This window comes from Mustela erminea, chromosome 4 (genome assembly GCF_009829155.1).
Source record: "Mustela erminea isolate mMusErm1 chromosome 4, mMusErm1.Pri, whole genome shotgun sequence".
In the NCBI taxonomy this organism is placed as follows: Eukaryota; Metazoa; Chordata; class Mammalia; order Carnivora; family Mustelidae; genus Mustela; species Mustela erminea.
In genome coordinates this window covers 150,241,736-150,313,824 of record NC_045617.1, presented here as the reverse complement: position 1 = coordinate 150,313,824, position 72,089 = coordinate 150,241,736, and the positions used below count along the sequence as shown (strand labels likewise).

General features: G+C 46.0%; 1 protein-coding gene, 1 long non-coding RNA gene and 3 other non-coding genes across 5 annotated transcripts; 2 read left to right on the top strand and 3 right to left on the bottom strand.

Moving 5' to 3' along the window:
* The first annotated feature begins 35,583 nt into the window (after positions 1-35,583).
* Positions 35,584-58,046, top strand: LOC116589463. Its single transcript, XM_032341398.1, is given in 11 exon segments — positions 35,584-36,095; positions 36,097-36,519; positions 41,733-41,737; positions 45,236-45,632; positions 46,912-47,198; positions 47,314-47,621; positions 49,240-49,318; positions 52,660-52,736; positions 53,019-53,169; positions 53,506-53,610; positions 55,850-58,046. Coding segments are annotated over 11 exon segments (3,840 nt in total). The 3' UTR covers positions 57,346-58,046.
* A 5,287-nt stretch (positions 58,047-63,333) lies between these two features.
* LOC116587676 lies at positions 63,334-65,495 on the bottom strand. The gene is made up of 2 exons (XR_004284548.1): positions 65,273-65,495; positions 63,334-63,612 (listed from the first exon to the last, which is right to left on the bottom strand). It is a non-coding gene; the product is annotated as an uncharacterized LOC116587676 (long non-coding RNA).
* Positions 65,496-65,945: 450 nt separating this feature from the next.
* TRNAL-AAG lies at positions 65,946-66,027 on the bottom strand. The gene has a single exon. It is a non-coding gene; the product is annotated as a tRNA-Leu (tRNA).
* Positions 66,028-69,467: 3,440 nt separating this feature from the next.
* Positions 69,468-69,539, bottom strand: TRNAE-CUC. The gene has a single exon. It is a non-coding gene; the product is annotated as a tRNA-Glu (tRNA).
* A 327-nt stretch (positions 69,540-69,866) lies between these two features.
* TRNAF-GAA lies at positions 69,867-69,939 on the top strand. The gene has a single exon. It is a non-coding gene; the product is annotated as a tRNA-Phe (tRNA).
* The last annotated feature ends 2,150 nt before the right edge of the window (positions 69,940-72,089 follow it).

Here is a 72,089-nt window from a genome sequence, read left to right as displayed (position 1 = left end):
CCAATAAATTTACCCTGTATTACGTGCCCTACTGCCATGTCGACTCAGTGCCACAGGTGCCGTGGCTCCCATCAGGGGATGAGGCCACAGGAGCTAGAGGCACTCTGGGAGGTGATCAAGTACAGGCCCCGACCGCCCCTGTCATAAGGAGGGCTAGTATTCGAGATCCCGGCCTCGGGAGGCTCAATCCCCTCTCCACTTTCTCATGACAGATGGGCCGCTGTGAGCCCTGCGCTCAATCTCCGAGTTGGTTGATACCACAACATTTATTTTTTTTTCCAGCATAACAGTATTCATTATTTTTGCACCACACCCCGTGCTCCATGCAATCCGTGCCCTCTATAATACCCACCACCTGGTACCCCAACCTCCCACCCCCCGTCCCTTCAAAACCCTCAGATTGTTTTTCAGAGTCATAGTCTCTCATGGTTCACCTCCCCTTCCAATTTCCCCCAACTCCCTTCTCCACTCTAAGTCCCCATGTCCTCCATGCTATTTGTTATGCTCCACAAATAAGTGAAACCATATGATAATTGACTCTCTCTGCTTGACTTATTTCACTCAGCATAATCTCTTCCAGTCCCGTCCATGTTGATAGCAGCAATGTCCACAATAGCCAAACTATGGAAAGAACCTAGATGTCCATCAACAGATGAATGGATCAAGAAGATGTGGTATATATACACAATGGAATACTATGCAGCCATCAAAAGAAATGAAATCTTGCCATTTGCGACAACATGGATGGAACTAGAGCGTATCATGCTTAGCGAAATAAGTCAAGCAGAGAAAGACAACTATCATATGATCTCCCTGATATGAGGAAGTGGTGATGCAACATGGGGGCTTAAGTGAGTAGGAGAAGAATAAATGAAACAAGATGGGATTGGGAGGGAGACAAACCATAAGTGACTTTTAATCTCACAAAACAAACTGAGGGTTGCTGGGGGGAGGGGGTTTGGGAGAAGGGGGTGGGATTATGGACATTGGGGAGGGTATGTGCTTTGGTGAGTGCTGTGAAGTATGTAAACCTGGTGATTCACAGACCTGTACCCCTGGGGATAGAGTATTATGCCTCCATCAGAAAGGATGAATACCCAACTTTTGTAGCAACATGGACGGGACTGGAAGAGATTATGCTGAGTGAAATAAGTCAAGCAGAGAGAGTCAATTATCATATGGTTTCACTTATTTGTGGAGCATAACAAATAGCATGGAGGACATGGGGACTTAGAGTGGAGAAGGGAGTTGGGGGAAATTGGAAGGGGAGGTGAACCATGAGAGACTATGGACTCTGAAAAACAATCTGAGGGTTTTGAAGGGACGGGGGGGTGGAAGGTTGGGGTACCAGGTGGTGGGTATTATAGAGGGCACGGATTGCATGGAGCACGGGGTGTGGTGCAAAAATAATGAATACTGTTATGCTGGAAATAAAAAAAATAAATTAAAAAAAAAAAGAAGATGTGGTATATATACACAATGCAATACTATGCAGCCATCAAAAGAAATGAAATCTTGCCATTTGCGACAACATGGATGGAACTAGAGCGTATCATGCTTAGCGAAATAAGTCAAGCAGAGAAAGACAACTATCATATGATCTCCTTGATATGAGGAAGTGGTGATGCAACATGGGGGCTTAAGTGGGTAGGAGAAGAACAACATTTATTTTTAACATGTTAGCTAGGTAGCTAGTTAGTTAGTTAGTCAGTTGAGAGAAAAAGGGAGAGAGAGAGTCCGCATGAGTCAGAGGGAGGGTCAGAGGGAGAGAGATAAGCAGGCTCGCCACTGAGCAGGGAGCCTGACACGGGGCTTGATTCCAGGACCCTGAGATCACAACTTGAGCTGAAGTCAGACACTTAAACCAACTGAGCCACCGAGGCACCCCAACACCATAGCACTTAAAGGCCTATGTTATAAGCCCACAGCAGGCATCACCACTTCAATTCAGCACAGCACTAAAAGTCCTGGCCGGAGCAACTGGGCAAGAGAAAGAAATAAAGGCATCGAAATCAAAAAGAAGAAATAAAAAATGTCTGTATATGCAGATGTCATGATATCATATATAGAAAATCCTGAGGGAGGAGCCAAGGTGGCAGAGTACTAGGATGACCCTAGGCTTCCTTTTCCCTTGAATACAGATGGATAAATATCAAATCAATTAGAAGAACCAAGAAATCTATCTGGTGACTGACAGAACAAACTGCATAACTGGAGGGAGAAAAGAGGCCATATCTTCGGCATTGGGGGTCATGAGTACCGTGAGGGGTACTGTGAGGGGATCATGGGTACCGTGAGGTACTGCAGGTACCGTGAGGGGTACTGTGAGAGGATCGTGGGTACTGTGAGAAGAAGGAGGCCCAGTCACAGAGAGAGGTGAGAGACAGAGAGACCGCACAAGTAAAACACTTGCCCCTAAAACAAAGACTTTTGTGAGTTTTTACAAGAAGTGGGGCTGCGAGACTGGAGTTTTAGAGTCTGTGGCATGCCTGGTGTGGACCCCTGAGGGTGCTGAAGTGCTCCTGTGGAAGACAGCAGACAGCAGAGAGCCTGGGAGCAAACTATGCAACCTGAGGATCCCCTGGGACAAACTGGGAGAGACAGTCGCCCCTCTCCATCAAGTGCATCTGGAAGACTTGGCAAAGTCTCACCAAGGACAAAAGAGCTGGTGGGTGCCCTTACCTCCCCACCCCCCACGGCATAAGCATGAGGACACCTGCTGAGGGGGGCTAACCTGGACACTGACCCTTGGCTGGGCTTTACTCCATGCTCCAAACACCTGTACTCGGGTGCAAACATGGGCAGTAAGACCCACCCCTTAGAGGACCAGTATGGGTCCAGCCATGCCAGATCCCTGAAGTTTGGAGTTTTAAAACTCAGCCAGGCTGCCTGAGAGAGACAAGTGCACTGCGCTGCCAAGTAGGCAGAAGGCCGGGACACAGACAGGGTGAAGGTATGATCTGAGGGGTGCCTGGGACACAAAAGGGGAGACTGCTCACTCCTCTGGGAGGGTTTCCCGGATATCGGTGGATGTGAAATCACCTCTCCAGGACAAGGGAAGGGGCTGGCACTACTTTTCTGCCCTGCCCCGAGGATAAACTGACTTCAGTAAGCAGCAAGCAGCACAGCGCCATGAGGAGTGGCCCAAACCACTTCAATCAAACTCAGCCGCCCTGAACTCTGCAGGTGCTGCTTTTCCCAGGCAAATGTGCCTGAGAACCACAGAAGTGGGCCACCCCCACCCCCCCGATTCCAGCATAAATCCCCTGCATGCACCGCTTCTACTGACCAGGGCTCTACAAAGCTTCAGCTCTAGAGGAAATAGCACCAGATCTCTTTTAAGCAGATCAGAGCACACATACTTAAAACGTGCCACACTCTAGCCAAAGTCCAAATACTCCCCACTGCAAGCAAGGAGAAGCTCTGCAGGTGACTGACCTGAGGGAAAGAACAGCCGAAACACAGCAGCAGAGTGCGTGCGGCACATACCACACACTTCCCGAAGTGCCAGGCCCTGGACAGTACATGACCTCTTCTTACAAAGCCATTACTCTCGGGAGCAGGAAACATAACATATCTCTCTTCATAACAGAGAAGCCTCTGTTCCTTTCCACAGAGAGGAAAACCGAGACCTAGACAAAGTACGAAGACAGGAATTCTACACACACACACAACGAAAAAGAGAAGGCCACGGCCAGGGATCTCACAGGACCAGCTGTAAGCAATAAGCTGATACAGAATTTACAGCAACAATCATAAGGATACTAGCTGGGCTTGAGAAAAGTATAGAAGACATCAGGGAGTCCCTTATCACAAAGATAAAAGACATAAAAACTAGTTAGGCCAAAGAAAAAACGCCACAACTGAGACTCTGAGCTGACTGGATGTACTGACCGCAAGGCTGGAAGAAGGTCAGGAATGAGTGAGGGAATTCAGATAAAATCATGGAAAATAATGACGCTGAAAATAAACGGGAAAAAGGTATTGGATCATGAATGTAGACTTAGGAGAGTCAGTTACTCCATAGACCAAAATAACATTCTAATCACAGGAGTCCCAGAAGAAGAGAAGGAAAAGGTGATAGAAGCTTTACTCAAGGAAGTTATAGCTGAAAACTTTCCTAATCTGGGGAAAGAAAGAGACATCCATATCCAGGAGGCACAGAGATCTCCCAACAAAACAGCAAAAGCAAGCCACAGCGGAGACATATTATAAGTCAAAAGGTGAAATATAGAGATTTTAAAAACCCTAACAGCAGCAAAATATCAGCCCCAATGGAGAAAAGGTGAGAGTTTCCCTCTATGGTCAGGAACAAGACAGGGCTGTCCTCTGTCACCATTGCTACTTAAGAGTACTGAAAGTCCCAGCCTCAGCAATCAGACAACAAAGAGAAATAAAGGGCATTCCAATTGTCAAGGAAGTAGTCAAACTTTAATTATTCACAGACAACATGATACTCTATGTAGAAAATACAAGAGATGGGGCACTTGGGTGGCTGTCAATTAAGCATCTGCCTTCAGCTCAGGTCATGATCCCAGGGTCCTGGTATTGAACACCACATGGGGCTCTCTGCTGAGCAGGGAGCCTGCTTCTCCTCTCCCCCTGCCTCCAGCTCTGCCTTCTTGTGATCTATCAAATGAAAATTTTTTAAGGAACGAAGGGAGGCAGGGAGGAGGGAGAGAGAGAGAGAGAGAGAGAGAGAGAGAGAGAGAAGAAAGAAGGAAGGAAGAAAGGGAGAGGAAAAAAAAGAAGGGAAAAGAAAACACAAAAGACTCCACCAAAAACTTGGTAGAACTGATAAAATGAATAACACTACAGTTTGCAGCATCAAACTAAAGAAATCTATTGCACTGGGTGTGATGCATAAATAATCTTGAAACACTGAAAAAATAAAATAAAAGAAATCTATTGCATTTCTATGTAGCAAAATTAAGCAGCAGAAAGAAAAATCAGGGAAATTCAAATCAAAACCACATTGAAATACCACCTTACACCAGTTAGAATGGAAACAAATAATTTTGGAGAGGTTGTGGAGAAAGGGGACCCCTCTTACACTGCTGATGGGAATGCAAGTTGGTGCAGGCGCTTTGGAAAACAATGTGGAGGTTCCTCAAAACACTTTTAAAAAAGAGCTACCCTAGGACCCAGCAATTGCGCTATGGGGTATTTACCCCAAAGATACAGATATAGTGAAAAGTAGGGGCACCTGCACTCCAATGTTCATAGCAGCAATGGCCACAGTCGCCAAACTGTGGAAGAAGCCAAGGTGTCCTTCAACAGACGAATGGATAAAGAAGATGTGGTCCATGTATACAATGGAATACTACTCAGCCATCAGAAAGGATGAATACCTACCATTTACATTAGACATGGATGGAACTGGAGGGGATTATGCTGAGTGAAATAAGTCAAGCAGAGAAAGACAATTATCATCTGGTTTCACTTATATGTGGAACATTAGGAATAGCACAGAGGACATTAGGAGAAGGAAGTGAAAAATGAAGGGGGGGAGTCAGAGGGGGAGACGAACCATGAGAGACTATGAACTATGGGAAACAAGCTGAGGGTTTCAGAGGGGAGGGGGTAAGGGGATTGGTTAATCCGGTGATGGGTATTAAGGAGGACACGTATTGCATGGAGCACTGGGTGTAATATGCAAACAATGAATCATGGAACACAACATCAAAAACTAATGATGTAGGGGCACCTGGGTGGCTCAGTGGGTTAAAGCCTCTGCTTTCGGCTCAGGTCATGGTCTCAGGGTCCTAGGATCGAGCCCCGCATCAGGCTCTCTGCTCAGCGGGGAGCCTGCTTCCTCCTCTCTCTCTCTCTCTCTGCCTGCCTCTCTGCCTACTTGTGATCTGTCTGTCAAATAAATAAATAAAATCTTAAAAAAAAAAAAACTAATGATGTAAAAAAAAAAAAAAACCTAATGATGAATGATGTACTGTATGGTGACTAACATAACAATCAAATTTTAAAAATTAAAAAGAAAGAAAAATCAAGGATTTGATTCCATTTACTGTATATTAAAAAAATAAAACCATAAGACTGCTAGGAATAAGCCTAACCAAGGGGTAAATGATCTGTACTCTGAAAACTATACACTTATGAGAGAAATTGAAGATGACACAAAGAAATGGAAAAACATCCCATGCTCGTGTTCTGGAAGAACACATTTGTTAAAAGGACTATACTGCCATAAGCAATCTACACATTTAATGCAATCCTGATCAAAATACCACTAGCATTTTATAGAGCGCAAGAATGAACAATCCTAAAATTTGTATGTGATCACTAAAGATCCCAAATAACCAAAGCAAAATTTTGGAAAAGAAAATCACAATTCTGAACTTCAAGCCACATTACAGAGCTGTGGAGATCAAGATAGTAGGGTACCAGCACAAAAACAGACATATAGATCAATAGAACAGAATAGAGAACCCAGAAATGAATGCACAACTCTGTAGCTAACTACTCTTTGACAAGGCAGGAACATCCAATGAAAAAGGACACTCTTGTCGAAAAATAGTGTTGGAAGAACTGGACAGCAACAGGCAGAAACTGGATGACTTCTTATACCATATACAAAGATAAACTCAAAATAGATGAAAGACCTCAGTGTGAGACAGGAATCCATCAAAATCTTAGAGAACACAGGCAATAACCTCTTTGACCTAAGCTGCAGCAACAGCAACTTCTAGCAAGACACATCTCTAAAGGGGAGAAAAACAAAAGCAAAAACGAACTTTTGGGACTTCATCAAGATAAAAAGGCTCTGCACAGTAAAGGAAACAGTCAACAAAACTAAAAGGCAACCTTAGGAATGGGTGAAGAGTTTTGCTTATGAGATATATAAAAGGGTTAGTATCCAAAATATATAAAGAACTTGTCAAAAGAATGAATCCCCAACTTTTGTAGCAACATGGACGGGACTGAAAGAGATTATGCTGAGTGAAATAAGTCAAACAGAGAGAGTCAATTATCATATGGTTTCACTTATTTGTGGAGCATAACAAATAGCATGGAGGACATGGGGAGTTAGAGAGGAGAAGGGGAGGTGAATCATGAGAAACTATGGACTCTGAAAAACAATCTGAGGGGTTTGAAGTGGCGGGGGGGTGGGAGGTTGGGGTACCAGGTGGTGGATATTATAGAGGGCACGGATTGCATGGAGCACTGGGTGTGGTGCAAAAATAATGAATACTGTTTTTCTGAAAATAAATAAATTAATTTTTTAAAAATCAACACCCAAAAATAAATAATCTACTTAAGAAATGGGGAGAAGACATGAATGGACATTTTTCCAAAGAAGACATCCAGATGGCCAAAAGATACTTGAAAAGATGCTCCACATCACTCAGCATCAGGAAAATACAAATCAAAACCGCAATGAGATACCACCTCACACCAGTCAGAACTGCTAAAATGAAGAAGTCAGAAAACCACAGATGCTGGCGAGGATGTGGAGAAAGGGAACCCTCCTACACTCTTAGTGGGAGTGCAAGCTGGTGCAGCCGCTCTGGAAAACGGTATGGATGTTCCTCCAAAAATCAACAACAGAACACAGCAATTGTTTTACTGAGTATTTGTCCAACGGATACAAAAATACTAATTCAAAGGCGTACATGCACCTTGATGTTTACAGCAGCATTAGCTGCTATATTTAATTTAGATACAATAGCTAAATTATGGGAAGAGTCTAAACATCCATTAGCTGAATAGTAATAACCCATAAAAAAGAATCTTACCGGGGCGCCTGGGTGGCTCAGTGGGTTAAGCCGCTGCCTTCGGCTCGGGTCATGATCTCAGGGTCCTGGGATCGAGGCCCGCATCGGGCTCTCTGCTCAGCAGGGAGCCTGCTTCCCTCTCTCTCTCTCTGCCTGCCTCTCCATCTACTTGTGATTTCTCTCTGTCAAATAAATAAATAAAATCTTTAAAAAAAAAAAAAAGAATCTTACCATTTACAATGACACAAAAGGAGGTAGAGCATATTGTGATAAGCAAAATAAGGCACTCAGAGAAAGACAAACACCACATGAGTCGATTCATACGTGGAGATAGGAAGCAAACCAAATGAGCATAAGGGGGAAAGGGGAGAGAGAGGCAAACCAAGAAACAGAATCTTGACTACAGAGAACACACTGATGGCTACTATAGTAGCGGTGGTGGGAGGACAGATTAAATCAGAATATTAAGGAGGGCACTTGTGATGAAACACACTTGATGTGTGTTGTATGGAAGTGTTGAATCACTAAACTGTACACCTGAAACTTACTGCAGTCTAAGTTAATTAGATGAAATTTAAATACAAATTTTTTTGAAGAAAGAAATAAAGGGGAAGAGGCAAGATGGCAGAGGAGTAGAGGACCTCATTTCAACTGGTCCCAGAGTTTAGCTGGATATCTGCCGAACCAGTTTGAACACCAACAAAATCATCCTGAGATGCAAGAATACATATCTGGATCTCTACAAACAGAAAAGCGATTATGTTTTGCAAGGTAGGATGTGCAGAGTCGTGAATCTGCGGGGAGATATGGGAAGATAAACAGAAGAGGGAGGGAGCCTCCATAAGCCAGCTCCTGGAAAGTGACAGAACACCGGAGTGCAAAATCAGAACCCATAGACATCTGCTCTAGGAGAGACATCCCTCTCTGAAAGGGGCTCTGGAAATGAAAAAGCAGAATTCTAGGTAGGGCACTGTGGTCTCAGGATACGAGGAGCCACAAAGTGGAAGGTGGTGTCTGAACCAGAGCACTGCCCCAGCAGAGGAGCCAGGAAGCTGGTTGTGGTCAGTGAGCCCAGGAGGGGGCTGTCAGCTCAGATCGCCATAAACCTCGAGCTGCGCTGGTGGATAATCGCTCTTTTCCTGAACAGGCTGAAAAAGTCTAGGACCTGTGCCCAACCAGGCAATAGCTACCAGGTGGTAGCAGCCCAGACAGGACATTAGAGAGGCACCCAGACATGACCCAGGAGTCTAAGGTGCCCATGCGCGCAAGCCCACTGCCACTCAGGTTTCAGAGTCACAAAAGGCAATGGCACTCCCAGGACCCTGGGACTACCTCTGAGGGAGTTGCAGTGGGCACGCACCACAAGAGGCTATGGTTTGGGGCACCTACAGACGTGGAGACTGTTGGCAGACAGAATTTTCGGCTCTGGGCCAGCAGTTTGGGTGTGGCCACCCTTGCTCTGATCTCTAAAGAGGCTCAGAAAGCCTCCAGGGAACAAAAGCCACACAGAGGACAGGTTTCCACTGAGCCCATCCCCCTGACACGGTGTGGGGCAACCCTGCCCAGGCAGGGATACCTGAGAAAGAGCGAGGCAGGCCCCTCTCCCAGAAGACAGGTGGGAAGAAAGGTTGACAACAATCCAATGGATCCCATAAGACTGTAAAATTCCAACACCATGGGAAAACAGTATATTGAGCTCCAGGTCTTGCCTCATGACTCAATTTATTTTTTAGGTAAAATTCTTCTATTCTTTTTTTTCTTTTTGTTACCCTTTTTCTTTTTCATTTTTACTTTTTTCTCATTTCAACTATTTCTCATTTCGATACTTATTATACCAAGTTATATTTCACAGTAGCGTTTTAATTTGTATTTTCTCACACCTGCATTTTTATAGATATATGCTTCATTAGTCCTTTCTTCACTCTATTGAATTTTATCCATATATTTATATATATATATATATATATATATATATATATATATATATATATATATAAAGTTTTACTTTCCTTGCAATTTTGGGATGTAGTGACTTCTGACACACAGACCAAAATTCACCCAGGAACAAGGGGAACACCCTTCTTTGTTCGCACTGTGAGTTATAGTCCTTCTTCCCCTCCTTTTTTAAAATTTTATTCTTGTGTTTCACTTTGGCTTTATTATTCTGTAATGGCTTCCGGCTACTCTAGATTTTGCTAGGGTGCATCTTGCTTGGGTCATGGTTAATATATTGGACTCATTCACCCACCCATCATTCTCTGGACAGAATAACAAGAGGGAGGAGCTCACACCAAAAAAGAACCAGAGGCAGTGTTCTCTGCCACAAAGCTAATTGATATGGATGCAAGCAAATATCAGGGAAAGAATTCAGGAGAGCAATCACAAAGTCAATAGCTAGGCTTGAAAAAAGAATTAGTGACAATACATAATCTCTAATGGCACAAATGAGATCTAATCAGGCCAAACCTAATAACTCTACGAATGACCTGGTTACCCAGAGCCCAGAGTCTCTCATGGTTTGTCTCCTTCTCTGACTTCTCCCCATTCAGTTTTCCTTCTGTTCCACATATAAGTGAGAGCATATGATAATTGTCTTCACTGGTTGACTTATTTCACTCAGCATAATCCCATCCAGTTCCATCCATGTTGATGCAAATGGTGGGTATCCATCCTTTCGGATGGCTGTGTGATACTCCACTGTATATATGGACCACATCTTCTTCATCAATTTGTCTCTTAAAAAACATCTCGCCTCCTTCCCCCATTTGGTGATTATGGACATTGCTGCTATGAACATTGGGGTGCATGTGCCTCTTCCTTTTACTACATCTGTGCCTCTGGGGTAAATACCCAGTAGTACAATTGCTGGGTCATATGGTAGCTCTATTTTTAAATTTTTTTTAATTATGTTCAGTTAGCCACTATATAGCACATCATTAGTTTTTGATGTAGTATTCAACAATTCTTTCGTTATATATAACACCCAGAGCACACAGTTTTTAACTTTTTGAGGACCCTCCATGCTGTTTTCCAGAGTGGCTACACTAGCTTGCATTCCCACCAACAGTGCAAAAGGGCTCCCCTTTCTCCGCATCCTCGCCAATATTTGTTATTTCCTGTCTTGTTAATTTTTGCCATTCTGACTGGTGTAAGGTGGGATCTCATAGTTGTTTTGAATTGTATTTCCCTGATGGCTAGTGATATTGAACATTTTTCAATGTGTCTGTTATTCATGTGAATGTCTTCTTTGGAGAAGTGTCTGTTCATGTCTTCTGCCCATTTCTTAACTGGATTATTTGTTTTTTAAGTGTTAATTTGAGTTCTTTATAGATCTTGGATACCAGTCCTTAATCTGTTATGTCATTTGCAAATATCTTGTCCCTTTCTGTGGGTTGTCTCTTAGTTTTGCTGACTGTTTCCTTTGCTGTGCAGAAGCTTTTTATCTTGATGAAGTCTTAAAAGTTCATTTTTGCTTTTGTTTCCCTTGCCTCTAGAGATGTGTCTTGAGAGAAGTTGCTGTGGCTGATGTCAAAGAGGTTACTTCCTATCTGATGAGCACGGGGTGTTATATGCAACTACTGAATCATTGAACACTTTATCAGAAATTAATGGTGTAGCAACATGGACGGGACTGGAAGAGATTATGCTGAGTGAAATAAGTCAAGCAGAGAGACTCAATTATCATATGGTCTCACTTATTTGTGGAGCATAACAAATAGCATGGAGGACATGGGGAGTTAGAGAGGAGAATGGAGTTGGGAGAAATTGGAAGGGGAGGTGAACCATGAGAGGCTATGGACTCCGAAAAACAATCTGAGGGGTTTGAAGTGGCAGGGGGGTGGGAGGTTGGGGTACCAGGTGGTGGGTATTATGGAGGGCACGGATTGCATGGAGCACTGGGTGTGGTGCAAAAATAATGAATTCTGTTTTTCTGAAAATAAATAAATTAATTTATAAAAAAAAACAATTAAACGAATATATCCCAAAAAAAAAAAGAAAAGAAATTAATGGTGTACTGTATGTTGGCTAATCGAACATAATAATAAAAAAGAAAGTTATAAACTATCTAAAAAATTTAATTAATCAGTTAATTATATTTTTTAAAGGAAAAAAATAGAAAAATGTTCTATGTTTATGGATTAGAAGAACAAATTTGGTTAAATGTCTATACTATCCAAAGCAATCTACACATTCAACGCAACCTCTATCAAAATATCGACATTTTTCAGAGCTGGAACAAACAATCCTAAAATTTGTATGGAACCAGAAAAGACCCAAAATAGCCAAAGGAATGCTGAAACAGAAACAAAGCTGTAGGCATAACAATTCTGGACTTCAAAATATATTATAAAGCTCTAGTCATCAAGACAGTATGGAACTGGCACAAAAACAGACACATAGATCAATGGAATAGAATAGAGAACCCAGAAATGGACCCTCAACTCTATGGTCAACTAATCTTCAACAAAGCAGGAATGAATAGCCAATGGGGGGGAACAAACAGTCTCTTCAATAAAAGGTGTTGAGAAAACTGGACAGCCACATGCAGAAGAATGAAACTGGACCACTCTCAAACACACACAAAAAAATTAATATACAAAAAATTAATTCAAACTGGGTGAAAGACCTAAATGTGAGACAGGAATCCATAAAAATCATTGACCTCTTTGACCCCAGTCACAGCAACCTTCTTACTCGACACATCTTCAGAGGTAAGAGAAACAAAAGCAAAAATAAACTATTGGGACTTCATCAAGACAAAAAGCCCCAGAATACCAAAGGAAATAACAAAACTTAAAAGGCAACCTACCGAATGGGAGAAGACATTTGCAGATGTTTTGCCAGATAAAGGCTAATATCCATGATCTATAAAGATCTTCTCAAACTCAACACCCAAAAAACAAAAAATCTAATCAAGAAATGGGCAGAAGACATGAACAGACATTCTCCAAAGAAGACACTCTGATGGCCAACAGACACATGAGAAGATGCTCAACATCACTCAGCATCAGGGAAATACGAATCAAAACCACAATGAGATCCCACTTTACACCAGTGAGAATGGCTAAAATTAACAAGTCAGAAAGCAACAGATGTTGGTGAGGATGCAAAGAAATGGGAAACTCTTACATTGTTAGTGGGAATGCAAGCTGGTACAGCTACTCTGGAAAACAGTATTCAGGTTCCTGAAAAAGTTTAAAATAGAACTACCCTACCACCAAGCAACTGCACCACTGGGTATTCTTCCAAAGCATAAAAAAATAGTGACTTGACTGGGCATATGCACTCCCATGTTCAGAGCAGCAATGTACATAGTAGCCAAAATATGGAAAGAGCCCAGAGGTCCATCAGGAGATGAACAGACAAAGAAAATGTGGTATATGTATATACAATGGAATATTATTCAGCCATAAAAAAGAAAGAAATCTTGTCATTTGCAACAATTTGGATGGAACTAGACAGTATAATGCTAAGCGAAATAAGTCAGAGAAAGACAAATACCATATATTTCACTCATATGAATATAAACAAAAAGAAGGAAAAATAAAATAAGATGAAAACAGTGAGGGAGTCAAATCATTAGAGACTCTTAACTCTACAGAGGTGCTGGGGGGGTGGGTGGGAGGATGGGGTAACTGGGTGATGGGCATTAAGGAGGGCACTTGATGTAGTGAGCACTGGGTATTATATGCAAGTAATAAATCACTAAATTCTACCCCTGAAACTAATACACTATATATTAACTGACTTGAAATTAAATAAAATCTAAAAAACAAAAGTGGGCATAGGATATCAAAGTACAGACATGGTTAAAATTGAGACAACTAAATTTGAGCTGAATTTGTTATTGAATTTGAGGTTTGACCCTGTTACCCTTCATTCTTCTTGAAGACAAATCTTCCCACACTGCTCTACTTGAGAAAGAAAGCCCAATATCATCTATACAGTAAGAACATCACATTTACTCCAGCACAATTACAGTCCCTCCCTTCAAAGGCGATCACTATTATGGATTTTGTTTTATCTTTAGAGTTCTTTATTTTATTACATAGTAACATATCTTGACATAAAATGAAATAAGATGCAGTGGGTATTTAAGCTTGACGTATATGGCATTATATGTGTTTTTTTGCAGCTGGTGTTTTCAAGTCCTGTTAAGAAGAATAATTATGCATTAAAGATCATTGTGGTCGTTATCTCTGGACTGTACAAAAACATACTGCCCCTTTCAGGACCTATTTTCACAGAGGCTTCTACCAAATCTTTCACCTGCTGCCACTCTGAAGGCAGGAACAATACTGATTACTGACAACATCTGAGGACTGAGGTGCAGCGGCATTGAGGAGGTGGCCCAGTGGCACCACCACTCAGGGCAGGGCCCATGAGGGGACTGGCTCAGGGAGGGGGATGGCCTCAATTAGCCTTCAACAACAAACAGTCCTTAATTGTCTCTTTCTTCTCTGAAAGAGATGACCCCAGAGATTACATTGCCATGTGAACAGAAATAAAACATTGGAAATTTCAATAGCTGTACTAAGTACAGGGACAAAATATCTCATCAGGTCTCCCTTCCAAGTATGACAGAGTCCTTGGGGACCTGGGGCAAATGAGCTCCTCACTATCAGTCCCTGTACTCAGCCAGCTCAATAATGAGGTCTCCAGGGTCTGCCTTCCTACTCAGGAGGAAGTGTGTACTTTGAGAATCTCTCTAACTACATTTCTAACTTTAAACAACAAACACTGCTCTTTAACCAGGTCCGTAGAGATGTCCTCACCATTCTGGGAGAAAGGACAAACAAATGCCACAGGTCTCTGGCTTCTCAGAAAATAGTGGGGCCACCATCAGTAAATCAAACCAAAATGCTGTGGTCATTCCTCTCTACCCTTCTAGACCGTAACTGTATTATGGGTAAACAAGGTACTTATTTAGGGATTAAGAACCAACTCTATTTTTCACTTAGAAAAATAGACCTATTTTATTTTTTTGACTATATTCCCTGTGACCTATTTTATTTTTTTTTAAAGATTTTATTTATTTATTTGACAGAGAGAGATCACAAGTAGGCAGAGAGGCAGACAGAGAGAGAGAGAGAGGGAAGCAGGCTCCCTGCCGAGCAGAGAGCCCGATGCGGGACTCGATCCCAGGACCCTGAGATCATGACCTGAGCCGAAGGCAGAGGCTTTAACCCACTGAGCCACCCAGGTGCCCCAAAGTTTCTGCTTCGTAATCCCCTTCTCCTATTCACCCATCCCGCTACCTGCCTCTCTGGCAAACACCAGTTTTTCTTCTGTATTTTTATATCTGTTTCTGGTTTTGTTTGTTCCCTTTTTTTTTTTTTAAGAATGAAATCTTACCATTCACAACAATAGGGATGGACCTAGTGGGTATTCTTTTTTTTTTTTAATTTATTTATTTGACACAGAGAAAGATCAGAAGTAGGCAGAGAGGTAGGGAGAGAGAGGGGGAGGCAGGCTCCCTGCCGAGCAGAGAGCCCCATGTGGGGCTCGATCCTAAGACCCTGAGATCACGACCTGAGCCGAAGGCAGAGGCTTCAACCCACTGGGCCACCCAGGCACCCCTAAGTATACTCTTAATACCCTTTATATATTTCGCCCATCACCCCACCCACCTTCCCTCCAGCAATCAATAGTTTGTTTTCTGTATTTATTTTCTTTTTTTGTCTCTTTTTTATTTGTTTTGTTTCATAAATTCCACTGATAAATGAAATCATACAGCATTTGACTTATTTCACTCAGAATTACACTCTCTAGGTCCATCCATGTTGTCACAGATGACAAGATACCGTTTTTTTTTTTTTTTTTAATGGTGAAGGACCTGAATAGTATTTCTAAAGAAGACATCCAGAGGGCCAACAGACACATGAAAAGATGCCCAACACCACCAGTCATCAGGGAAATGCAAATCAAAACCGCAATAAGATGTCACCTTTCAACTGTCGGAATGGCTAAAAGAAAAAGAAAAGGAGTAACAAGTGTTGGTGAGGATGTGGAGATAAGGGCCCCCCTGCCCTGCTGATGGGATGTGAACTGTTCAGCTACTGAGGAAGACAGTACGGATGTTCCTCAAAGAGTTAGATAGCGCATGATTCAATATTTGCATTACTGGCTATTTAAAACGAAGAAAACAAAAACACTTCTATTTTATTATTTTATTTTATGTTACCTTATTTTGTTAATTCTAGCATAGTTAACCTACAATGTCACATTAATTTCAGGTGTACAACATAGTGGTTCAACAATTCCATACATCACCCAGTCCTTATCATGACAAGTGGAAAAAAGAAAAAACACCAAAAGGAAAAAGAAATACTAATTCAAAAAAATATAGGCCCCTATGTTTATTGCAGCATTATTTTCAAGAGTCAAGATATGAAAGCTACCCAACCGTCTACGATAGATGAATGGACAATGAAGTTGTAGTATACATATCTACGTATATGTACGCATATCATGGAATATTACTCAGCTGCAAAAATGTACATAGTTTTAGATTTAAAAGACAAAGTACGGGGTGCCTGAGTGGCTCAGTGGGTTAAGCCTCTGCCTTGAGCTCAGGTCATGATCTCAGATTACTGGGATCGAGTCCCGCATGGGGCTCTCTGCACAACAGAGAGCGTGCTTCCCCCTCTCTCTCTGCCTGCCTCTCTGCCTACTTGTGATTTCTCTCTGTGTGTGTCAAATAAGTAAATAAAATCTTTTAAATAAATAAATAAATAAAAGACAGAGTACAGGGCACCTGGGTGGCTCAGTGGGTTAAAGCCTCTGCCTTCAGCTCGGATCCCAGGGTCCCAGGATCAAGACCCACATCAAGACCCACAGCGGGGAGCCTGCTTCCCTCTCTCTCTCTCTGCCTGCCTCTCTGACTTCTTGTGATCTCTGTCTGTCAAATAAATAAATAAAAATCTTATTTAAAAAAAGCATTTTAGGTCACTCACACTACTGAACTCTTATATTCCAGATACTGTTTTTTAGCACTTTTTTTAATTGTGTTATTTTAGTCACCATACAAATTTTATTTTTTACAGTAAGTTTTAGGATGACTTCTAATATTTTGTATAAAATACAGTTTTACCTTACTATCAATTAAAATTTGGATATCTTGGATCAGTTTTAGTCATAAAACTAGCAGCTAAAACATAAACTACAGTGCCAAACACTATAAGACTTTTGAAAGAAACACCATATGTAAAACTACATCTAAAATATCATGGTGATTTCTCACTGACTGTTCTGTTTGTCACATCTAAGAACACCAATAGCAACATAAAGATTAGTTTTTTAAAGGATATATCAGACTTTTAAGTAACACGTCATTTTTTCTCACATTAACACAATTTTTCTCCTGCATTAATGAGGAAACACTGTAAAAGTACATTTGCTTATATGCGGGAAAAAAAAAAGCATTTCAGGGAAGGAGCTAAGATGGTGCAGTAGGAGAACCCTCGGCGTGCCTCATCCACCAAACACAACTAGATAAAAGTCATACCATACTGAGCACCCAGGAAATCTGTCTGATGACTAACAGAACACACTGCACAGCCAGAGGGAGAGAAGAGGTCACACCGTGGAAAGTGGGAAGCACAGAGACATGGTTTGAGGGAGAAATGGATCATGCGTACAGTGGCGGAGAGGGAGCCCTGGTTGTAGAGAGACGGGACGGGGGGCGGGGGCATACAGAGGATCACAAAAGGCAAACCATTCCCCAGACACTAACCGGGAAAACAAGAGGGGCTGGGTTTTGTGCATTCTTAAACCAGCAGGGCTCAAGGTCTGGAGTTTCAGAGTCCGTAGAGTGGCCAGCATAGAACCCTAAAGGTGATTCAGTGCCCCTGCAGGGAAGGCAGGCAGGTGACCTAGGGTCAGACGGTGCGATCTGAGGACTGACTGAGATGCTTCGGGAGAGACTGTTTCCTCTTCCTGTTGCATGACTGAGTGAGGTGGCCCTGAGGACAAAAGGGCTGGCCGTCACCATTACCCTTTCCAGCCCCGGAGCATAGGCACAGAGTCCTCGACCAAGTGTAGCTAACCTGGACCCTGGCTGTCCAATGTGCTCTGCTCCAAACCCCATACTCCTGTGCTCTGGTGTCACTGCCCATCTGGGTCAAGCATGCAGTCAATCCCAGCACAGCAAAACCACCCTCCAGAAGTCCAGGTTCCCTAGTGTTTGGAGTCTGAAAACTCAGCTGTCCTGGCTGGGCTACAGCCCAAAGTGCACCTCACTGCTCCAGGCAGGCAAACAACCCAGATACACACAGGGTGAAAACAGAAATCTGAAAAATACCTAGGACACACAAAGGGAACGTACTTTTCCAGGAGGCCTTTCCTGATGGCAGCAAGTACGAATGCCTGATGCTGGAGATGAGGGAGAGGGCTGGTGGCACTCTTTCCCCTAACCCTTAGCATCAACTAACTTCGGTCAGCAGCGCAGCACCAACTCTGATGGCTAACACCAAGCAGCACCCCACTGCACTCTATTCTACTAATTCTATTGTAGGGCAAGTGTACCTAAGAACCAGTACAGTGAGCCCCTTCCCCAGAAGATCAGCACAATCCCCCCGCACACACCACAGAGCTCTGCATAGCTACAGCTCTAGTGGAAACAGCATCAGGTTTCTTTTAACAAGCAGACCAGAGTACACCAAGTTAAAATTTGCCACACTCTGGCCAAGGTTCAAACACTCCCCACTGCAGACGAGAAACTCTGTACTGCACTGACCTGAGGGATAGAGCCCTACAACACAGCAGCAGGGTGCAAGCAGCACACACCAGAGACACTTCCTGAAGCACCAGGCTCTGGACAGTAGATGACCTCTTCTTACAAAGCCATTACTCTCAGGAGCAGGAAACATAACAGGCTTTCCTAACACACAGAAGAAGACAGAGACCTAGGCAAAATGCCAACACAGAGGAATTCATCCTGAAAGAAAGAAAAAGAAAAGGTCACAGAGAGGGATCTAATAGAACCAGACATAAGTAACATGCCTGATCCAGAATTTAGAGCAACAATCATAAGGATACTACCTGGGCTTGAGAAAAGCATAAAAGACAACAGAGTCCCTTACTGCAGAAATAAAACAGCTAAAAACTAAGCAGGCTGAAATGAGAAATGGAATAACCAAGATTCTCTCCCTGATATGAGGAAGTGGTGAGGCAATATGGGGGCTTAAGTGGGTAGGAGAAGAATAAATGAAACAAGATGGGATTGGGAGGGAGACAAACCATAAGTGACTCTTAATCTCACATAACAAACTGAGGGTTGCTGGGGGGAGGGGGTTTAGGAGAAGGGGGTGGGATTATGGACATTGGGGAGGGTATGTGCTTTGGTGAGTGCTGTGAAGTGTTTAAACCTGGTGATTCACAGACCTGTACCCCTGGGGCTAAAAATATATGTTTATAAAAAATAAAAAATTAATTTAAAAAAAAACCCACAAAGATGGAAGAAACGAAGAAATGAGTAAGTCATATATGAGATAGAATTATGGAAAATAATGATGGTGAGCAAAAGAGGGAAAGAAAAACCATGACCACAAAAGTAGACTTACAGAACTCAGTGACTCCCTAAAGAATAATAACATTTCTATCATAGGAGTCCCGGAGGAAAAAGAAATGTAAAATGGGGCAGAAGCTACACTCAAGGAAATTATAACTGAAAACTTCCCTATCTCGGGAAAGAAACAGACATCCAAATTCAGGAGGCACACAGAACTCTCCCAAATATGGCAGGCCAGAAGACAGTGGCATAAAATATTCAACATACAAAATGGGAATAATACGCAGCGCCAAGCATACTCTATTGAGCAAGGCTATAAGAGCAGAAGAACAGGATAAACAGATAATAAAAAAGACCTTCCCAGACAAAAACAAAATGAGTTCATGAACGCTAAACCAGCCCTGCAAGAAATTATAAAGGGGACAATCTCAGTTTAGGAAAGAAAGGCCAAATTTTACAAAGCCTTGAAAACAAAGAAAATCTCCAGAGACAACAATAAAACAAATAATAAAAGGGCACCAAATTCCTATCTATCAATTATCACTCTGCATGTAAATGGACTAAATGCTCCAATCAAAAGACACAGGGTATCATAATGGATTTAAAAGGAAAAAAAAAAAAAGACCTATCTATATGCTGCCTACAAGAAACTCATCTTAGACATAAAGACACCTGCAAATTGAAAGTAAGCAGATGGAGAAATGTTTCTTGTGCAAATGGACATGAAAAGAAAGTCAGAGTAGGAATACTTACCTAAGATAAACTGATAAAGAAGATGTGGTCCATACATACAATGGACTATTACTCAGCCATCAGAAAGGATGAATATCCAACTTTTGTATCAACATGGACAGGACTAGAGGAGATTATGCTGAGTGAAATAAGTCAAGCAGAGAGAGTCAATCATCATATGGTTTCACTTATTTGTGGAGCATAAAGAATAACATGGAGGACACAGAGAAGGAAAAGAAAGGTGAATTGGGAGAAATCAGATGGGGAGATGAACCATGAGAGACTGTGGACTCTGAGAAACAAATGGAGGATTTTGGAGGGGAGAAAGGTGGGTTGGGTGAGCTTGGTGGTGGGTATTAAGGAGGGCACATATTGCATGGAGCACTGGGTGTGGTGCATAAATAATGAATCTTGGAACACTGAAAAAATATAATTAAAAAAATAGGAAAAAAAATACAAATTAGATTTTAAACCAAAGATTATAACATGAGATGAAGAAAGGCACTATATCATAATTAAAGGGGTCTACCCAACAAGATCTAAAAACTATACAAATATATGCCCCCAACACGGGAGCATACAAATATATAAACCAATTAATAACAAAATGAAAGAAATACATTGATAGTAATAAAATAACAGGAGGGGACCTTAACACCCCACTTACAGCAATAGATCATCTACACAGAAGATCAACAAGGAAACAAGGGTTTTGAATGACACACTGAACCAGATGGACTTAACAGATACATTCAGAGAATTTCATCCTAAAGCAACAGAATACATATTGTTTTTGAAGGTATGGAACATTCTCCAGAACAGATCACATACTGGGTTCACAAAATCATGTCTCAACCATTACCAAAAAATTGACATCATTCCATGCATATTTTCAGACCACACTGCTATGCAACCTGAAGTCAACTATAAGAAGAAATTTGGAAGGATCACAAACACATGGAAGTTAAAGAACATTCTACTAAAGAATGAATGGGTCAACCAGGAAATTAAAGAAGAAATTAACAAATATATGTAAATAAATGGAATTTAAAATATGATGGTCCAAAAACTGAGATGCAGCAAAACACTCTCAAGAGGGAATCAGCAATAGAGGCCTACATCAGAAAGCAAGACAAATCTTAAATACACAATCAAACCTTATAACTAAAGGAACTAGAAAAAGGAAAAAAAATGAATCCAAAGGTCAACAGAAGAGAAATAATAAATTTTAAAACAAATAAATGTTACAGAAATTAAAGAAAAAACAGTAAAACAGATCAATGAAAGCAGGAAACGTTTCTTTTAAAAAAAATTAATATAATGGATAAACTCCTAGACAGAAATGAAAGAAAAGAGAAAGAACCCAAATAAAATCACAAATTAGGTTAATTCCTAACCACCACCACAGAAATACAATTATAAGAGAATATTATGAAAAATCATATGCCAACAAGCTGGACAATCTAGAAGGAATGGGGAAATTACCAGAAACATGTGAACTACCTAAACTACAACAGAAAGAAATGGAAAACTTGAACAAACTGATAATGAGCAAAGAAAAAGACTCAGTTATCAAAAATCTACCAACAAACAGAAGTCCAGGGCCACAAGGTTTCACAAGCAATTCTACCAAATATTAAAATAAGAGTTAATACCTATTCTTCTCAAACTATTCCAACAAAGAGAAATGTAAGGGAAAATTCCAAATTCATTCTATGAGGCCAGAAAAACCCTAATTCTAAAACAACACAAAGCTCCCCCTCAAAAAAGAGAGAGAAAGAGAGCTAGAGGCCAATATCCCTGATGAACATGGATCCAAAAACTGTCAACAAATACTAGCAAATTGAACCCAATGATACATTAAAAGAATCATTACAAAAAAAAAAAAAAGAATCATTCACTGGGGCACCTGGGGGCTCAATCAGTTAAGCATCTGCCTTCAGCTCAGGTCATGATTTCAGGATCATGGGATTGAGCCCCACATCAGGCTCCCTGCTCAGCAGGGGACCTGCTTCTCTCTCTCTCTCTCTCTCTCTCTCTCTCTCTTTCTCTCTCTCCCTCTGCCACTCCCCCTGCTTGTGCGCTCTCTCTCTCTCTTCTAATAAATAAATTAAATATTTTTTAAAAATCACTCACCAAATCAAGTGGAATTTATTCCTGTGTTGCAAGGTGGTTCAATATTTACAAAACATTCAATGTGATACACTACATAAATAAAAGAAAGGATAAGAACCATAGAATCCTCTCAACAGATGGAGAAAAAGCATTTGGCAAAATACAGCAATGTTTCTTCATAAAAGCCCTCAACAAAGTAGAGATAGAGAGAACACACCTCAACTTATAAAAACCACATACAAAAGACCTACAACTAATATCATTCTCAATGTGGAAAACAGACAGTCTAACTCTACAGGCAGGAACAAGACAAGGGTGTTCACTCTCACCAGTTATTTGACATAGTACTGAAGATTGTAGCCTCACCAATCAGCCAACAAAAAGAAATGAAAGCATCCAATCATGGAGGCAAAGTCAAATATTCACTATTTTGCAGATGACATGATACTCTATGTAAAAAACACGAAAGAACCCACCAAAAAATTGCTAGACCTAATACATGAATTCAGCAAAGTTGCAGAATACAAAACTAATGTGCAGAAGTCTTTTGCATTTCCATGCACGAAGAATGAAGCAGGGGAAAAGAAATCAAAGAACCACTCCCATTTGCAATGCTACCAAAAACAATAAGATACCTAGGAATAAACTTAACCAAAAAAGTTAAAGATCTCTACTTTAAAAACAATAGAAAACTTACGAAAGAAATTGAAGGTGACACAAAGAAACGGAAAAATATTCCATGCTCATGGATTGGAAGAACAAACGTTGTTTAAAATGTCTATTTTTAACTACGTTAAAACAATCTACACATTTAAAGCAATCCCAATAAAATAACACCAGCATTCTACACAGACCTAGAAAAAAACCCTAAAATTTGTATGATACCACAAAAGACTCTGAATACCCTAAACAATCCTTGAAAAAGCAGAGCAAAGCTGGAGGCATCAGGACTGTGGACTGACTACAAGCCATATTATAAATATGCAGCCACCGAGAAAGTATGGTACTGACAAAAAAACAGACACACAGATCAATGGAACACTCAACTCTAGGGTCAACTAATCTTCCACAAAACAGGAAAAAATATCCAATGGAAATCTCTCCAACCAATGGTGTTGGGAAAACTAGACAGCAACTTGTTGAAGAATGAAACTAGACCACTTTCTTACACTACACACAAAAATAAACTCAAAATGGATGAAAAAACTAAATGTGCTACAGGAAACAAATTAAAATCTTTGATATTAGCCACAGCAACCTCTTTGACCTTGGCTGTAGCAACTTCTTACTAGACACGTCTCCAGAGGCAAGGGAAACAAAAGCAAAAATAAACTATTGACACTTCATCAAATTAAAAGGTTCTGCATAGCAAGGGAAATAATCAACAAAAATAAATGACAGCCTACAAAATGGGAGAAGATATTTGCAAATGTCTTCTCAGACAAAGGGCTACTATACAAAATCTATAAAGAACTTATCAAACTCAACACCCCCCCCAAAAAAAAATTCAGTCAAGAAATGGACAGAAGACATGAATAGATATTTCTCCAAAAAAGACATACAAATGGCCAACAGACACATGAAAAATGCTCAACATCATTCAGCATCAGGGGAACTATGAATCAAAACCGCAATGAGATACCAACACATAGCAGTCAGAATGGCTGACGTTAACAACTCACAACAGATGTTGGCAAGGACGTGGAGAAAGGGGAATCTCTTACACTGCTGGTGGGAATGCAAGCTGGTAAAGCCACTCTGGAAATAGTATGGAGATTCCTCAGAAAGGAAAAAAACAGAGCTAACCTACTAGGTATTTATACAAAGGATACACAAATACTGATTCAAAGGGGCACTTGCACCCCAATGTCTATAGCAGCAATGTCCACAATAGACAAAATACAGAAAGAACCCAGATGTCCATCAGCAGATGAATGGATAAACATTTGCTGATGAACGGATAAACATCTGCAAATCAATCCATGTGATAGAACAAATCAATAAGAGAGAAGAGAGGACCACATGGTCCACTCAATTGATGCAGCAAAAGCATTTGACAAAATCCAGCATCTGTTCCTGATTAAAATGCTTCAAAGTATAGGGATAGAGGGAACATTCCTGAACTTCATCAAATCTATCTATGAAAAACCCACAGCAAATATGATCCTCAATGGGGAAAAGCTCACAGCCTTCCCGTTGAGATCAGGAATACCACAAGGATGCCCACTCTCACCACTCTTGTTCAACATAGTATTAGAAGTCCTAGCAACAGCAATCAGACAACAAAGAGAAATAAAAGGTATCCAAATTGGTAATGAAGAAGTCAAACTCTCTCTCTTCGCAGATGACATGATTCTTTATATGGAAAACCCAAAAGACTCCACCCCCAAACTACTAGAACTCATACAGCAATTCAGCAACGTGGCAGGATACAAAGTCAATGTACAGAAATCAGTGGCTTTCTTATACACTAACAATGAAAATACAGAAAGGGAAATTAGAGAATCGATTCCATTTACTATAGCACCAAGAACCATAAGATACCTGGGAATAAACCTAACCAAAGAGGTAAAGGATCTGTATTCGAGGAGCTACAGAACACTCATGAAAGAAATGGAAGAAGACACAAAAAGATGGAAGACCATTCCATGCTCTTGGATCGGAAGAATAAACATTGTTAAAATGTCTATACTGCCTAGAGCAATATATACTTTTAATGCCATTCTGATCAAAATTCCACCGGTATTCTTCAAAGAGCTGGAGCAAATAATCCTAAAATTTGTATGGAATCAGAAGAGACCCCGAATCGCTAAGGAAATGTTGAAAAACAAAAATAAAGCTGGGGGCATCACGTTACCTGACTTCAAGCTTTATTACAAAGCTGTGATCACCAAGACAGCATGGTACTGGCATAAAAACAGACACATAGACCAGTGAAACAGAGTAGAGAGCCCAGATATGGATGATCAACTCTATGATCAAATAATCTTCGACAAAGCAGGAAAAAATATACAGTGGAAAAAAGACAGGCTCTTCAATAAATGGTGCTGGGAAAATTGGACAGCTATATGTAGAAGAATGAAACTTGACCATTCTCTTACACCGTACACAAAGATAAACTCAAAATGGATAAAGACCTCAACATGAGACAGGAATCCATCAGAATCATAGAGGAGAATGTAGGCAGTAACCTCTTCGATATCAGCCACAGCAACTTCTTTCAAGATATGTCTCCAAACGCAAAGGAAACAAAAGCAAAAATGAACTTTTGGGACTTCATCATGATCAAAAGCTTCTGCACAGCAAAGCAAACAGTCAACAAAACAAAGAGGCAACCCACGGAATGGGAGAAGATATTTGCAAATGACGGTACAGACAAAAGGCTGATATCCAGGATCTATAAAGAACTCCTCAAACTCAACACACATGATAATCATGTCAAAAAATGGGCAGAAGACATGAACAGACACTTCTCCAATGAAGACATACAAATGGCTATTAGACACATGAAAAAATGTTCATCATCACTAGCCATCAGGGAGATTCAAATTAAAACCACATTGAGATACCACCTTACACCAGTTAGAATGGCCAAAATTAACAAGACAGGAAACCACATGTGTTGGAGAGGATGTGGAAAAGGGGAATCCTCTTCCACTGTTGGTGGGAATGCAAGTTGGTGCAGCCACTTTGGAGAACAGTGTGGAGGTTCCTCAAAGAATTGAAAATAGAGCTACCCTATGACCCTGCAATTGCACTAGTGGGTATATACCCCAAAGATACAGAGGTAGTGAAAAGAAGGGCCATTTGTACCCCAATGTTCATAGCAGCAATGGCCACGGTCGCCAAACTGTGGAAAGAACCAAGATGCCCTTCAACGGACGAATGGATAAGGAAGATGTGGTCCATATACACTACGGAGTATTATGCCTCCATCAGAAAGGATGAATACCCAACTTTTGTAGCAACATGGACGGGACTGGAAGAGATTATGCTGAGTGAAATAAGTCAAGCAGAGAGAGTCAATTATCATATAGTTTCACTTATTTGTGGAACATAACAAATAGCATGGAGGACAAGGGGAGTTGGAAAGGAGAAGGGAGTTGGGGGAAATTGGAAGGGGAGGTGAACCATGAGAGACTATGGACTCTGAAAAACAATCTGAGGGTTTTAAAGGGATGGGGGGGGGGTGGGAGGTCAGGGTACCAGGTGGTGGGTATTATAGAGGGCACAGATTGCATGGAGCACTGGGTGTGGTGCAAAAATAATGAATACTGTTATGCTGAAAATAAAAAATAAATAAATAAAAAATTTAAATTTAAAAATATCTGTAGTGCAATTCTATTTATGTAAAACTGTCTACCTTTGAGTGTATGCATGTTTTTGCTTGTGAATAAAGAAGGTGAAGGGATATACTCCAAAAATAAAAAATAAAAGTAAAAAAAAAAGATGTGTGGGGGGTGTGTGTGTAATGGAATATTATGCAGCCATCAAAAGTTTGAAGTCTTGCTATTTTCAAGAATGTGGATGAAACTAGAGGGTATTATGCTAATCAAAATAAGTGAATCAGAGAAAAATAAATACCATATGATATCAGTCATATGTAGAATTTAAGGAACAAAACAGTTGAACACAGGGAAGGAAAGGAAATAAAATGAGATGAAATCCAAGAGGGAGACAAACAATAAAAGACTCTTAACTATTGAAACAAACTGAGGGTTGCCGGAGGGCAGGTGGGTGGTGGGACGGGGTAACCGGGTGATGAACATTAAGGAGGGCAATTCATGTAATGAGCACTGGGTGTTACATGCAACTGATGAATCACTGATCTCCACCTCTGAGACTCACAATATATTATATGTTAATTAATTGATTTTAAATTTTTTAAAAAAGAAGAGAAAATGCAGGGCGCCTGGGTGGCTCAGTGTGTTAAAACCTCTGCCTTCAGCTCAGGTCATGATCTCAGGGTCCTGGGATTGAGCCCCACATCAGGCTCTCTGCTCAGCGGGGAGCCTGCTTCCCCCTCTCTCTCTCTGCCTGCTTGTGATTTCTGTCTGTCAAATAAATAAATAAATAATCTTAAAAAAAAAAAAAGGAAGAGAAAATGCTTAGATTCAGAAGAGCGACATCATCAATACATCAAAAGAGGAGCTTTCTACCACCTCCTAGCAAAATAACACTGCTAGTGACACAAGCAACAGATGACAGTGCTTTGTGCCATCCTGCAGACCAGCAGAGAAGTCCCAGCACACAGTCGGAGCAAAGACCAATCCAAGACTGAATGCCCTGCAGAGCAGCTTCCCTCTACTACCCGTGTCACCTTAAACCCGCAACAGCGAGTTGCAAGAGCGACCTTCTCAGCCTACGACTTCTCCTTCGGGGTAGTGGGAACTAGTGAGTGAGCGCCTGGGTTTCCCAGCTGGGCAGGCTGCTCACGCACTGCTGGTGGGAATGTAAATTGCGTGGCTACCATGGAAAATAGTATGGAGGTTCCTCAAAACATTAAAAATAGGATGACCCTATGTTCCAGCAATTCCACTCCTGAATATTATTCTCCAGAAAACAAAAACACTAATTTGAAAAGATATACACACCCCATGTTCATTGAAGATGTAAGTGTCCATTGATAAAGAAAATGTAGTATTACGTATTCCACAGAATATTGTTCAGCCATTAAAAAATGAAATTTTGGGGTGTCTGGGTGGCTCAGTCATTTAAGGGTCTAAATCCTGATTTCAGCTCAGGTTATGATCTCAGGGTCATGAGATCAGCCCCAGGCCTGCCTCTGACCTCAGCATGGAGTCTGCTTTAGATTCCCAAGCCGCCTCCCTCTCTCTTCCCTTCTCTACCCCAGCTCATTCTCTCTCTCTCTCTTTCTCTCTCTCTTCAAAGATATAAATAAATAAAACCTTTTTTAAACATGAAATTTTCTCACATGTGACCATGTGGATAGTTCTTGAGGGAATAATGCTAAGTGAAAAAAGTCAGACAAAGGGGCGTCTGGGTGACTCAGTGGGTTAAAGCCTCTGCCTTCGGCTCAGGTCATGATCACAGGGTCCTGGGATCGAGCCCCACATCGGGTGCTCTGCTCAGCGGGGAGCCTGCTTTCCCCCACCCCCCGGCCTGACTCTCTGCCTACTTGTGATCTCTGTCAAATAAATAAATAAAATCTTAAAAACAAAAGTCAGACAGAAAAAGATAAATACCATATGACCTCAACAATGTGTAAAATTAAAAAAAAAAAGTTTAGACACAGAGAACAGAGGTTGCCAGAAGCAGGGGTGGGTGAAATGGTGAAGGGGATCAAAAATTGTTATAAAACAATTAACTGATTGGGATCTAAGGTACAGAATGGTGACTATAATTAATAATACTGTATTGCATATTTAAAAGTTGCTCAGAGAGTAGATCTTTTTTCAAGATTTTATTTATTTGAGAGCAAGTAAGAGAGAGAGAGAGAGAGCATGAGCAGAGGGGAGGGCAGAGGGAGAGGGAGAAGCAGGCTCCCTGTGGAGCAGGGAGCCCAATGCGGGACTCAATCCCAGGGTCCTGGGATCATGACCTAAGCCAAAGGTAGATGCTTAGCAGACTAAGCCACCCAGGCATGCCTCAGAGAGTAGATCTTAAAAATTGTTATCACAGGGATGCCTGGGTGGCTCAGGTGGTTAAGCTGCAGCCTTCGGCTCAGGTCATGATCCCAGTGTCCTGGGATCGAGTCCCACATCGGACTCCTTGGTCTGCAGGGAGCCTGCTTCTCCCTCTGACTCTGCCTGCCACTCTGTCTGCCTGTGCTCGCTCTCACTCTCTCTCTCTCTAACAAATAAATAAATAAAATCTTAAAAAAAAAAATTGTTATCACAGCAGTGCCTGGGTGGCTCAGTGGGTTAAAGCCTCTGCCTTCGGCTCAGGTCATGATCTCAGGGTTCTGGGATCAAGACCTGCATCGGGTTCCCAGCTCAGTGGGGAGCCTGCTTCCTTCCCTCTCTCTCTCTCTCTCTCTCTCTCTCTCTCTGCCTACTTGTGATCTCTCTCACTCTGTCAAATAAATAAAATCTTTTTTTAAAAAAATAAATAAACATTTCAGAACCTTACTATCTTTCTCATTTCAGAATACAGAAGGATTTCTTTTTTTCTTTTCCAAGATTTTATTTACCTATTTGACAGAGAGAGAGAGAGAACAAGCGGGGAAATGGCAGGCAGAGGGAGAAGGAGAAGCAGGCATAGGCAGAGAGAAAAACAGACTCCCCACTAAGCATGGGGCTCAATATGGGAATGGATCCCAGGACTCTGGGATCATGATCTGAGCCCAAGGCAGATGCTTAACCGACTGAGCCACCTAGGTGCCCCTAGAGAAGGACTTCTTAAAGACCAATTAAAAGATTATTCCATGTTTCACACTGAAAAAATAAAATTAACTTAAAAAAAGATTCTTCCATGTTTTAATTTACAAATCCTGATGACCAAGAGACTTTTTTTCTATTTTTTATTATGTTATGTTAGTCACCATAGGAGACTTTTTTTTAATGCTATTTATTTATTTGACAGACAGAGATCACAAGTAGGGAGAGAGGCAGGCAGAGAGAGATGGAGAAGCAGGCTCCCTGCCGAGCAGAGAGCCCGATGTGGGGCTCGATCTCAGGACCCTGGGATCATGACCTGAGCCGAAGGCAGAGGCTTTAACCCACTGAGCCACCCAGGCGCCCTGGAGACATATTTTTTAAAGTAAAATGTCAAGCAACAAACTAAGAGAAAATGTTGCAGAGCACACAAGCAACAGATAGTTAAAAGCAATTATAAAGAACCCTATCAATTAAGGAGGAAAAAAGCAGAAGCAATGCCAAAGAACAATTGTCAGAATCTACAAACAGGTTTTTCATAGAGGGACAACTGTACATAGCAGTAGGTATATGGAAATATAGTCAATATCATTAGTGATTAGGGAAATGAACATCAAGGCCACAACTCGATAGCATTTACAATTTTTCAGATGGCAATGATTTAAAAGTCTGCAACACCAGGCATTAGAGAAAATGTAAGTTAATGGAATAATTTATACAAAACTAGCATATGATAAATTGATAGAACCACTCTGGAGGAAAATGCCTTCTGAAGTTTGCTCATCTCCTAACCGGCCATCCCTGTCCTAGGCATACACACAAAAGACCTTCCTGCATACAGGACCCAAGAGACATAAAAAAAAATCATTCTTCCCAATGCCTTTCATATAAGCCAAGAACTGTAACCAGAATGAGAAGAGACAAAATAACTGTAATATAGTCACAAATGGAATTATCACACAGTAGTAGAAATAAATGAACCACACCTACACTAAATAGACTGGGTAACCCCGCTGACAAAATGTTGGGTGAAAAAAGGAAAGTCCCAAAAGCACATATAAGATGTGATACCTTTTGTGGAAGTTCAAATAAACTAATCTTTAAAATTCATGCCATTTATGGGGCGCCTGGGTGGCTCAGTGGGTTAAAGCCTCTGCCTTCAGCTCAGGTCATGTCCCAGAGTCCTGGGATCGAGCTCCGCATCCGGCTCTCTGCTCAGCAGGGAGCTTGCTTCTCTCTCTCTGCCTGCCTCTCTGCCTACTTGTGATCTCTGTCTGTCAAATAAACAAATAAAGTCTTTTTAAAAAATAAAATAAAATAAAATACATGCCATTTAGACATCAGACAGTGACATGTGGATGCGCATGAGTTGATACACAAATCACATTCTAATGCAAGTGCGTGATAAACACAAAACTCAAGATCACCTGGGGGTCAGGTAGGAACAAGAGAGTGTAAAGGCACAGGGGTAGCTACAGGCTCGTAGTAAGACCCCAGCTCCCGAGCTGAGCGGTACACTGCGTGAGCGGTACACTGCATGTGCTCATGCTACTGTTTTTAACTCGCTGAAACGGAACAAGGATGGTATGGCTCATGACTCACATGTTTATGATTATTTTTAAAAAAACATTTTCTTTCCTGCAAACACAACTCCTAGATGATTGCCTACTATTCTCCAATTTAAAAGCTCAATTAAATGTGTTTATTTTTATAGACATGGTTTACATTGTATTTTCAATCTTCAATAGTAAATTTCATACATAAATAAGTTCATCTCTGAAATTAATTTCCATGGAGGAAGTCTAAAAGGAAAACTCAAGGAAAAAAGAACAAGTGAAACCCGATGTCTTAAGGGAAGCTTTCCTAAAATAATTGCTTGGCTGAGCCTCTGACCATAGTCTAAGATTTGTTAATCACCTCTGTGGGGCACCAGTCCCCAGGTCTACAGCACATTAACATAAACACTTCCTGGAGTACACTCAGACCAGCAGAGGGCTCTCCTGGTTTAAACGGGCAGAGACCCACCTACAAATGTGTCCAACAGGAGTGTACACAAAAGACTACAAATATCCCATCAAAAAAAAATTCAACAAACCAAATTCATCAAATTTTCCACCAGTCCCACATGTAGTTTTTCTCCAACATCCACATTAAAGAATTCACCGAATCTTAGTTCAGCTGGTGCATTTCAATGCAAATGTGATTGTGGTATTGGTATTGGTACAAGAGAATGGGAGCTAATCAGTATTTCATGGACTCAGTAAGCTGCCGAACAAGAATCCTTCTGATGACCCACGCAATGAAGGCTCACCATCACGGGAACATGGGTATCAACGGACTACATGAGAAACCAACAGCTGTGAATTCTTCCCTCCTCAAAGGTAAATGTGTTCTAGTTTTGTTTCTAGTTTTCCCTCCACACCATGCTATACTTCAAATTATGTTTAAATACATTTGCTTCTATTCTCTTATATTTCACTGGAAAAAGGAATACTAGAAACTAAAGTCCAGGGGTGCCTGAATGGCTCAGGAAACATCTGCCTTCAGTTCAGGTCGTGATCCCAGGGTCCTGGGATCCAGCCCTGCCTGGAACGTCCCTGCTCAGAGGAGAGCCCGCCCCCTCCCTCCCCATCTACCTGTGCTGATACACAAATCAACTCCACCTGCTCATGCTTTCCTCAGTCTTGCTCACTCACTCTCTCTCTCTAATAAAGAAATAAAATCTTTTTTTAAAAAAAAAGAAAGAAACTGGTCCATACCATGCTACGCTATTAGAAACTGAAGTCCATACCATTAAAACTGAAAATCTGTTTCAGTGGAAATATCATGTGCCTCGTTTTTAACATCCATTTCTTCAGCTTGCACTCTCTCCTTTTTGGTATTATGTTCACTTGTGTATTAAAATTACAAAAATAGCTAAAAGTTGAGACCCAAGCCTTAAACCAATATAGAAATGTTTACAACCATAAAGGAAAAGTCCCATATTTTGATTCGCAACATTAAATTACATAATGTGTAATTTCAGGTTTGACACATTTAATCAGGATTCCTGGGACCTTATGTGACCCAATCTTAAACTGAGCCAGTGATGCTTGAACCTGCAAAACCTAGCTAATGTGTGTTTTAGAAACTGTACGTGCATTGTGAATGCTCCTAGCCTTCTTCAGTCATACAGCATACCTAGAGGACGTGCTCACTTCCCAACTCGCTAACTGAAGGCATTCAGTAAATCACGGTAAGTCCAATCGATGGCAACCAAAGAAGCATGGTAATTAAACATCATACAGTGTTAGGAAGAGCTGGGAGCCATCAAACACTTACTATGGAAACATAAACCTAAGAGCATATTGGATACTAGGTTCTAATATTGAAGGAAACTCAAAAGACATATAAACAATTTTTAATGAGCAATATTGTCTAGAGATCCATATTTTGATAATCTACCTATTAAAAGACAAGGGGTTGATTACTATAAACATCAGGCTAGTGACTATTTTGGGGAAAGGAAGAAGTAATGATTGGGCGGCAACTGGAAGAAGCCCCTGGGGTGCTTGTCATGGTTCAACTTCTTGATCTGCCTGTTGGCTACAAGAAATTCACCTTAACTCATCAGACTTTTGCTTTTCTCTCTATGTTCTGTTGTATAACAAAACTGTTCTTTTTTTTTTTTTTTTTTTTTTTGACAGACAGAGATCTCAAGTAGTTGGAGAGGCAGGCAGAGAGAGAGAGAGGAGGAAGCAGGCTTCCTGCTGAGCAGAGAGCCTGATGCAGGGCTCAATCCCAAGACCCTGGGACCATGACCTGAGCCGAAGGCAGAGCTTAACGCACTAAGCCACCCAGGTGCCCCACAAAACGGTTCTTTTAATGAAGTCATGTTGAATTGACTTATTCCATGTTATTCCCAGAATAAAGAAAAAGAGCCAGTGCCTGGATGTAGGGATGAGGCACTGATTAAAGGACAGCTATGAAACTCTGAAAACAGGAGTTGTGTGAACATTCTGTAGGAGACCTCGTTCCTAGGGCAGAAGAGCGGATCCTGCTTTCTGAGTCTACTTCAGCTCTAAATTTCTGTGGCCTCTGAATCCCCACGCTATTCGACCTTAAGGGGCAAAGAACTCTAGGGCATTTTGTAGTCAAGGCATGCTGGGAGCTAAGTACTCTGTCCTCCCCTGCCTCTGGGTTTATCAGTTCAGTATGTATATCGTGTGTTTCAATTTGTGTACATGAGTGTCTATGCATTTCAAAAGTCATACAGATGTAAAATTTTAAGCATTCCTAGTTTAGTTCTAGCCTATCACAGTAATATCAGTATGAAAAATGAAGAGAGCAGGGGTAAACAGAATAATAATTTGTGGGTAGATGAATACAATTTTTAATTTTGAGAATTAAATATAAACCAAGCTCTGTTCCTAGTGTTTTCACAAATACTAACCCACAACACCTCCCTTTGAGGAATATTATTGTCTTTACTGAACATACAGAGAAATCTGATGTGCAAACAGTTTACATATATTGCCCAAGGACACATTACCTCCAAGTAGTGAGCCTGGGCTTTTACACCAAGCTCTGAGTCCAGAATTTGTGCACTTAAGCACTATGCCCAACTTAGCTGACACCCACCACATAAATACATTAAATTTCCATGTTGTATTTAGAAAAAATATATCCCTATCTCATACTACTTAGTAATAACAGCTCCTTTTCATGATACAACATTTTCAAGTTCTAACTAAATTGCTTAAAACAAATACTGTAGGTAATTTAATTTACCTTACTTTACTGTAACTGCAGCAAATAAATGTATCAGTCCTTGTCCCCAAACACACTATGAATACTAAGTACCCCAGGTCTGAAGTTCATGATCAGAAATTATATGCATAGGGCACCTGGGTGGCTCAGTGGGTTAAGCAGCTGCCTTAGGCTCAGGTCATGATCTCAGGGTTCTGGGATGGAGTCCGCATAGGGCTCTCTGCTCAGTGGGGAGCCTGCTTCCCTCTCTCTCTGCCTACTTGTGATCTCTCCTATCAAATAAATAAATAAAGTCTTTTTAAAAAGAAAAAAAGAAATTACATGCATAAAACACTTATAAACCAAAAAAAACCTTAAAAGATTATAAATAATTCAAAGATTAAACATTCCATCTATTTAATGATACATTCAGAAATAGTAAAATTTATGTTCTCCTAATCCCTTTTCTGTAATATTTCAGAATTGAAATGAGGTTTACCTATAGAGTTCCAAAGAAACCAGAGGATTGACTCATATATTTGGTAAAGGCCATGCAGAGAACTCACTGACTACTTACTGAGCTACCTCTTGTTCGAGTGACCGATCTTCTAATGGTCAGGTGAGCAGGAGCTGACACAGGTGGTTGCTGTGTGTGAGTGGTAGCCAATGTTTCTGGAATCCGTTTTTAACTCTACAAGTCAGTAGGCTGTTTATACGGTGTGACAGCGGTCATGAAAGGTATTCCTAGAAACACATGGCCTCTGTACATGGAAATGAAGGTTAAAAGGAAAGACAGCATTTTCCTGGCACCAAAAAAGATCAGTATAATTGGGAACACCAAAATACACAGGAGAGCTGTGTCTGCAATGACGAATAGGAGGGGAGACAAGAGGAAGAGGTTGTGGGGACGGTGATAGCGATGGCTGGAATGAACACATATAGAAGTTAATATGGAAAGTGATCCTGCTACCAAATAGTGCAGCTTATTCCAAGAAAATGGGTCATTTAACTTTTTATCTTAAACTCCTTTCCTTGACAAGGGAAAAATTTGTCATGCATTCAAGAAGGAACAACACCTCTAAATATATCCCGCTCCTCAATTATAACATTAACTTCATGAATTTCTTAATTAATAAAAATACACAGAACCATAGGAGCCATGGTATATTAAACCCTTTCAATGATTTGCAATTCAGTGTGATTGGGTTTACCATATTATTGTCTAAACCATTCTGGTTATGAGTAAACACAGAGAGGCTTTTGGCACGGAACACAAGAAAGCGTTAACAGAGGTGTTCCAAATGAGAGAAAACACAAAAATGAGTGAGTTTGGGATATTCATGGCAAACTACAGAGATTTTTATTTCTGCCTAGGGCTGATGCTATTTTGATTACCACGATCTTGTCTCCTAGACTTTCCTAAGGAGCCATGGACACAAACAATGGAAGTTCCACAACAGATTTCATCCTGCTGGGCTTTTCTGACCGGCCCCAATTAGAACCCATCATCTCTGGGGTGGTCTTCATCTTCTATATTGTGACTCTGGTAGGAAACACAACCATCATTCTGGTATCTTACCTAGACACCCAGCTCCATACGCCCATGTATTTCTTCTTGTCCAATTTGTCCTTTTTGGATCTCTGCTATACGACTAGCATTATTCCCCAGATGCTGGTAAATCTATGGGGTCCGACAAGGTCTATTACGTATGGAGGGTGTGTGCTCCAATTCTTCTTTGCCCTTGACCTGGGATCCACTGAATGTCTTCTCTTGGCTGTGATGGCCTATGACCGCTATGCTGCTGTCTGTCAACCTCTTCACTACATGGTCATAATGAACCCTCAACTTTGCCAGAAGATGGTGCTCACTGCCTGGTTAGGTGGTCTTGGAAGTGCCTTAATTGTTTGCTCCTTGACTTTGAATTTGCCAAGATGTGGGCAAGGTAGACAATTTTTTGTGTGAGATGCCAGCATTGATCAAGATGGCTTGTGTCTATTCAAAAGTAATTGAGATCACTGTCTTTGCTCTTGGAGTGGTATTTCTTCTAGCACCTATATCACTAATTCTCATCTCATATGGAGTTATCACTCAAGCTGTCATGAGGATCAAATCAGAGGCAAGATGGCGTAAGGTCCTTAATACATGTGGTTCCCACCTCACAGTAGTAACTCTGTTTTATGGAACAATCATTTACATGTATATGAGGCCACAGAATAGCACATCCCAAGATGAGGGGAAGTTCCTTACTCTCTTTTATGCAATCATCACACCCAGCCTTAACCCTCTGATCTATACTTTAAGAAACAAAGATGTAAAGAGCGCAGTAAAGAGAATCCTACATGTAGAAAAATGGTCAGCCAAGTCGTGAGTTAGATGGAAGAGAGCTAGGAAATAATATTGACCTTTACCAACAGAAGATGAACTGATTCATTAATGCAAAGAGCTCTTAATGGGTGTTCACCACATACCAAGATTTGTTGTAGGTACTGACTTTGTAAATAAATAGGAAATAGATAAAAATTACAAGAGAAAGAGATACAGACATATAAAGAAGCTTTGTACAGAGAGAGGAGCAAGATGGCAGAAGAGTAGGACACCCAAATATCATCGGATCCCAGGAGTTCAGCTAGATAGTTATCAAACCTTCCAAACACCTACAAACTCAACAGGAGATAGAAGAGAAGAAGAAAAGCAATTCTAGAAACAGAAAAGCGACCACGATATGGAAAGTAGGACATGCAGAGAAGTGAATCAGAGGTAACCTACGGGAAGACAGACCACAGTGGGGAGGAACAAGGGTGGTACAGTTCCGCCTCAGACAAAGACATTTGGGAATCACTACAACAGGCCTCTCCCCCAGAAGATCAGCAAGAAATCCAGCCAAGACCAAGTTCACTGATCAACGAGAACTGCAGAATTCCAGAGATAGAGGAATGCAACATATAGAATTCCTGGCTTTTTTCCCATGACCCTTTAGTCTTTCAAAGTTAAATTTTTTTCATTTTATTTTCTCCTATTCTTTTTTAATTTTTCCTCTTTCATATTTTAATGACTTTAACTACTTTATCTTAGCAATACCTTTTTAAAAATCTTTTTAAATTTTCATTGTTAAAGTCATATTTTATCCCTTCATTGTATTTAACGTTATTTTTTGTATACATATAGGTTTTTTTCTTTAAAAAATTTTGGCATACAGTTTCTTCTAATAGATCAAAATATACCCTAAATCTAGTACACAGCTCTGTTCTAGTCCAGCCTGATTACATTCTTTCCTCTTTTTTTAATTCTTTTTTCAACCAACTTATCAATTCCTTTTTTAGAATCTTTTTAAGTTTTCATCTTTACAGTCATGTTCCATTGCTTCATCATGTTCACCCTTATTTTTGTGTGTGTGTATATATATACATATATAATTTTTCCTTTCTTTAAAATTTTGGGAGGTAGTTTCTTCTAACATACCAAAATACACCCAAAATCAAATGTGTGGTTCTGTTCTATTCACTAGTCTAATAAATATATATATATATATTTGTTTTCTTTTTTCCCCCTTTCTTCTACACGCAGTTTTGGGTCTCTTCTGATTTAGCTAGTGTATATTTTTTTCTGGGGTCATTGCTATCCTTTTAGTATTTTGTTCTCTCATTTATCTATTTATATCTGGATAAAATGACAAGGCAGAAAATCTCACCTAAAAAAAAAAAAAAAAGAAGAGGCAATACCAATGGCTAGGGACCTATTCAATATGGATATTAGTAATATGTCAGAACTAGAGTTCAGAATGATGATTATCAAGGAGCTAGCTGAATTCGAAAAAAGCATGGAAGATACTAAAGAATACCTTTCAAGAGAAATAAAAGAACTAAAGTCTAACCAAGTTAAAACTTAAAAAACTATTAATGAGGGGCAATAAAAAATGGAGGCTCTTACTGCTAGGATCAATGAGGCAGAAGAGAGAATTAGCAATACAGAAGACCAAATGATGGAGAATACAGAAGCTGAGAAAAGAGAGACAAACAACTTCTGGACCACAGAGAGAGAATTCAAGAGCTAAGTGATACCATAAGTATTAGAATAACTGGGATTCCAGCAGAAGAAAGAGAGAGTGGGGCAGAAGGTATATTGGAGCAAATTATAGCAGAGAATTTCCCTAACTTGGTGAAGGGAACAAGCATCAAAATCCAGAAGGCACAGAGAATCCCTCTCAAAATCAATAAAAATAGGTCCACAACCCATCATCTAATAGTAAAACTTACAAGTCTTAGTGACAAAGAGAAAGTCCTGAAAGCAGCTCGGGACAAGAAGTCTATGACATACAACAGAGAAATACTAGATTGGCAGCAGACCTACCCACAGAGACCTGGCAGGCCAGGAAGGACTGGCATGATATATTCTGATCACCAAATGAGAAAAATATGCAGCCAAGAATACGATATCCAGCTAGGCTGTCATTGAAAATAGAAGAGATAAAAAGCTTCCAGGACAAACAAAAATTAATTTGCAAACACCAAACTATCCCTACAAGAAATATTGAAAGGGGTCCTCTAAGCAAAGAGAGAACCTAAAAGTAATAAACCAGAAAGGAACAGACAATATACAGTAACAGTCACCTTCTAGGCAATACAATGGCACTACATTCATATCTTTCAATAGTAACCCTGAATGTAAATGGGTTAAATGCCCCAATCGAAAGACACAGGGTATCAGATTGGATTTTTAAAAAAAGCCCCTTCAATAACTGTCTACAAGAAACTCATTTTGGACCCAAAAACACTTCAGATATAAAGTCAGGGCATGGAAAACAATTTACCATGCTAAGGGACATCAAAAGAAAGCTGGGGTGGTGATCCTTACATCAGAAAATTAAATTTTAAGCCAAAAACTATAATAAGAGATGAAGAAGGACACTATATCATATTTAAAGGGTCTAACAAGAAGATCTAATAATTTTATTTTTTTCAAAGATTTTATTTATTGGACAGAGAGAGATTACAAGTGGGTAGAGAGGCAGGCAGAGAGGGGTGGGGGAAGCAGGCTCCCTGCTAAGCAGAGAGCCCAATGCAGGACTCGATCGCAGGACCCCGAGATCATGACCAGAGCCGAAGGCAGAGGTTTAACCCACTGAGCCACACAGGTGCCCATGATCTAATAATTTTAAATATATATGCCCCTAACATAGGAGCAGCCAATTATATAAACTAATTAATGGCAAAATCAAAGAAACACATCAACAATAATACAATAATAGTAGGAGACTTTAACACCACCTGACTGAAATGGACAGATCATCTAACCAAATATCAACAAGGAAATAAGGGCCTTAAATGACACACTGGACCAGATGGACTTCACAGATCTATTCAGAACATTCCATCCCAAAGCAACAGAACACACATTCTTCTCTAGTGCACATGGAATATTCTCCAGAATAGATCACATCCTGGGTCACAAATCAGGTCTCAACTGATTTTCTGACCACAGTGCTCTGAAGCTAGAACTCAATCACAAGAGGAAAGCTGGAAAGAACCCAAATTCATGGAGGCTAAAGAGCATCCTATTACAGAATGAATGGGTCAACCAGAAAATTAAAGAAGAATTTTTAAAATTCATGGAAAGAAATGAAAACACAACTGTTCAAAATCTTTGGGATGCAGCAAAGGTGGCTAAGAGGGAAGTATATAGCAAAACAAACCTTTCTAAAGGAACAAGAAAGTTCTCAACTACACAACCTTAATAAGTAATAAAGATTAGAGCAGAAATCAATGACATAGAAACCAAAAGAATAGTAGAATATATCAATGAAACTAAGAGCTGATTATTTTTTTTAAGATTTTATTTATTTGACTCAGAGACAGAGAGCACAAGCAGGAGGAGCAGCAAGCAGAGGGAGGGGGAAAACCAGACAACACACAGAGCAGGGAGCCCGATATGGGGTTTGATCCCAGGATCCTGAGATCATGACCTTAGCTGAAGGCAGAGGCTTAACCAACTGAGCCAGCCAGGCACCCCTAGGAGCTGGTTCTTTGAAAAGATTAAGACTCACCGTTTAATCCCGGCCACCTCCTCTAGGTCTGAGGGAGACTGCTGCAGAATCTCACTGCACACACTCCATCAGAAACAATTTTTTCCTTCAGCAGAAACAAAGCAGCCCAGTATAATGTGCCTTTGCCTTTCTGGGACCAGAAAGCTGATTCTGCGATTTAGTTCCCTCTTGCTACGACATGTTTATATATCTGTGGGAGTTTTTTGGGGGGTGAGGGTGAAATCATATTGGGTATAAGGTATACATAAAAGTGTGCAAACGGTTAAACGTCCAGCGGGATGAATTTTCATGAAGCAGAAGCACCCACGTGACTACACTCTGTGCACCTCGGTTGCCTACTCCTCTGTGCCCCCTTCAGGCAGTGTCTCCCTGCCTCCCACCTCTATCTGAGGTAGTAATTTTCCTGGCTTCTAACCCGATTGGCTACTTTTGCTTGTTTCTGATCTTATATGAAGGGAACAAAGCAGTATACATGCTTTTGTGTTTGGCTTCTGCCACTAGTCACAGCTAATTGCGTATGTGTTGTGCCACGTGGTAATATTATACTTTGTTATTTCACCGATGGACATTTGAGTTATTTCCAGTTTTGCTTATTACAAAGGGTGCTGCTGTGAACAGGGGGAACCTGTCTCTTGGTGAAACCATGTATGCATTTCTGCTGTGCTCGTCACTAGGAGCTATTGGGCTGGAGAGGGTGGGAGTTTCCCGAAGCAGTTGTATGGTTTGCCGTCCCAGCAACCATGTTAAAATATACCGTTGCTCGGCAAGCCTGCCAACACTCAGAGCGCCCTGTTCCTCTTAGACACCGTAGTAGGCATGCAGTGAGGGCTCCTGAGGTTTTCACTGGCACTTCCCTGTTCACCAATGAAGCTGAGCCTCTGGAAACATTCCCAGGCTATTTAGACGACTTTGTGATGTGCCTCTTCTTTTGCCACACTTCTACTCAGTTGTCTGCGTTCTGGTGATTGATTTGTAGAAGTTATTTATAAGTTTTGGGTACTCAGAATATTTTAAATCCATCTGTCATTTAGTCTCAGCTTTTTTATTCCCCCTGATCTCTATGGACCTCTTACTGACCAGAAGGGTAGGACCAGGCTTTGAGGTGGCTTTATTTGACTCTCTAGGTAATCATGCCCTGTTCCCTTCCCTACAAGGAGCACTACAGTTTCCCACACATACTCCACTCTGGAGTGAGGTCAGAGGTCTTATGTTTCTGATCCATGAGCAGCAGACTTGAGAAAGCCCCAGAAGCTTCTGTGCAGGTGAGTCCTAAAGACTCAGAGTTTCTACTTCTGTTGTCTTCTTTCTTTATCTTAGCAACTTCAGGACATTTCAAAGAGTACTCCCAACTATGAATCTTACACTTTAAATCTTCTAGAAGAACAAATACAGAAAAACTGCACACTGGAGTTACAACCTATCCTTCAAAACCATGTGGATCCCTACACTTGGATCCATTTTATTTTTATCACTGTAGATACAAGTGTGTAATCCCCTCTTATCACACTCTTAACCCACAACCTTCGTCTTCCCACAGGCTTGGTCAGTTACTGTGGTACAATGGGAATTTCATGCCAGTCTTCCTTGATGTCCTCTTGGCTTTGTTTTCAAAAGGCATATTGATCAACTGGAGAGTATTTCTCTGAGCGATGTGGAAGGACCACTTGAAACTGAGTCAGGGGAGTGCTCATCACAAATACAGATTCCTGAGCAGCACCGGGATCTCCCAGCTAACACCGGGGGCAGGACTGAATCTGCACTCTTAGTAGCACCCCAGTTCATATGCCCACTAATGTTTAGGAAGCATCGTACTAGACTGTGAGCTTCCTGAAGTGAGGGACTAGTTATCCCTAGCACACAGTGGAGTGGACTTCATGATACATAAATATTTGTTATGTGAACTCTGAAAAAGCCACAGGTATACGATTCCCTTATTTCAGTTGGCACGGCTGTATTGCGTCTACTGATAGCATCCTCACTGGGGGATATATTTTATATCATACAGATACTGAAGGTAAACTCTATTCTGGATTTTGATGAAGACATTATTCATAGAATAGGTGGATTCTATGCTAGAAAAGACTTTGTATTCATGTTAGAGAGACAGAACAAATATATTCTCACCTGATTCAATGAGAGTTAACAAAATAGCATCTGTAAAATTTAAGATATTAGTGCAGAGTAACCAGTAATTTCTTTTTTTTCTTCGTGGGGGGAAATAATTTTTTAATTTAAATTCAATGAATTAACATATAACATATTATTGGTTTCAGAGGTAGAGGTTTGTGATTCATCAGTCTTATATAACACCCAGTGCTCATTATTACATCATGTGCCCTCCTTAATGTCCATCACCCAGTTATATCACACCTACCACCTCCCCTCCTGCAACGCTTAGCTTGTGTCCTGTAAGAGTCTCTTATGGTTTGTCTCCCTCTCAAGTTTCAACCTGTTTTATTTTTTTCTCAGTTTCCCTATGATCTTCTGTTTTGTTTCTTAAATTCCACGAGTGAGATCATATAACTGCCTTTCTCTGATTGACTTATTTCACATGGCATAATACCTTCAGTTCCATCCATGACATTACAAATGGAAAAATTTCATTTCTGATGGCTGTGTGATATTCCGTGTGTGTGTGTGTGTGCATGCGCACGTCTTCTTTATCCATTCACCTATCAGTGGACATCTGGGCTTTTTCCACAGGACATTCCTGCTATGAACATTGGGGTACAGGTGCCCCTTCTTTTCACTACATCTGTATCTTTGGGGTAAATACCAAGTAGTGCAATTCCTGGGTCATAGGGTAGCTCTATTTTTAACATCTTGAAGAACCTCCATACTATTTTCCAGATTAACTGCACCAGCTTGCATTCCAAGCAACAGTATAGGAGGGTTCCCCTTTCTCTGCTTCCTCGTGAAAATCTGTTGTTCCCTGACTTATTAATTTTCGCCATTCTGAGTGGTGTAAGATGGGGGGATATCACTGTGGTTTTGATTTGTACTTCCCTGATGCCAAGGGATGTGGAGCATTTTCTCATGTGTCTGTTGGCCATTTGTATGTCTTCTTGGAGAAGTGTCTGTTCGTGTCTTCTGCCCATTTCTTGATGGATTATTTGCTTTTTGGGTGTTGAGTTTGAGAAGTTTTTTATAGATCTTGGATACCAGCCCTTTATCTGTAATGACATTTCCAAATATCTTCTCCCATTCATAGGCTGCCTTTTAGTTGTGTTACTTCCTTCACTCTGCAGAAACTTTTAATCTTGATGAAGTCCCAGTAATTCATTTCTGCCTTTGTTTCCCTTGCCTCCAGAGATGTACGTGTCTAGTAAGAAATTGCTATGGCCAAGGTTAAAGAGGTTGCTGCCTATGTTCTCCTCTAGGATTTCAATGGTTTCCTTCTCAGATTAAGGTCTTTCATCCATTTTGAACTTATTTTTGTATATGGTATAAAGAAGTGGTCCAGTTTCTTTCCTCTGCATGTGGCTGTCCAATTTTCCATCCCATTTGTTGAATATCCACTGGATATTCTTTCCTGCTTTGTTAAAGATTAATTGAGCATATTAGTTGTGGGTCCATTCTGGGTTTTCTATTCTCTTCCATTGATCTTTGTGTCTGTTATTTTGTCAGTACCATACTGTCTTGATGACTACAACTTTGCAATAAAGCTTTAAGTCCAGGATTGTGATACTAATCTCTGTCTCTGAATAAACAGAAACCCTGATTGGGCTGGATAGACTCTGTTTTTGTTTTTGTTTTTTTTAAAGATTTTGTTTATTTATTTGACAGACAGGGATCACAAGTAGACAGAAAGGCAGGCAGAAGAGAGAGGAAGGGAATCAGGCTCCACACTGAGCAGAGAGCCCAATGCAGGGCTCCATCCCAGGACCCTGGGATCATGACCTGAGCTGAAGGCAGAGGCTTTAACCCACTGAGCCACCCAGGTGCCTCTAGACTCTATTTCTATGCAAAATAACCTAGGTTTGAGATCCGAGACTCTGGAGTCATTGGTTTCTCTTCTTTTCTTTATCCTCCTATGTAATTTTAGACCATTTTTTGATGTCTTGGGACTCAATCTTCTAAGATGTGAAACGAAGGAACTGTACTTATTCCTTTTTTGTGATCACCATGTACCATCCAGACTTGTAATTCTATTATCCTAATCATTAAATTTGATGCCAGGCAACATACTAAGTGATTTCAATACATGACCTCATTTAACCCTCAGAACAACTCTAAAAGTTAGGTACTTAGACGGGATCCACTTGGCAGATGAGGAAACTGGGACATGAGGTACAACTTGGTCAGGGTCTCACACACACAGGAACCAAGTGAGTTAACCTGAATTCAGTCCCATAGTTAAGTACATTTGGTTCAATTCTGATGTGCTTTAAGTGACGTTAAGTGTGACCACTTGCAAAGATACGCAGTCATTGGACCCACTGAAAGGAATCAAGACTCCTAGAGAAATTGATTACGCCTTGGAGAAATGAAGCAGGAAATATGCCAAATAAGCCTGAAATACCTTGTCCTGCTACCGAATAAAAAGCTAACAAAGACTCTCAGGGCTACATATAAAGGGCACAGGAGACAAAACAGAGGCGCTCCCAGCCGCCAAAGAGGAATCATCTGGACACCAAAAGTAATGACTCGAATGCGTTCTTTTAAAAATCCAGGAGTTTGCAGGGGCACCCGGGTGATTCAGTCGGTTAAGTGGCTGACTTTGGACTTGGGCTCAGGTCAGCGTCTCAGGGTCCTGGCAACAAGCCCTGCATCAGGCTCTGCGCTCAGCCGCGGGTCGGCTTGAGGACTCGCTCTCTCTTCCTCTCCGTCTGCGCCTCACCCCGGCTCATGCTCTCTCTCTCTCTCCTCCTCTTTCTCTCACATAAATAAACCTTTTTTAAAGATAAATAAATTTAAAAAACCCATGAGCTTGTAATGAGGTTCAAAAAGAGAAACCAAGCCAAACAAATTAGTTACCAATTGCTGCCCAAAACCCTACCTCAAAGTTTAGAGTCCGACATGGACTATTGATTACCTCAGAGCTTCTGTCGATCGGAAACCTGCGCGCAGCTGGGCTGCTGGTGAGGGTCTCCGCGCGGGGCCGGCGGCTGGAGGACGCGGTTCTGACCTCACTGCTCCGGCCGTTGACGGGGCTCCCGGGGGAGGGAGAGGACGAGAGACAACGCTGGAACACGGTCTCTTCCGCGACAGCGCTCGAGGTAGCACGACCTCGCTTCCGCCACGCTCGGCCGCTCGCGCTCGGCAGCCGCCGCAGCGCGCGGGGCAGCTACGCGCGGGCGACTCCTGGACGGCGGGGCTCGCTGCCGCCGCCCCCACCGACGGCCCCGCCCGGCGCCACGACTGTCCCCTCCGAGTACCGGCAACCAAACCGAAAAGGAAGCATCCATGGTCTTTTCTGTCTGTACGACTCGTCAGGGTAACCAAATGGCCCGAAATTTATATGCCCATGAGAAAAAAACCCTTTAGAAGAAATTCCCGTTCGTCGACATGACAGAAATCACTGAACGAGAAAAATCACCAATTTGCAAACCCGAATGAAACGGCTGATTTGGGCAAAGCTCCGTAGGTGAAACCAGCCCGTGAAGGGGTGGGGTGGGGTGGGTTGGGGGTAGGGGTGGGGGGGGGGGGGGGGTGGGGGGGGGGGGTGGGGTGGGGTGGGGGTGGGGCCGCTCCGCACCACGCGGCGTCGCACCCAGCGAAGCTCAGACGCTCCGTGCCTCCGGGTGAAGCCCGAAGGACGCACCCAAGAGCGACTCGTGCCCGTCGGGGTCCACCGGACTCGAACCGAGCCCTCGGCCGGCCTCTAGTTCACGGGAAACGCAGGGCTGGGGGAAGCGAAGACGCGAACACACCAAACCAGCACGTGAGGATGCGGGACAAACCACCCGGGTTGTTTCACTGCGGGGGGGGGGGGGGGGGGGGAATGGAGGAGGAGCTATTCCGGGTCTAAATTAAAAGAAAATTAAGAGAAACGGCCCCGAACAAGCACGGCGACGGTGTGTCTTGGTTCGGAGAAGCGAGTCGCGTGTCTCACAGACCAGCCGAGGCCCTGCTGATGAAGTCCCAGAACCTAAGTCAGGTTCGGTGGGGTGAGGTTCGGAGCCGACGACTAAAGAAAGAATTCTTAAGACGTTGTTGGTGCAAAATGGTGGTTTATGAAAGCACGGGGACAGGACCCGTGGGCAGGAAGAGCTGCTGCCCCGGGTTGTGAGGGTCGGCATGTTATATACCCCACGGTTGGGGGAAGGTGGTGAAGGAACGGGAGATTTCGACAGAGTTCTCACATGCTAGGGAGGCCTACAAGGTGCCGGGGGGAGGCCTTGCCCTTACGACCTGATCAATGTCGTCCTTAGGTCAGGCACTAACATCAAGATAGTTGGGAGATTCTTGGTGGGGCATTATGATCCGGCTATCATTTATATTCCCTTCTACCCCAGCCTCCTCCAGGTTATGGTGGGAGGGGGACATTAGGGCTTCAGGAACCGAGAGTTATTCGTCTCTGGAAATTTGTGCTGTTGATAAGGTAACCTCCCTGCATCTTGTAGGGCAAGGGAGATTCCTGTTCTGCAGGATCGCGATCCCTGCACGTTAACTATTTATCGTTTATGGCGGTCAGGGGTGCCTGAGGAATGCCACACATATGGAGGGAGCGGGTGAAGGGGGGTGCACGGCGCCAGCTTCTGCTCTGTCCTCAGCCGGCCTCCTGCTCCCGCATCACTGCGCGGCCGGTCCGCTCCGGGCGCGCAACACGCCCGCAGTAGCGGGGTCGTCACCGAACAGGTTAGGGAAACGGCAGGGGGCCGCCGGCAAGCGCCCACAACGCACTGCGGGACACGACGCCGGGACCGCGACTCCGGGCTTGCCTCAGAGGCTCCCGCCGGAAACGCGGGGCCGCGGGCGGCCGGCGGGCGCCGCAGCGTCTGGCTCAGCGCCGAGCCCGAGCGGAGGGCCCCTGCGGGCTCTGGGCCGACTCTCCACTTCCGTGTGGGCTGCAGCTGCTCGGAACCACTTTTTGAACTTCCGATAAAGAGCATGGCGTCATTTGCCTCGCGCTTTGGGCTCACGTTTAAAGTGACTTTTTCTTGTATTTACGTCAGAAACACCCCCCCACCCCCGCGAGCCGCAGCGGGAACGCGAGCCCGCGCTACGACGGGTCGCGGCGCTGACGCACGCACGCTGCGACCCCGCGCCCCTCGCGCCCTCAGACACTCGCGCGAACTCCCGGGATGTGCGCCCAAGAGAGCCCGGAGGAATTTCCGGGGAGGCCCGGACCAGCGAGGGGCCGCGTTTCCTAGAAAGCCACCGGAAGTGGGTGGTGGAGGACTGGGAAGCGGCGCAGGCGCAGAGGTTCCTGGTTGCTGGTTGCTTGCGGGAGGACGGGCGGGAAGGCCTGCACCTGCAGCAGGTGCGCGACGGGCGCCCAGCCGCGGGCTCCCGAGCGCCAGCCGGCACCGCAGGGTCCTCCGGGGGAGGGGCGGGCTCCGCGGCCGGCTCGCTCCGCAGACCGGGCTTTCCCGCAGCTGCTCCGGCCCGCTCCCGCTCTTCTTGCGCCCAGCGGCCCCTCCCTTCTTTTATCCCGTGGACTGTCCTCCCCGGCGTCCGCGCCTGCGCTCATTTCTTGAGCCGCTGGTGCAGGCGCTGTTTGGGGCGTGGCAAGCACAACCGTGCACACAGTGGCCCGAACTCCCTGCCCTCCAGAGCCTAGGAGCCGAGAGTTAGGGAGGGAGGGACCGACCAGACGTAACGGACCCGGGACTAGAGTAATTTACCGTGTCGGGAAGTGGGCGAGCGCTGTTGGAAAAAAGAGGAAAGGTAAAGCCAGGTAAGGCGTCTGGGTTGGAAAGAGCAGGTGGCGACCTTAGTAGGGCACCGAGAGTCGATCTCGGGAAGAAGCCAGACCATTTGCCGTGAGGATTGCCTGAGGTGCAGGGACAGCTGGTGCAAAGGCCCTAAGCTGGAGACCAGGGGTCTGTGCGTGAGGTCGGTTGAACGAGAAGACGAGTAGGAGCGGTACTCAGCCCATCTGTAGGCGTGTATGCCCCTGGGAGACCAGCTTTATTCTGAGTAAGCGGCAGAGGTGGCCCAAGGAATGGGCGCATTTATGCAGCTTTGTACACCACCGCTTGGAGTAAACTGGAGACTGGGAGGCTTTAAACGGAGATGAAATAATCCAGCTCAGTTTTAAGCCTACCCGTCCAACCGTTGTATTGAGAAGAGGCAGAAGGGAAGGACAGACGCGAGGAGACCAGCTAGGAAGAATGGAGAGCAAGGCGGTGGATGGCGGCCTGGACCAGGGTGGTAGCTGCGGAGGTTCTGTTCCAGATACGTACCATTTTCAGTTTGTCTTCCCGGGCTCCCTCATCTCCCACAGATAATCCCCAGCCACTTCTCCCTGTGTTCGCGGGCCTCTTTTCTTTTCGTGGAATATTCAGGAAGAAAGGGGTGAGACCACAGCTAGCTCCATGCTGCTCAGAAACCCCAAATCCAGGGCACTGTGTGACACATCGGACCAAATACCAGCTGGCCTGTGGGTCAGCAGGACCCTTTTGGCTGGCATCCCCCAGGCCACTTCCAGACTTGTCTGGGCAAAGCCAGAACTGACTCTGGGATTTTGACCCAAACAGCAGGGAAGAATCTGGACTGTGGCGGAAGACTGTAAAGAAAGCGGGGTAAAAAGATGCAGCAGGTAAGGAAAGGAGGGTCTGCAGCACTTCTCCAGGAGGAGGAAGGAGAAGCCAGTACGGAAAAGGAAAGCAGCGGGGGACGTGGTGGAAGTTTCCCGCTTCCAAATATTTTTGCTGGTCGGCCTTGTGACCGTGAAAGCTTTCCGCTGATACAGAGGAATTGGAAGTCTTCTCTGTTTTTTCATAAACTGTATCAGGGACTGAGTCCCTGAATTTCTCTCCCCCGCCCCTTCCCGGAATGTCTGGGAGTTGATTTCCACAGACAAAGCTTCATAGTCGCTTAGAGCTTGTTTTCCTCCCATCCATAACTTCCCTGAGTTTTTCTGTGCTTTGTAATAGGTGATGGTGTCACTTGAGAGTCCGGGCCCTCCACGCCAGCTGCCTGGGACCCCTGATGCTGAGCTCCTGCAGGAAAGAGGTGAGGCACACAGGGTATTGTGCCAGGAGGACGGCAGCTGAAAACAGCTGGGACGTGGCATGGGCAGTGGGTGGGGGCAGGAGGGACATGCTTCCCGTAGCCTGGAAATCCACTCATTACTGAGCATTTACTGGACGTCTTCTGTTATTTCTATGCTAGGTTTGGATCAGTATTGAGAGGAACTATATTCAGTTTCTGCCCTCATCCTACATCCAATTTGGAAAAAATCAGAATCATAAGAAAAGATCCTACAAAGCAACTTATTAAAGAATTGTATTCCTTATTATATATACTTAATGACATGTACAACTTGACATGTATGATCAATAACTTACGTATGTGTCCATGAAACGTATGGTATCATTTGGTAACTCCTACCCCACCAGTTTTGCCAACGTGTCCATGTTGACCATATATAATTTTACTTCTGTAGACCTTTTTGGAACCTTGAGATTTTAAAAGTATAGAATGAGTCCCTGAGAAACAAGATAAAACAGTGGCAAAGAAAGAGCAAAGGTTTTGTCGTAAAGCTTTTGGAAAAATAAAGGAATATGGGAAAATGTGAGGCTGGGCTTTAGAGGTGCTGAGTGGTGACGTGTGAAAAGCAAAGTGGTCTAGACTGTGGAGAAGTGGCTGATGGAGGTAAAACCCAGGAGACGACATTCAGCAGTTCTGGAGTCCCAGTCAGACCCTGAAAGGCACAGACTTTTGGGCAGAGGACTAGGCACTTGGGGACCCCAAAAGTAGGCTTTAAGTATGTATTATCTACAAAGAAGAAAAGTATATTATTGGAACTTCCAGAGGAGAAATCCTGAAATTTCCACCGTATAGGGAATCCTAAATGAAAATGAAAAATACAGAACATCTTTGATATAAATTTAGGTAGAAGATAATCAACATTGCTTAACTTGGGTGTTATTTCTTTTTTAAAATATAAAATTATACACACTTCTTATGGTTCACATCAGACCTGAGTCTCCTGGTCCTCCTTTTTCATAAGACCTTAAATTTTCTTCCCAGTGGGGATTGTGAGAACCATAAAGTTCACAGTCATCTGACATAAAATGTAAGCGGATGAATGTCATCCTCGATTATATCCATACACTGTTGTAACAAATAGTTACCGACTGAATGTTTGTGTCCCTCAAAATTCACATGTTGAAGACCTACCCCCCATTGTGATATTTAGAGGTGGGGCCTTTGGGAAGTAATTTGGTTGAGAGAAAGACATAAGGGTGGGGCCACATGAAGAAATTAGTGTCGTTATTAGAGGAGAAGACCAGAACTCCCGTGGGGTCCCCCAGGTGAGGACAGAAGGACAGCAAGCCAGGCAGAGCCCGTGCCAGCTCCTGGATCTCAGGCTTGCAGCCTCCAGAACTGTGAGCAGTAGGTTTCCAGTACGTAAGCCATGCATTCTGGGGTATTTTGTTACGGCGGCCTGAGTTGGCAAAGGTAGTTTCATGCCATTTGAGCACATAGCCTGTCTCCCAAGTTCATGTTTAACTTGAGGGCAGAAACTGACCTTTCAAAATCTGAAGCTAAAGAACAAAGCCTAAGAATCACTGTAGTGACCAGGGATTGAGGAGGGACAAACAACAACTAGGTAACGGGTATAGAGTTTCAGGGTTTGTTTGTTTTTTTTAAGATTTTATTTAGTTGACAGAGATCACAAGTAGGCAGAGAGGCAGGCAGACGGGGAGGGGGAAGATCCCAGGAGCCTGAGACCATGACCCAAGCGGAAGGCTGAGGCTTTAACCCACTGAGCCACCCAGGCACCCCTAGAGTTTCAGTTTTGCAGGATGAAGAAATTCTCGAGATTACACAACACTGTGAGTGTTGTCAACGCTGCTCAACTGTACACTTAAAAATGGTTAACGTGATAAATTTTGTTACATTTTTTCCCCACAATTCAAAAATTTCTTAGTGTGATGAGCACTTTTAAAAAAAAAAGAAGAAGAAGAAGAACCACTGAGCGTTCACAAAACTCCCAGTCTGTGAAGAAATCCGCTGCGATATATCCGGAGGGGAGTCCGGGTTAAATGGGGGCGTGCTTTGTCAAAGCTCATCCAGTGAGACACTCAGGACTTGTTTATTTTACTGTAGGAACTTTCTCCTCAACAGAAGGTAAACAGATACTGAACCCTAATTCAGGGTACGTGCCATAAAGAGTTTCAGGGTGCAGTATGCTGATATCTTCAGTTACTTTGAAATGCAGCAAAAAATAAAGTGGGCTAATAGAGGCTAGTTAGATGGACAGAAGTGTGATCGAACACTCACTCGGAACGTTTAGGTGAGTGTGTGGCTGCTTACTAAACGATTCTTTCAGCTTTTCTCTATACTTGAAAATGTTCGTAACAAAATGTGGATAGAAAAAATAATAATACAGTTGGAGGGCTTCTGTTTTTGATGCCACAAGGAGCCGAGCAGAACAAGCAGCTGCCGTGAGCTGTGCGCAGGCCTGGCGGGTGTGGGACGGTGCGACCAAGAATTACAGAGCGAGTGACGGGGGCGGGGGGGCAGGTACCCACAGAGACTAAAACTGCCCAGCTGTTGGTCAAAAGCTGAGCATAGCCTAAACCGAAGAAGAACTGTGGGAAGTTTCTCTGGGAAAAAAAACAGTTTGCTCCCAAATTGAAGTTTGCGTAAAGTTGGAATGAAATTTGGGGGACCTAAGGCCACAGGGTAGTCCTCGGGTCTCACCAGCTGGTGACTGACCCCACTGGAATCTTCCGACCCGGATTTGGGACGTGCCGATGAACGCTCCGGAAGGCTTGGTTGCCGCCAACACCGAAGCCGCGGCAAGGCCGAGCTGGGCCCCGGGAAGGAATGAGGCCCGCAGTGGGCTGCACGGCAGTGCTGTGGGCAGGAGGGCTCACGCTCTGGGATTAGCAGGACAGATTCCGGATCGCAAGGGGAAGGTGGTGTTCCTCTAAGAAACCAACTGGAGGTAGAGCAGCCGTTACGTCGGTGAAGGAATACGCCTGCCCCGGGTGCGCCCGCGCCGCACCTTCCTCCTTTCTGCTCCCCGTCCCGTCCGCGCCCCAGGTCTCTCGAAGAAGTGCCTGGAACGTTCCAATACCAGAAGAGGTTATCGCACGAGCCGGGAGTCAGTGATGTGGGCTCGGGGAGGGGCGAGGCCATCTAGGAAACGCGCGCGAGGTGAGGGGGGCGCTGGCCACGCGCCCGACTTGGTGCCACGGCCCGCCGCCCAGCACCGAGCCGCGGCTGGAGAAGTAGCGCGGAAAACGGAGCTTGAGAAGCTTCCACGTCGGGGAAGACGGGAGGAAGGCGGAGGTTTCGGTAAAACTGCGCCGCGCTGACCCGCCTCCTTTCTCTCTCAGCCCCGCCGGCGCCGCAGCACCGCGCGTCCGCCGCGGAGGGAGGCCGGGCAGCCCCGCCAGGAGCGAAGAGCGCGGGGGTGAGCCGCAGCCCTCCCCGCCCTCCCCGCCCTCCCCCTCCTGACAGCGCAGCCCCGCCCGCTTCTCCCGCCCCGGCCCGCGTGCAGGGCTGCCCCCCGGAGGAGCGTCCGCGGGGTGACGCGCCCTTCCCTCTGGTCCCTCTGCCGTTTGGGGCCACTCCTCTCACCTCGGCCCGGGTGCACACAGGCACCGGCTCTCGTTCCCGCGAACCTTCTCCCGCACGGCCGCACGGCCGCCCGCGCCCGCGTCTGCGTCTAAGCGCACCGCGGGGTTTCCTGCAGGACCGCGGGCGCGCGCGGCCTCGGGACTCGATGACGTTTGAGGACGTGGCCGTGCGCTTCAGCGGCGGAGAGTGGCGGCGTCTGACCCGCGCCCAGCGGCGCCTCTACGCGGCCGTCATGCTGGACAACTACGGGCTCGTGGTCTCGCTCGGTAAGGACGTCCCCGCGGGGCTCCGCGCCGTCTACTCCCCTCTCCCTTCAGTTGCGTTGTTGGGCGACGCTTGCCGGGCCCCCTGACCCGCCTCTGTCCCCGAGCAAGACCGTTTCCAGGGCAGGGGCTGTTCCCTGGGGTCTCCCCCTCTGCCTCCTGAGAACGACTCTTCCGTGAGCATCCGTACACGTGTCTCCGTGTGGCCAGACCCCTGAGAACACTCTCCACCCCAGTGGCCATTTCTTTCCTGTTTCCCTGCACGCGTAGAGGGGTCAAGGCTGGTCGCTAGGACCCTTGTCATGCCGCTCTGCGCCCTCATTCCTTCTGCACAACCAGGCTTCGCCGGCCCCAAGCCGCCTCTCATCTCGTGTCTGGAGCGGGGCGCCGAGCCCCGCGTTCGCGATCTGCAGGACTGGGGGCTCCTGAGCTGCTCCTTCCCAGGTGAGTGACGGAGGCGCTCCAGCCTCCTGCTGGGTGCCGTGGGGACGATGGTCAGACGATGTTCTTGGTGCTGGGTCATCCGTCCCCACCTGCCCAGGCACCCGAACACAAAGGAGCCGAACAGCAGCAAACTATTCAAGCAGTTACTCTGTCGTCATCTAATTGCCTCTTGGCACCTATCTAAAGGCTGTGCAGTTTGGCCCCAGAAACAGCTCAGCGAATTCATCTCCCTGCTGGGTATCGGTCACCCCAGTGCTCGGGGAACGCTGCTTTTCTGCCCTGAGTTTTTGCTCAGGACCATCCCCACGTTGAGCCTCGGGCCTCTGACCCTTTGCCCTTCTCTGTTCCCTCACGGCCCCAGCTCTTAGCTCAGCGGCAGGTGCCGGCTGCATGGATACAGCTCACTTCTCCCCTTTCCTGGCCAGCACTCTCGTTTCTAACTCCTGGTGTTTACTAGATAGCGCATTGCCCTCTGAAAAATTCGTCTCTCCCCGCAGCCCGTCTCCACGGAGCCCTCCCTGTTTCTGTACTTGGGTCTACCTCTTTCTCGCATTGCCTCTCACGCTCCCCGACCTGCCTACGGGGTCAGCTGTGAAACAAGTACCAGCTCCTCATTCAAACTGTTTCCCTACTCGTCCTTCAAAAAAGCGTCCCTTATTTGTAGACCAACCCAACTGCCCTATCACAATAACTGCTCTTCCTTTCTCCTCTCTCCTGCTATCCTGCAAACATTTATTGAGCAACTACTGTATACCCGGCACTAGACGAGGAACTCGAGTTGGCGGCAATGTTATTGCCTAGTAGGGAAGGCAGGTAGTGAGTGATGGCACAGCACAGAATAGTGAGAGTCACAGATAGGTACCTGGGACATGGAACACAGAAGAGAATCATCTATTCCTGACCTGGGACCCAGTGACTGTGGAGGGAAGGACCATGAACTAAGCGTGCTGCATAAGTGAGATGGTTTACTGGAAGAAGGAGAGAGGCATTCTGGGAATGTGGGCAAGTGTTGAGGAGGGAAAACATGAAGTGTGAGCTACGTGACCAGAGCAGAGGGCCCCGGGAGACCGGGGTGGGGAGCGTGATTCAGAGGGGTTTTTGTAAACTGCAGACTTTGAACTTCATCCTGACAGTCGCAGCCGACACTGCGGAAGCGTGCACGTCCGTGTGGCAGTGCTCCACACGCAGGAGCTTCGGTACCAACCCCGTCTCACAGATGAGCCGCTGAGGGGCATGCAGTCGCCCTCCCAGGTTGCACAGCCAGTAGGGGTCAGAGCTAGGATTTCAGCCCGGAGGGCCCATTCCGGAGCTGGGACTCTGGCCTGCACGCTGGTTATCGTGCAGTGCCACTGAGATACTTAAGCTGAGGCACGGCATGAGAGGATTTGATTTTTAGAAAGAAAAATCTGGAAGCAGAGTAGAGCATAGATTCAAAGGGAGCCAGGTTAAAGGACACTTAAAGGGGGGTGGAGTGGCAGTTAGGGAGCAGGAATGCCCTGGCAGGAGAAACAGAGAGGAAGGGGTTGAGCTGAGACTAAGAAATTTAAACTCTGGTTGCCGGCAGTAGAAATTAACTCAAGCTAACGTGAGCAAAACAATGAGAATTTATTATTTGGGATGTCCTGAAAGCTGAGAGCAGGGAGACATCAGGCCCTTCGCCCCACTGACCCCTCTGCCTCTCGGTAGGTCTGCGTCCCTTCTTCCTGGGAGACTGTCCCGCTGGCTGCTGGGCTGCTAAGGGCTGGAGCAGAATGTTCCCTCCCCTGAGCCGTGCGCCATCCCCCCAGCACCGGCTGTTGTCAGAGCCTGGGTCCAGAGTCTAAGCAGAGAGAACCTGGCCTGGTTGGGAGAGGGACAGCCAAGACCGGATGTGCCCTGCACCCCGGTGGGCAGAGCTACACTGCAGAGCAGGGCAGACGGCTCCCTGGGGTGCTAGACCGCAGGCCATGTCTCAGGGGGAATTTGTGAAAGGTCAGCTGAGCAAATCTGAGGGAGGGAGAGGGTTGGGTGTGGCTCAGTCTCCTGACCCGGGTGACCAGGCGTATGAATTGCACGTTCGCTAGACCGGGGGAGTCTCGGGAACATGCAGGTTGCCAGGGGCTTCGGTAAAGTCTGCAGAGTCCGAGCTATCCTGGTACTTCTCACTATGCCAAGCTGCCCCGAGCTTTGGCCACGACGTAGGGCTCTTCCAAGGGCTTCACCCTTTCCCCTCCCTGATCTGCCGTGTTTATTTCCTTAGTGTCAGCGGACCGGACCCGGCCCGGGACTGAGAGGGCAAGTTCAGAGCAGGAGGTGTCTGAGGGTGGGGAAGTCGGCGGCGTCCTGTCCGGGCACCCTGAGGCTGGAGGAGCTTGTGTCCAGGATGTCAAGTCGGAGAACGCACGGGACCCGGCCGGGGTGGAGACGCTGGGAGAGGAGAAGGGGACCCTCGAGGAAGGAAGGGCCCGGGCGGTGCTCGCCAACAACTTGAGCGCAGACTCCAAGTGCACCCCACGCACCCGAGCCCTGATCGCACGGAGCCCCCGCCCAGGTGCCGCGCGCGGCCATACCTTCCCGCTTCTCCACGGGCGCATCCATGCTGGCGAGAAACCCCACGCGTGTCACGAGTGCGGGAAAGCGTTCAAGACCAGAAAGCAGCTGCGTGTGCACCGCGTCACGCACACGGGGGAGAAGCCCTTCCGCTGCGCGCAGTGCGGGAAGGCCTTCAGCAGCCCGTCGGCGCTCTGCCGGCACCGCAAGGCGCACGGCGGGGAGAGGCCGCACGGCTGCGGCGCGTGCGGAAAGGCCTTCGGCAGCGCGAGCCGGCTGCGGCGGCACCAGCGGGTCCACAGCGGCGAGCGGCCGCACGAGTGCGCGGTGTGCGGCAAGGCCTTCCGCTTCCGGCACTGCCTCACCCTGCACGGCCGGACGCACACCGGGGAGCGGCCGTACGCGTGCGGGCAGTGCGGCAGGGCCTTCCGCGGCAGCTCGGACCTCGCCAAGCACGGCCGGATCCACAGCGGCGAGCGGCCCTACCCGTGCCGCGCGTGCGGGAGGGCCTTCCGCCGGAGCTCCGACCTGCGCAAGCACGCGCGGACGCACGCGCGGGAGCCGGCCGCGGGCTGCCCCCAGTGCTGCGGCCGCGCTGGGCCGCGCCGCCCCCCGACGGCCCACGCCCCCGAGAAGCCCTACCCGTGTGGGCGGTGCGGCCGCGCCTGCCGCCCCCGGGGCCGGCGCGGGGCTCCAGAGCGCGCGCGCCGGGGCGAGAAGCCGCACCCGTGCGCGCACTGCGGCAAGGCCTTCCACGATCGGCACGGCCTGGCCGTGCACCAGCGGCTGCACACCGGCGAGAAGCCGTTCGCCTGCCCCGAGTGCGGGAGGGCCTTCCGCGGGAAGTCCAACCTGACCAACCACCGGCGGATCCACACCGGCGAGAAGCCGTACGCGTGCGAGGCGTGCGGGAAGGCCTTCCACCACCGCTCGGGCCTGACGCAGCACCGCCGGATCCACAGCGGAGAAAAGCCCTACCCCTGCCGCGAGTGCGGCGCCGCCTTCCGCCAGCGCGCCGCCCTGGTCGGGCACCAGCGGGTGCACACGGGGGAGAAGCCCTACGCGTGCGAGCAGTGCGGGAAAGCCTTCAGGGTGAGCGCGAACCTCACGGGACACAAGAAGAGGCGACATCGAGGATGGCGAGGCCACGAGCCTGGGGAGGGTGAGAAGGGCCCTTCCCCGGGACCTGTCCCACCTCCTCCGTAGGCGGGGTTTGACCCGCAGCCCTGTGGGTGCTCTCTGTATTGGTGCTTTCCGTTCTCTTTCCGCCCGGAGCCTGGTTCTTCCCGGCTTGCTGCCCCCGACTGAGCTCCCCGGAGCCTGACCGCCCTGGGCAGTGTTGGGGCGAGCACCTGCACTGCCAATCGGGAATGCCAGTCAGTAATGATAGCAGGTGTCGCCTACCTCGGAGCACGCCAGCCACTCTTCTAAGGGCTGTGCAGTGCCAACTCGTTGACTGCATAAAACATCTCTACAGGATGGGGAAATTAGGGCATAAAAAGATGAAACCTGCTCAGGATCACTTAGCTACTAAGTTCTGCATACCCACCCACCCCCGCCTTGCCAGGCTCCGGTCTGCACCCCTCCAAGACGCCTGCAACACATCTCTTAGATGTATGGTTAACAGCTCAGCACGGAGCACGTTTTAGTTCATAAAATATTGATCAATTTTAGCAAGGTTTTGGTTTTGTTTTAACTTAAAGACTGAATGGTACTTTTCCATGTGGGCTCAGAATTGCTGAGACCGGGATGGGAAAGGAAGACAGGACAGGGCAGATTTAGAAATCATAGATAAGTGGGATCTAGCTATGCGCTGCTCCAGTAACAATTTACATATGGAAAGACCATGAAGCCCATCTCACTTTGTTATAAATACGTCAAAATATCACTGTGTTGATTTCTTAAAATTGCTGTATTTATTTGCATGACATATGAAATGCTCTTTAAAATGTATGAGAAACTTGCATCTATCTTTCCAAGTCTTTCAGTATCTCTTAACAGACACCCTTTCTCTTTCAAATGTTACAAGTATTTTTTACAGACAGAATTAAAATAAATAACCACAGCAAACAAGGCTGTTAATTAGACACTTAAAATCCCGGGGGCACCTGAGTGGCTCAGTTGGTTAAGTGTCAGACTCTTGATTACAGCTCAGATCACGATCCCAGGGTTGTGAGATTGAGTTGCCTGCTTGGTGGAGAGTCTACTGGAGATCCTCCCTCTCTCCTCCTCCTCCTCCTCTCTCTCTCCCTCCCTCCCTCTAAAAAAAAAAAAAAAATAGAGATTTTTAACCTCATCACCTTAATGCAAAATCTGAGAAATATGTCACTCTGAACATTGATACAATGAGACTGTTTCCACTTTACCTTCACAACGGAAGTAGGGAATGCACACTTCACTCAGTTTTCAGAAGTGGAATAAGATCCAGGTTTCAGATTTTGAACCACCCACGAGCAGAGATGTGTTCTACAGCTTCTACACCTGGTGCAGTTGGGTGTCCTTCCATCCCCACAGAGCGAGTTTCACTCACTTTCCACAAAACAGTCTTTCGAATTTTTCAAGACAAATCAAGCACTTCTTTTTCCACAAGGCAAAATACCTGAAATTTCTTTAATGCTTTCTCACTGTTTATTTTAAGATGTTCAGAAAACGGCTGAAGATTCCCGGAGCTGAAGCTAGACATCTAGGGTTCTCGCTGCAGACCCGAGAGCCCGCTGGCAGTCTCCCCGGTGGGTGTCTGGATCACAGTGGGTGTTCTAGAAGACAGTGGCCAAGTGGAAGACGGCCTTGTGAGGGTCATGTCTGGAAGTCTTGGCCTTTCCTTCTGTTCCCTTGGTCTAATGTCTGTCCTCACACGGCGCCGACCTGGTTAATTACCACAGCTTTAAAATCTCTAAGTCCTATTTATTTTTCTTCAAGACCAAGTTGACTCTTCTTGGTCAAGGCTGTATGTGCCTGTGCAGGGGAAGACTCGGTGTTATAAAGATGTAAGTTCTTCCCAGAATTGATCAATACCATCATTGCAACCTGAGTAAAAAATCCCCAGAGCGCATTTTTGTGGACAACGACAAACTGACACTAAAATTTATTTTGCAGTGCAATTCCTAGCCAAGACCTACAAAAGGGAACCTTTTATCCTTCTATGAGTAAACTTTGGAAAATATTTGTACCTTCAGGCTAAGAAAGGATTTCTCAAGACATCAAAAAAGGTTAATTTTAAAGAAAATTTTCTGATAAATACTAGATTAAAATGAATTTCTTTAATCAAATTCGCCACAAAAAAAGGGAAAATACAATTTTCTCATGACTTGAAAAAAAGATATTTTGAACACACACACTTGGCAAATAATTTTCATCTAAAATATTTTAGGTTGGGGCACCTGGCTGGCTCAGTTGATTATGCGACCCTGGATTTCACCTCAGGTCATGATCTTGGGGTTGGGAGAGCCACTCCTGCATCAGCCATTGAGCTGAGCACGGAGTCTGCTTAAGATTCTCTCTCTCCCTCTGCCTCTGTCCCTCCTTCCCCCCTTCATAGTCTCTCAAAAATAAGTAAATAAATATTTCAGGTTCAGTCTCATGAATCGCTGTATCTAAAGGTTGAATTGTGGCAGTTTAATATGATTTGACCTTATATAAAAATTCCTTTAGGGGCACCTGGGTGGCTCAGTGGGTTAAGCCTCTGCCTTCGGCTCAGGTCATGGTCTCAGGGTCCTGGGATCAAGTCCCACATTGGGCTCCCTGCTCAGCGGGGAGCCTGCTTCACCCACCCCACCCCACCCCATCCCCTCCCTGCCTGTCTCTCTGCCTACTTGTGATCTCTGTCAAATAAATAAAATCTTCAAAAAAAAAAAATTCCTTTAAATCAATAAGCAAAAGACAACCCCCCAAAAGTCAGAAAGCGTGAAGAAGTACTTCACAGAAAATTTTAAAACAGCAATGACTAAACACAGGAGTCCAGCATCCATAATAAGGAACTCGGCGCAGTGACAGCGTGAGACTCCTGCTAGACCGAGAGGAAAAAAATGGGCCTCGCCAAGTGTTGGCCTGGACGTGAAGTTGCCGCACGTCCGGTGGAGGCTGGAACTCGTGCAGCCGCTTTGGAAAGCGAACGGATGCTGTCGCGTAAAGCCGACCGGTCCCCTACCGCCTTACAGATCCGTCCCTCGGGACACGGCCCCAGACACGCTCGCGCTCGCACTCACAGCCCGTACAAGGGCTTCCACGGAGCTGTCGCTCGTCACCGCAAAACTCAGCAACAACCCAGATGTTCAGCAGCACTAAGTAGAAAAACACATTTTGCCATATTGAAACAACGGATGCCTTACGGAAACTATCGTGAACGACCTACTTGCGTTATCCACACGGGAACGTGAGTCGAGAGTGGACAGTGCGAATAGGAAGAGCAAGGCCCGGGAGACAACCCACAGCTTGGTGCCGTCTGTATGAAGTTCAGAAGCGAGGAAGACAAAGTCGTACATTGACTGGAGAGCTACTCATAAGTGCATTATTTGTGTATGTAAGGGAATGATAAACACAGAATTTAGCATAGGGGTTACCTTTGAAAAGGAGTCACAGTGATGGGATAGGAGAGAGGCACATAAGTTGATGCAAATGTCTTAGTAATATTCTAGCCCAGACCTGTCCAACAGAAACGTAATGCCAGCCACAAACATAATTTAAAAGGTCCTCATTAAAAGAATGAAAAGAAACTAACTTTAGTAGTGTATTTCAAAGTGGCCCACTATGTTCGAACTATCATTTCAATATACAGTCAAAAACATCTTAATGAAGTATTTTTTGCTGTATTCTACATTTACAGCTACATTTTCATTAGAAATACTATACTTAGGTCTGTACTTGGATTTCATAAAATTTACAGTTGAAAAAATAAATTCACAAATGAAGTTGTCCCACACATACTAAGAAGTTTTCTGATAGGCTGCTGGGGGCTGGAGGGAGGGCCGGAGTGGCTGGGGACGGACACTGGGGACGATGTGTGCTATGGGGAGCGCTGTGAATTGTGTAAGACTGATGATTCACGGACCTGTACCCCTGAAACAAATCATACATTATATGTTACCAAAAAAATAAATAAGGAAGTTTTGCAGTAACAGAATGCAGAATGCTCTTTTTAAATGTAAATTTTAAATAGAATTAAAAATTTACTTCCTCAGTCACGTGAGCCACGTTTAAAGTGCTAACTCACCACCTGGAGCTCGTGGGTACCATACTGGACAGTGCAGCTCTACATTTTGAGTGATCTGTTCAAAAGTGCTCATTTTGATATTGTGCTTCAAAATGTTTACACTTGCATATCTTCTCAAAAGTATAAAATAAAAGGGGTACAAAAAAATCTAGAGAAGGAGTTCCATTTAGCAGAAGTTCCAAAAGAATGAAATGAACAAAAGACACAGGAAATTATCTAATCGTGTAAGAAAATCCGTTCCTACAGGGAAAGGCCTGCCAAGCACATGGTTCAATGAATGGTAAAACATCTGCACAAGATACTGTGGATAAAAGAAAGACGTCAGAGTTTTCAGGCAGGAAAAAGAAAAGTCAAAGATAAAGGACAAGAAAATAAATTACCATTGGAATAATCAAGAAGAGCACTTGAAGATGACAGACAGCAGAGTAATGCCTTCAAAATCCTAAGGGAGGGGCGTCTGGGTGGCTCAGTGGGTTAAGCCTCTTCCTTCAGCTCGGGTCATGATCTCAGGGTCCTGGGATCGAGTCCCACATCAGGCTCTCTGCTCAGCAGGGAGCCTGCTTCCTCCTCTCTCTGCCTACTTGTGATCTGTCAAATAAATAAAATCTTTAAAAAAAATCCTAAAGGAAACAATTTTAACTTAGATTTCTATAATCAAATGATTAATCAATTACTAGGTAAAATAAAGATATTTTAAAGACAAGAAAGGTCTCAAAAATTTTATCTCACACGTTTTATCTTATCATAAACTCCACTCAAGCAAATCAGTGAAATCAAGAATTTAAAAAAAGAGAGATAGGACTCAAGAAGCAGACTTTACAGCAAAAGGAAGGAGGCATCAAAGGCAAACCCCCAGTTCTGTGCAGTGGATCCGGACCAACATGATGGAGAAGCAGTCTGGGCGGAAGATCTCCAGGGAAAAATAACATCTGATGCACTGACCAGATAGAAAAGAGCATTTAGGAGTTTCACTGTTATTTTGAAGAATTAGGGAATAATATCAAGACTGACAGGAAACTAATCAAGTGACAAGATAAGGCAACCAGTAAATCCAATGTGCTCAAATTTTACAAAATGGAAAATATCAGGTAGTTCATCCATATCAACATAATTTCAGACATGTCTCAGCATGAAAAAATGCATGATTACCAGGAGGACAGAAGATGGAAATCAGTTGTGGGATAATGAGCACCAGAGGGCAACTCTCAAATTTCAAAGTGGAAAGAAAGCAAGGACAAGTGACTAAAAGAGCCAAAAAGGAAATAACAATAGGAGTATGGTTTTTTGGCTTTATGCAGTCTCCTATGCTGCCTCCCTTCCCAGTGGTGTAATTCCTAAATTTCAGTTGTAACTTACTTACACGTAACTCGTAACAATTTAAACACCTCTCCTTTTCTCTGCCTGTTGACAGCATATGTCTATCAAGAACTGAATATTCTGATATTTCACTGTGTTTATAAGGTAACTAATTAACCTGTCAGTTTCAAGGTGGCTCGTGGAACACAAGAGACTGCTGGGTCAGAGATGGAAGGCAAAAATTTACCTTACCTCAGGATTTTCATCGGGGCCTGACATGGGTCATGGACAAGAGAAAACCATACAAACTTACTTCCTGAAAGTTTTACATGACAAGTGAACCCTCAGAAGGAAAGGAGTATCCAGAAAAGTGGCAAAACGGAACTGCTTTTACATGAGGTTGAACAAAAGAGAGGCAATGGTGGACCAGTAAAACAGATGAGGAGGCTAAAGGAAGAATTATTTTAACAAGATCGGTACAGAATCCTTCCAGCTTTGACCTCCTACCCTGGATGTTAAGAAAATTACTTTCATCTTGGTACATAAGGAGGACATCTTCCACATAAGGGTTTTATCGCCTGCTTTCCAGAAGAAAAAGGAGAGGGTCAGAGCACCCTTCTTGCACCTGTATTGTTAAGTGCCTTTAGCTCGAAATAATTCTTATGCCAGAGTGACATACTCCGCCACCCTTCAGAGATAAAGGACATTTTATTCTCAGGTAAGAGCAGGAGCCACATTATCAGCCTCCCTGCAAATGCCTCAAAAGCACCCATTCCCACAGGGTGGCTCCGATGGGCCAGACAGATGCTGCACATGGCGGGGTAGTGTCGCAGGACAGGAAGCCTGAGCACAGGGAGCTCAGAACCCCAGTCCTTCGCACCAGACGTGACACCATCTCTGTCTTCCAAGGCTGTTCTTTATATGCGTATCTTTGGAAGACAGCCCAGGACAAAGGACAGTTACAGACTCTGTGGAATAATAAGAAAGATATATTTGGTCTTTGTCTCCAGTTGCTGACATAGCTTCTATGTCTCTTGGAATTTCCTGTGTGCCAGCAGCATCTTTTATTCTAACAAGGCCATGCAAGGTAGATTCCTAGACACTTTCAGAATGAGTCTAGTAGCTGAAAGACCAAGCCATAGTTAGAAGCCTAGAACCTCCAGCCACCACCTCCTTCCCCAACCTTCCCAGGAGGGGAGAGGAGATTACAACCTGTCATGCCTACACGATAAAACCGTCCATTAAAAATAATAATAATAATAACCTAAGTGACAGAATTAGGAGAGCCTCAGAAATGTTGAAGGCATGGTGGTGCTGGGAAGGCGGCCCAGCTGTGGCGGGCATGGAAGCTCCGGAACCCCCAACCCCCGCCTAGCTGCCCTGGGCCTCTTATCCAACGCAAGGAGGGGGTCTTTGGAACCCCGGATTTATAGCTGCTCAGTCAGAAGTAAAGGAAATCTGGGACTTGTAAATGCCATCTAACGTGGGCTGCACTTGGGGTGTCTGGCTGGTTCAGTCCTACAGCCTGTGCCTCTTCATCCTGGGTTATAAGTTTGAGCCCCACCTTGGGTGTAGAGATTACTTAAGAAGTAAAAATCTTAAAATAAATAAATAAATAAAGTGGTGTACAGTTTTGTGTGATTTGTTGGTGTCTGCAGAAAATCAGAGAATTGGTTTTGGTGAGTGAAATGATCCCCACCATGCACACAGAAACGGACTCGATGAAGACCCGCCGGCCATCCCACCACCAGTAACTGATGAGGGAGCAGGAGGCTGGCTGCGGACAAAGCAAGAGCTGGAACCTTGCACCCCTCTCCACCAGCTCCCCTCGGTAATGTGTGTGACAGTCCTCAGGCACCCCTGGCTGCCCTAAAAGAAAAACAAATAGTTAACTTGCAGAGATCACAATCCTGCAAGGCAGGAGTCTCCCTTGTTTAACAAATGTCCTTGAGATTTACAACAAATAAGCTACCTTATCAATAGCTCAATTTCCAGAGGCACATAACTCAGTTCCTCAAGCCCTAACATCACCCTCCCCTCCATAAACAAAACTAGAGGAGGCTGAGGTAGAAGGAAAAGTAAATAAAGTTAAATTTTTTCTAAACCTAAATCTCACTAACAAGGAAGCCTGATAGCAGGAAGGTAACATTCCACCAGGAGACTCCCAATTGTCTTTATGTTAGTGCCTCATTAGAGGGAAAGTGGCCTTGGCTTGATCGTAACCAGGCCTTCAATATCCTGATAGTCTTCTTTACCCCAATAGCCCTTCTGAACACCCCTTTGTCCTCACCTACCCAACTCCTGTCTATATAACCAGCTACTCCTCACATCCCCAGGGCAGCAGCTCTTCCTGCCCACGGGTCCTGTCCCCGAGCTTTAATAAACCACCATTTTGCACCAAAGATGTCTCAAGAATTCTTCCCTGGTCATGGGCTCCTGACCTCAGCCCACTGAACCTCACCTAGATGCTAGAACTCCATCAGTAACCACACGGGCCGCCTTCTAGCCAGCGTGCGGCCTGTGCTCTTCTCCAACTTCTCCATCCTCTTAAATCCGGAGCTTCGAAGTCCACACACAAAGAACGATCTTTTTTGGCAGAAATTATACCGTATTTGCACAATAACTTACCTAATGCTCGTGAACCGCACGGGACTCTGAGCTTCAAGCTAAGGACTGGAAGATGAGAAAGAGACGCCATGTGTGCATAAGGTCTGCTCGGGCAGGGAGTCCCGCACCGACGGTCGCAGGGACGCGGCAGCAGGTGAGTGGAAGCAGAAAGCACGCAGAGGGCGAGAGAACCGGCGACAGACGTAGGCGCTGGAGTGCACTGGACGCTGGGGGGGCCCGAGGCTGGGAGCGGCCCGCGACGCTAGAGAGCACCGAGGGTGGGGGCACCCCGAGCTCGAGGGCACGCGGCGCTGGGAGCTGGGGGCGGTACACGAGGCCGGACGACACCCGAGGCTGGGGGGACCCGGCGCTGGGGGCGGTCCGCGGTCATGACCCAGCACCCGCGCTTTCCCATCTGCAGGTGAGGCCGCGGCTGCAGGAAGATGAGCGACGTCGCGGGCGCGGGCGGCTCGGTCCGAGCGCGGAGAGGACGGCCGCCCCCCGACGTGCAGGACCTCGTGCACGAAAGCACTTCTGGGCCGTGGGACTGCGCCCCCGCCGCCCCGGCCCCGCACTGGCCTGTCCTTGAAGCTGAACGTTCCAGGGCGGCCCTCCGGCCTCTGCGCAAACAGCGGTCCCTGCAGGACAACCGACCGGAGCACGCGGCCGTCCCGGGCGCAAAGGAAAAAAGCCTTGGCAGCGGTGGGATTCGAACCCACGCCCCCGAAGAGACTGGAGCCTTAATCCAGCGCCTTAGACCGCTCGGCCACGCTACCACTTCCGGTGCAGCATTTCTCTCTCGGCCCCCTAGAGACGAGAACAACGCCCCGCCGGAACCCCGCTTCCGGACCCCGGCCGGCTTCCGTCACTGCGCGCCGGGAGCCCCGCCCACTCGAGCCGCCCGGCCGCGCGCAGTCCTTTCTGTCGTCACTGCGCAGGCCGTCGGCCGCGCGCGCGCCGCGTCTCATGTGCGCAGGCGCGGGGCTCCCCCGGCCAGACGCCGGGACCGGTCGCGTATGCTCGGACGCGTGCAGGCGCGGTGCGCGTTTTACGTCAGAACTAAGGTCGCGGTCGCGGTCGCGTTAGCGGCCGCCGTCTCTGCTCGGCGCTTCACCGTCCGCAGTTCAGGGCGTGGAGCGAGCGGGCATTACGGTGAAGACCGGCCTTCCTCACAGGCCCCCGAACTGCTGGTGGGGGGCTCTGCGCGGTAACGGCTACCGCAGCCCCGGGCCGCGCCCTCGGGGTTCCGGACGCCGCAAGCGGGGTGTCCTCGGGGCCGCCGCCCCGCCCCGCTCCTCACGGTCAGCTCCCGCAAAGCTCTCCCCGTTCGGCCTTCGCAGGCCTCCCCCTCGTCTAAAACGGCGCGGACGGCTCTGATGGGGTTCAGTCCGGGGCTCCTCCCGCGCAGCCTGGAGGGCCCGGGGGCTCCGCCCACTTCCGACCTCCGCAGGGGGCCGCAGGACGCGGCGGAGGCCTGGGTTGGGTCGCGGGGCTTTCCTGGAGTGCGGTCTTCGGGAGACGCGCACAGACCCAGATGGGACCAGACAGCCCGGCGTGGGGAGCAGAGACGCCCCTTGGAAGTGTCGGCCTGACGCGCTGCTTGCGGAGCTCCCAGCAGGCCCGTGGCGCCTGCACCCCGGTCGCAGCGTTCTCCGCCTGCGGAGGACGAGGCTGTCGCGGATGGCCGAACCCTGGCTTTGCACCCTGCGGATGGGGGGACTGTCTCCCACCAGGGCCAGGAACTCCCTTACTCCCAGCCCAGGACAGGGCCTCTTGTTGTGTTAAATTGTGCTTAAAAATAAACATTACCTACAATTTAGCATTTTAACCATTTGTGCGTGTAGAGTCGGTGGCATTGGACCGGTTCACCTCCTGCTTGTGGCGTTCTCTCTTCCCATTCCATTTTTTAAACAACCCCGGGATCACAACTCAGAGCCCAAAGAGAGCCCCACACTCTGTGGGACTGGTTCATGTTTGTCCATCTTCCACCCTCCTTTTAGTGGGGAGAAGGTGGCCTGTGCAGCAGCCAGTGACTGTGGAGTGAGACAGGATTTCCTTGGGAAGCAGGTGGGAGGGGGAGGACAGATGGATGAATACTCAATCAGGTGATCGTGTTGCTACAAAAAAACAAATAAATAGATACATAAGTAATGTGAAAGGTCACAAAGTGATTCACGGGTGTCTCGTCATCTTTAGTTGCGACACTGTAGCAATTCCCAGATGTTCTTTCCTAGGGAGAGACAATCTTCTATGAAGAAAGCAAAAGCAACACTGTCAGCCCTTTCCCTATTTCCTTGTCAAAGCCTCAGTGTTACCCGTTCCACCATGTATCCCCAGGTGGAGCCTCCTTCCTCGCCTGCGGTGTCTGCTGTCCTCGCCTGGGCTCTGTCTGGTTCTCCCTCAGTCCCTCACCCCAGCAGCAGACTCCTCTCCGCTGTCGGGACTGCGTGTTCCCAGGGGTTCTGGATCTCTGAGAGCAAGATAGCCAGAGCTTGGTACAAATCAGGCACTTGGTGACCATTTTAGGCTTAGAGACACAGAGCAAGAGTACCCTCCTGCTGGGTGTTGAGTCAGTGGTCCCTCAAGACATCAGTCCAGGAACCAGTTTTCTCTTTCTTGTGTTTGCATTCCTGCCCGATGAACTCAGGGGGAAACCTACAGAACGATGAGGACATAAGTTGAGAGAAAGTGATTGTATCAGCAGCCCACGCACTCATTCAGCAAGACTGACCCAGTGCGAGCTACAGACAGTATAGTCTGTCAGCTTGCCCTATATACTGAAGCTGTTCTGTGCCTTTCTGCCTAACCTCTCACTGGAAAGCAGTGCTCCAGGCCTGATGGCAACTGCTTCCTGAGCGCCGCCATATTCTGTCTTCTCTGTATTGACAACAGTCCTTTGCTTCATTTCTTTTTACATCTCTTTTTAGGGAGCAGTCTGGATGGGACCCCTGAGTGTGCTTAATGCTTTTTTTTTTTTTTTCTTTTTGGTAACTCCTCCACAGAAAGCTCATCAGATTAGAGACAAGGGACTCTTCTTTGTAAGCTGTATGATTTTTCTCCTTCTCTAATAAGCTGGTACTCTTTTTCCACAGAGAAAAAAATGTCCCTAAGCTGTATCTTAGCACAGTGGGTCCTGGCCCTGTTCGCCCACCAGACTGCTCCCTGTGGACTTTGGTTTCCTGCATATACTCAGTGCCAAGCTAGTGTCCAGGTCCACAGTAGGCAAATTTCTTAGACAACTTAATCTTACACGTGTGTCAAAGTTACTAACTGGAGGAGAGGGCTGACCAGATGACAAAGGAGTGTCCCAGCTCAGAGGTTTCGGAAATCATGAATTTTATATGGGAGCGGTGGGGAGGCGGGGAAGGCAGGGGATGTGCAATTAACCGGAAGACTGCCTCTTCGTTTAATACGGTCAAGTACAAACCACGTCCCCGTCTGCTGGTGAAGCGCAATGAGAGGCACCACAGTGTTTGTGTGGCGGGTTGCAGAGGTCAGGCGTGCTTGGAACTTCTACGAGAAATGAGAAGGAAATACGCAATACAATGTGACCCCTGCTTAGACGGACCGAGTCTCAAAGACACGGGCCAGGGCGCTCGGCCGGGACCCAGGCAGCACAGGGACCCGGAGCCTGGACAGAGTCGGCCGGTGACAATCTGCGCTCGCGGTTGCGCGGTCTGGGATGCTGGAGCCGCGCGAGCCAGCGTCCGGGGATCCCCCGGCAGTTCCCCGCCCCGGACCCCTGATCCGACAGCTACAGCCACCGGCAGCCGGGACTGGGCTGGGACCCGGCGGGGCTGGGACGGGGGTGGGGGCGGGGGGTGCTGCGGGGCGACCCCGCGCGCACCTGCTGCCGCCGCCACGTGACTTCCTGGCCCCTCCTCTCCTAACCGCCCTGTGGGTGCTCGCCAGGTGAGGAACGACCCGGCGGGTGGCCGCTTCGGTCCGAAATTCCCCGGGGAGCCATCAACCGACCTGAGATGGCCCGACAGGCGCCCTCGGGTCCACCTGGGGGGGCGTGCTCTGTAACTCCGTTGCCGGTCGTTTACACTTGGAATATCAATACTGCTGCAGAATTTCTAAGCAAAAGGCACCTCGTGTGAAAATGAGGAGTTTACTCTTCCAGAATTGAAGGCCGAGTCTTTACAGGATCCTCCGTCCGGGCCTGGCGGCGAAGGGGGAAAAAGAGGAAAAAAACAAGAACAAAAAACGACCTTTCCCTGACCGGGAATCGAACCCGGGCCGCGGCGGTGAGAGCGCCGAATCCTAACCACTAGACCACCAGGGAAGTTGAGAGACGGAGGTCTGAAGCAGACTATGGGCTGGACGCACCTGGCCGGCCCCCAGCGCCCGCCAGCGCCCACCCCTCGCCCAGCCCTTCCTGCCGGGGAGGACCAGCGGCGGTGACAGGTCCCCGAGCGGCCCTCCCGGCGCGGAGGCGCGCGGTCCTCCTGTTTGTCGTGGATGGCGCGCCCCAAGGCGGAAAGGCCGCCCGACTGACCCTGGGCTGCCTGCGAGTGCTCGTCGCGCCGCGTGTCAGGCGAGCACCCACCGCGCCGTGCGTGGAACGACCCGCCGACCAAGTCATCCGCGTTATTGCGGGGCCGGGGGCGGAGCCGAAATAGCTCAGTTGGGAGAGCGTTAGACTGAAGATCTAAAGGTCCCTGGTTCGATCCCGGGTTTCGGCAGGAGGACGCCCTCTTTTGGAGCTCGGAGCCGTGAAAATACTGGATCCGCCTACAAATATGAAAATATTCCTTGACCCGAGAAACAGCGCGGCCTTTTTCCCAAACAGAGAAGGCTCGGGAAGACTGTGCGGCACGAGGGTGGCCCCGGGGCAGGGGCGCGGCAGCACCGAGCGGGAGGCGGCCTGCGCTGGGGGAGCGCCTTTCCGCGCCCACCGACGCGCCGCGTCTCGGGCTCCGGCCTCGGGCCTCGCCCGCCCGCCCGGGGCTCCTCCGCGCGGACCCGCCGGTCTCGCTCGCACCGAGCTTTCCCAGCCGCCTGGAGCCGCACCGTCGTTCCGACCCCGCCCCCGTGCCCCAGGCCCCTGCGCACGGGACCGGCGCTCCGGGGAGCCGGGGCGGCGCAGGTGCCCGCGAGGGGGACGGCAGGGCGGGGGCCCGGGCCGCGGAGCCGCCGGAGCCGAACCCCGCGGGCCGGCCGCAGGGGGACAGGACACTGCCCCGGCTGCCTCGTCCGCATTCTCCGGCTCTGCGCGCATCCCAGTCTCGCCTTCCTTGTACTGGAAGGAGCAGCGCTCCCTGGGTCCAGGACGCCCTCCGCGTCGTTCTGCCTGCCTGTGATCGCTCTCCCTTCGCCGCCTGCCTGCAGAGTCCGGAACGTCTAACCGTCCCTCTTCCGACGGCAGACGCAGACCACAAGCCCTCCTGTCCTGCCCTCGTGACTCTGGCCCACACGCGCCTTCCACCCACCACCAAGCTTGTTGCGGGAAGAGCTTTTGTCTCCGCTCCTTTCCTTCCTGGGTCGCTCATCCGCCGACGTGTGGCTTCCAGTCCCAGGGGCAGAGGACCCTCCACTTCCCAGCCTTCAAATGCCGTGATTCTTGGTGGTCCTCAAGTCAATTGTGTGCAGGCTGCAAAGCACAGACCATCCTTCCCTCCCGGAGCCGTTCCTGTGCTTCTCTGGCGGCTCCTGCCACTCTTCTCTGCGCTCTGGCCCTCTGTCTCTGACTGTCCTCTCCCCCTCTTGTATGGACCCTTTAGGAATGGCTCCTTTTCAGCTCCTGAACTCCATCTTCTTTGAATTAAATCTTTAATTGTTAGATAACTGTAGATTCACATGCAGTTATAAATAATACAGAGATTTCAACTAGGCCCCCTCTACCTCGGGGTCCCCAGTGGTGACATCCTACCAAAGGTCAGAGCACCAGCACTTCCAGGATACTGATTCTGAGAAAGTCAAGGTACAAAACCCATCCTTCACCACCATCACGGATCCCCAATTTGACCTTTCCTAGCCACGTCCACTTTGCTCCTGCGCCTCTCCCCCATGTGGCAACCTTGATCTGCTTTCCCTGTCCATAGCTTGGCAGTTTCAAGAGTGGGGTGTAAGTGGATTCGCCCAGCCTGTCCCCTGTTGAGATGTGGAGGTGGGCTTTGGCTCTCACTGTAGTTCTCTGGGGATCCGCCCAGGTTTTCCAGGGCAGGCGTCCCTTCCTTCCTCTTGAGTCCTGTTCTGTGCTATGCATTTACCACTGTGAACATCCTCTCACTGAGAGACATCGGGGTGCTTTCCAGAGTTTTACTATTGTGAATAAAGCTGTCGTAGACCACTGTGTACAGGGTTTTCTTGTTTTCTTTTATTTTTGTAAATACCAGCCTTCGTTTCTCTGGAATAAATAGTCAGGAGTGCGACTGCTGGGCGGTATGGTACTTGGATGTTTGGTTTTTAAAGAAACTGCCCAGCTGCTTTCCAGAGAGCCTGCACGGCTTCAGACCCCATCAGCCACGTGCACAGCCACAGCGCCACCCAGCAGGCAGGAGCTGTTTCAGCCACTCTGATAGACAATGGCGTGTCCTTGTGCTTGTGATTTGCCTTTCCCTAGTGGCTAATGATGTTGAAACCTTTCTCAGATGCCTATTTGCCATCTCTGTATCTTCTTTGGTGAGATCTCTCTTCAGATCTTTTGTCCAATCCGATAAGAACATTCACATCCGGGTTTTTGTGTGAGAAGTCTCTGAAAAAACTTGAAGTTCAGACCCATTGCAAATCTGTGCTGGATTATACAGTCCTCATACAGTGCAATTCCTCCATAGCAGCATTTACAAAATGTGATACAGTCTTACTGTTTTGGGAAAGGTCCAGGGCAGAATGC